Raw genomic sequence first — 72,089 nt, forward strand, 5'->3', positions numbered from 1 at the left:
TATACCAGAAGCGTTTCTAGCGGCTGTCGTGCACCCGTAGTTTCTCTATTGTGTCTAGGGATTGTTTATACAGTCAGTCCAATTTAGCGTCAAAGAATGCCACTTCGCAATTTACTTTTGAACTAGACCAGAAGCGTTTCCGGTGGCTCTCACACAACCGTAGTTTCACTATATGTGTCTAGGGATTGTTGATGCATCCAGTCCAATTTCGCGTTGAACAATTTCACTTCGTAATTTACTTTTGAACAATACCAGAAGCGTTTATAGTGGCTGTCACGCATGCGTAGTTTCTCTATTTTGTCTAGGGATTGTTTATACAGTCAGTCCAATTTAGTGTTGAAGAATGTCACTTCCTAATTTACTTTTCAACTAGACCAGAATGTTTCTAGTGGCTCTCACGCAACCATAGTTTCTGTATATGTGTCTATGGATTGTTTATGCAGTCAATCCAACTGCACTTTGAAAAAGGTCACTTCGTAATTTACTTTTCAACTAGACCAGAAGTGCTTCTAGTGGCTGTCACACACCCGTTGTTTCTCTATTGTCTAGGGATTGTTTATACAGTCAGTCCAATTTCGCATTGAAGAATGTGACTTCGTAATTTACTTTTGAACTAGACCAGAAGCGTTTCCAGTGGCTCTCACGCAACCATAGTTTCTCTATATGTGTCTAGGGATCGTTAACGCAGTCACTCCAATTGCGCGTTGAAGAATTCCACTTCGTAATTTAACTTTGAACTAAACCAGAAGCGTTTCTAGTGGCTCTCACGCAACCGTAGTGAATGTGTCTAGGGATTGTTCACGTAGTCACTCCAATTGCGCGTTGAAGAATTCCACTTCGTAATTTACTTTTCAACTAGACCAGAAGCGTTTCTAGTGGCTGTCGTGCACCCGTAGTTTCTCTTTTGTGTCTAGGGATTTTTTATACAGTCAGTCCATATTAGCGTTAAAGAATGTCACTTCGTAATTTACTTTTCAACTACACCAGAAGCATTTCCAGTGGCTCTCACGCAACCGTAGTTTCACTATATTGACATGTATACATGTTTATCTTTCAATAGTGGCCGCTTTCCACCGGCTAACAAATGTTAAATGTTATCGCTCGGCGCAGGACGCGCCTTCATCGGAATATTCTGTAACGTTATCGATGCCTTTATCCTTCGTCTGTGGTCACCGACGCTCATGTAAACTGATTGTATGAGTGACGCGAATTGTCTAGAACTTTCTGGAATACACGCGGGCACCTGGATTAATCTGGAACCTTCAATGACTCACGTATAAAGCCGATGCGTCTCGCCGCTGATCAGATTTTCGACGATCGCCGACTGTGTTCGCCGCTATCGTTGTGCTTTGAGTGTACCTTGTTTTGTGGGCACAGGTTCGCAAAATAAACAACCAGTTTCGTTGTACACAGTTTTACGACTGTTTTCTTGAGCGTCACTACTACGTGACAATATTGTCACGTAGTAGTGACGATGAAGCAAACAGTCGTAAAACTGTGAATGACGAAACTGATTCTTTATTGGGCGAACCTGTGCCCACAAAAGCAACTTACACTTGAAGCACAACGATAGCGGCGAACACAGTCGGCGATCGTCGAAATCTGATCAGCGGCGAAACGCGTCGGCTTTTATACCTGAGTCATCGAAGGTCGCAGATTAATCCCTGATTCCCGCGTGTCTTCCAGAAAGTTCTAGACAATTCGCGTCGCTCATACAATCAGATTACATGGGCATCGGTGACCACAGACGACGGATAGAAGCATTGATAACGTCCGAGAAGCTTCCAATGCAGGCGCGTCCTGCGCGGAGCGATAACGTTTAACATTTGTCAGTCGGTGTTGAAAGCGGCCACCGGTGAAAGATAAACATGTGTACGTGTCAATACCCTCCCCTTAAAAAGCATCGTCCCGATGCTACAAACAAACACGAAATCGAAAACAAAACCGTGCGTAATAAACAAAATAGCAAAAAAAAACAATAACAAAGTAACAAAGTACCTAAGTTTGTGAATGGGCGTAGAAAGGCTTAAGACGCACCACGTGGATGACTTCAGGTCGTGCCCGGCGCCGCTGTGATTGCGAAATGCCGTCTGGCACGACCTCATAGTCCAGTGCGCCAACACGTCGGGTGATCTTATATGGTCCGAAATAGCGACGTAACAGCGTCTCGCTAAGTCCTCGTCGGCGTATCGGAGTCCAGACCCATACACGGTCACCGGGCTGGTACTCGACGTAGCGTCGTCGAAGGTTGTAGTGTCGGCTGTCGGTCCTCTGCTGGTTCTTGATGCGCAGTCGGGCGAGCTGTCGACCTTCTTCGGCACGCTGCAAATAGGTGGCAACGTCGAGATTTTCTTCGTCGGTGACGTCCGGTAGCATGGCGTCAAGCGTCGTTGCCGGGTTCCTTCCGTAGACCAGGTTGAACGGCGCCATGTGCGTCGTTTCTTGCACGGCCGTGTTGTATGCGAAGGTCACGTACGGAAGGATGGCATCCCACGTCTTGTGTTCGACGTCGACGTACATTGCCAGCATGTCGGCGATGGTCTTATTTAGGCGCTCGGTGAGGCCATTCGTCTGCGGGTGGTAGGCGGTGGTCCGGCGATGGCTTGTGTGGCTGTATCGCAGGATGGCTTGAGTTAGTTCTGCCGTAAACGCAGTCCCTCTGTCGGTGATGAGGACTTCTGGGGCACCGTGACGCAGGAGGATGTTCTCAACGAAGAATCGGGCTACTTCGGCAGCACTGCCTTTGGGCAAGGCTTTTGTTTCGGCGTAGCGGGTGAGGTAGTCCGTAGCTACGACGATCCATTTATTCCCGGACGTCGACGTCGGAAAAGGCCCCAGTAAGTCCATCCCAATCTGCTGGAACGGTCGGCGAGGTGTCTCGATCGGCTGTAGAAGTCCGGCTGGCCTTGTCGGCGGTGTTTTGCGTCGCTGACAGTCTCGTCATGTCCTTACGTAATGGGCGACATCGGCAGAGAGGCGAGGCTAGTAGTATTTTTCTTGTATCCTCGCTAGAGTGCGTGAAAAACCGAGATGTCCAGCCGTGGGGTCGTCATGGAGAGCTTGCAGAACCTCTGGACGCAATGCTGAGGGTACCACGAGGAGGTAGTTGGCTCGGAGAGGCGAGAAGTTCTTCTTTAGGAGAATGTCGTTTTGCAAGAAAAACGACGCCAATCCTCGCCTGAACACCTTCGGCACAATGACGGTCTTGCCTTCCAGGTAGTCTACAAGGCTCCTTAGTTCCGGGTCGGCTCGTTGTTGTTCGGCGAATTCGTCGGCACTGAAGGGTCCCAAGAAAGTGTCGTCATCCTGGTCGTCTTGTGGCGGCGGTTCGACGGGGGCGCGAGACAAACAATCGGCGTCAGAGTGCTTTCGCCCGGACTTGTAAACGACGGTGATGTCGAATGCTTGAAGTCTCAGACTCCATCGTGCGAGGCGACCGGAAGGATCCTTCAAGTTAGCTAGCCAACACAAGGCGTGGTGGTCGCTCACAACTTTGAAGGTCCTGCCATAGAGGTAGGGGCGAAACTTTGATGTAGCCCAGATGATGGAGAGGCACTCCTTTTCTGTTGTGGAATAATTTGATTCCGCCTTCGATAGCGACCGGCTAGCGTAACTTACAACCCTTTCTAGTCCGTCAGTCCTCTGCACAAGCACGGCGCCGAGTCCTACGCTGCTTGCGTCGGTGTGGACTTCGGTATCGGCGTTTTCGTCGAAATGCGCAAGGATGGGCGGCGATTGTAGGCGTCGCTTCAGTTCTTCAAATGCTTCGATTTGCGGCGTCTCCCACTTGAACTCGACGTCGGCCTTCGTGAGGTACGTCAGTGGCTCGGCGATCCGTGAAAAATCCTTGACGAAGCGCCTGTAATAGGCGCACAGGCCAAGAAATCTACGAACTGCCTTCTTGTCGGCGGGCGGAGGAAAGTCAGTGATGGCCGCCGTTTTCTGTGGGTCAGGGCACACTCCAGACTTGTTGATGACATGGCCCAAAAACAAGAGCTCCTCGTATGCGAAGCGGCACTTTTCTGGCTTCAACGTGAGTCCGGAGGTCTTGATAGCTTGAAGAACTGTTTCAAGGCGCCGCAGGTGTTATTCGAAGCTTGAGGCAAACACAACGACGTCGTCCAAATACACGAGGCAAGTCTGCCACTTCAAGCCTGCCAGTATTGTATCCATGACGCGTTGGAAAGTCGCAGGTGCCGAGCAAAGACCAAACGGCATGACCTTGAACTCGAACAGTCCGTCTGGTGTTATAAAGGCAGTCTTCTCCCGGTCCCTCTCGTCGACTTCGATTTGCCAGTAGCCGGTTTTGAGGTCCATCGACGAAAAATACTTTGCGTTGTATAGTCGATCCAAGGCGTCGTCAATCCGTGGGAGGGGGTATACGTCCTTCTTCGTGATCTTGTTGAGGCGACGATAATCGACGCAGAAACGTAGGGTTCCATCCTTCTTCTTCACTAACACCACGGGGGACGCCCACGGACTCTTGGACGGCTGGATGATGTCGTCGCGTAGCATTTCGTCGACTTGTTGCCTTATGGCTTCACGTTCGCGCGCCGAAACTCGGTACGGGCTCTGACGGAGTGGGCGGACATTTTCGTCGGTGATGATGCGGTGCTTGGCGACAGGGGTTTGTCGAACTTTTGACGACGACGAGAAGCAGTCCTTGTATTGCAGGAGCAGAGCTTTTAGTTGTTCTTTCTTATGCCTGGGAAGGTTCTGATTGACGTCGAAAGTTGGCTCAGGTATTATAGTCGTCGTTGCAGGTGCACTGGAATCCGTGAAGGTGAAAGCACTGCTGGCTTGTACTATTTCGTCGATGTAGGCGACCGTGGTGCCTTTGTTAATGTGCTTGTATTCGGGGCTGAAGTTCGTGAGCATCACCCTTGCTTTCCCTGCACGTAGCTCAGCTATGCCTCTAGCGACGCAAATTTCACGGTCGAGCAATAAGTGATGATCGCCCTCGATGACGCCCTCCATGTCTGCAGGCACTTCGGTACCGACGGAAATCATTACGCTGGAGCGAGGCGGAACGGTGACTTGTTCTTCTAGCACATTCAAGGCATGGTAACTGATGTCTGTATCCGGTGGTATCGCGTTGTGCGTTGAAAGCGTTACCGACTTGGACCTTAAGTCGATGACTGCACCGTGTTGGTTTAGAAAGTCCATGCCTAGGATGACATCCCGGGAGCAGTGCTGCAGGATTACGAAACTCGCCGTGTAAGTGCGGTTGTTTACCCTGACTCGCGCTGTGCAGATTCCAGTCGGCGTTATTAGGTGGCCTCCCGCTGTCCGGATATCGGGTCCTTGCCAGGCTGTTTTCACCTTCTTCAACTTGGCGGCGAACGCGCCACTGAAGACGGAATAGTCGGCGCCAGTGTCGACGAGAGCGGTGACGTTATGGCCATCGATGAGCACGTCTAGATCGGTAGACCGGCGTCTGGCGTTGCGGTTAATTCGTGGCGTCGGATCACGGCTGCGTCGGCTTGCTCTGCTGCTGCTACGTCGCGTCGGTAGGTCTTCTTTCGGCGGCGAAGTGTTGTCGTTAGGGCTCTTGCCAGGTTGTGAGCTGATACCTCGTCGTGGTGATTCGCGAATCTTCTTCGTCGGCGGCGGAGGATCTTCGGTATTGCGTGGTACAGCGTCGTATTGCGTCGTACAGGTGCTTTTATGTCCTTGTACCGGACCCCCCCGTCCAGCCGTGAGCCAAGCCCACACCGTCTAGAAGACGTCGACGCCTACCCCGCACCTCCACCAGATGTCACGTAGTAGTGACGATGAAGCAAACAGTCGTAAAACTGTGAATGACGAAACTGATTCTTTATTGGGCGAACCTGTGCCCACAAAAGCAACTTACACTGGAAGCACAACGATAGCGGCGAACACAGTCGGCGATCGTCGAAATCTGATCAGCGGCGAAACGCGTCGGCTTTTATACCTGAGTCATCGAAGGTTCCAGATTAATCCCTGATGCCCGCGTGTCTTCCAGAAAGTTATAGACAATTCGCGTCGCTCATACAATCAGATTACATGGGCATCGGTGACCACAGACGACGGATAGAAGCATCGATAACGTCCGAGAAGCTTCCAACGCAGGCGCGTCCTGCGCGGAGCGATAACGTTTAACATTTGTCAGCCGGTGTTGAAAGCGGCCACCGGTGAAAGATAAACATGTGTAAGTGTCAATACCCTCCCCTTAAAAAGCATCGTCCCGATGCTACAAACAAACACGAAATCGAAAACAAAACCGTGCGTAATAAACAAAATAGCAAAAAAAACAATAACAAAGTAACAAAGTACCTAAGTTTGTGAATGGGCGTAGAAAGGCTTAAGACGCACCACGTGGATGACTTCAGGTCGTGCCCGGCGCCGCTGTGATTGCGAAATGCCGTCTGGCACGACCTCATAGTCCAGTGCGCCAACACGTCGGGTGATCTTATATGGTCCGAAATAGCGACGTAACAGCGTCTCGCTAAGTCCTCGTCGGCGTATCGGAGTCCAGACCCATACACGGTCACCGGGCTGGTACTCGACGTAGCGTCGTCGAAGGTTGTAGTGTCGGCTGTCGGTCCTCTGCTGGTTCTTGATGCGCAGTCGGGCGAGCTGTCGACCTTCTTCGGCACGCTGCAAATAGGTGGCAACGTCGAGATTTTCTTCGTCGGTGACGTCCGGTAGCATGGCGTCAAGCGTCGTTGCCGGGTTCCTTCCGTAGACCAGGTTGAACGGCGCCATGTGCGTCGTTTCTTGCACGGCCGTGTTGTATGCGAAGGTCACGTACGGAAGGATGGCATCCCACGTCTTGTGTTCGACGTCGACGTACATTGCCAGCATGTCGGCGATGGTCTTATTTAGGCGCTCGGTGAGGCCATTCGTCTGCGGGTGGTAGGCGGTGGTCCGGCGATGGCTTGTGTGGCTGTATCGCAGGATGGCTTGAGTTAGTTCTGCCGTAAACGCAGTCCCTCTGTCGGTGATGAGGACTTCTGGGGCACCGTGACGCAGGAGGATGTTCTCAACGAAGAATCGGGCTACTTCGGCAGCACTGCCTTTGGGCAAGGCTTTTGTTTCGGCGTAGCGGGTGAGGTAGTCCGTAGCTACGACGATCCATTTATTCCCGGACGTCGACGTCGGAAAAGGCCCCAGTAAGTCCATCCCAATCTGCTGGAACGGTCGGCGAGGTGTCTCGATCGGCTGTAGAAGTCCGGCTGGCCTTGTCGGCGGTGTTTTGCGTCGCTGACAGTCTCGTCATGTCCTTACGTAATGGGCGACATCGGCAGAGAGGCGAGGCTAGTAGTATTTTTCTTGTATCCTCGCTAGAGTGCGTGAAAAACCGAGATGTCCAGCCGTGGGGTCGTCATGGAGAGCTTGCAGAACCTCTGGACGCAATGCTGAGGGTACCACGAGGAGGTAGTTGGCTCGGAGAGGCGAGAAGTTCTTCTTTAGGAGAATGTCGTTTTGCAAGAAAAACGACGCCAATCCTCGCCTGAACACCTTCGGCACAGTGACGGTCTTGCCTTCCAGGTAGTCTACAAGGCTCCTTAGTTCCGGGTCGGCTCGTTGTTGTTCGGCGAATTCGTCGGCACTGAAGGGTCCCAAGAAAGTGTCGTCATCCTGGTCGTCTTGTGGCGGCGGTTCGACGGGGGCGCGAGACAAGCAATCGGCGTCAGAGTGCTTTCGCCCGGACTTGTAAACGACGGTGATGTCGAATGCCTGAAGTCTCAGACTCCATCGTGCGAGGCGACCGGAAGGATCCTTCAAGTTAGCTAGCCAACACAAGGCGTGGTGGTCGCTCACAACTTTGAAGGGCCTGCCATAGAGGTAGGGGCGAAACTTTGATGTAGCCCAGATGATGGAGAGGCACTCCTTTTCTGTTGTGGAATAATTTGATTCCGCCTTCGATAGCGACCGGCTAGCGTAACTTACAACCCTTTCTAGTCCGTCAGTCCTCTGCACAAGCACGGCGCCGAGTCCTACGCTGCTTGCGTCGGTGTGGACTTCGGTATCGGCGTTTTCGTCGAAATGCGCAAGGATGGGCGGCGATTGTAGGCGTCGCTTCAGTTCTTCAAATGCTTCGATTTGCGGCAGTCTCCCACTTGAACTCGACGTCGGCCTTCGTGAGGTACGTCAGTGGCTCGGCGATCCGTGAAAAATCCTTGACGAAGCGCCTGTAATAGGCGCACAGTCCAAGAAATCTACGAACTGCCTTCTTGTCGGCGGGCAGAGGAAAGTCAGGAGATGGCCGCCGTTTTCTGTGGGTCAGGGCACACTCCAGACTTGTTGATGACGTGGCCTAAAAACAAGAGCTCCTCATATGCGAAGCGGCACTTTTCTGGCTTCAACGTGAGTCCGGAGGTCTTGATAGCTTGAAGAACTGTTTCAAGGCGCCGCAGGTGTTATTCGAAGCTTGAGGCAAACACAACGACGTCGTCCAAATAGACGAGGCAAGTCTGCCACTTCAAGCCTGCCAGTACTGTATCCATGACGCGTTGGAAAGTCGCAGGTGCCGAGCAAAGACCAAACGGCATGACCTTGAACTCGAACAGTCCGTCTGGTGTTATAAAGGCAGTCTTCTCCCGGTCCCTCTCGTCGACTTCGATTTGCCAGTAGCCGGTTTTGAGGTCCATCGACGAAAAATACTTTGCGTTGTATAGTCGATCCAAGGCGTCGTCAATCCGTGGAAGGGGGTATACGTCCTTCTTCGTGATCCTTGTTGAGGCGACGATAATCGACGCAGAAACGTAGGGTTCCATCCTTCTTCTTCACTAACACCACGGGGGACGCCCACGGACTCTTGGACGGCTGGATGATGTCGTCGCGTAGCATTTCGTCGACTTGTTGCCTTATGGCCTCGCGTTCGCGTGCCGAAACTCGGTACGGGCTCTGACGCAGTGGGCGGACATTTTCGTCGGTTATGATTCGGTGCTTGGCGACAGGGGTTTGTCGAACTTTTGACGACGACGAGAAGCATCCTTGTATTGCAGGAGCAGAGCTTTTAGTTGTTCTTTCTTATGCCTTGGAAGGTTCTGATTAACGTTGAAAGTTGCTTCAGGTATTATAGTCGTCGTTGCGGGTGCACTGGAATCCGTGAAGGCGAAAGCACTGCTGGCTTGTACTATTTCGTCGATGTAGGCAACCGTGGTGCCTTTGTTAATGTGCTTGTATTCGGGGCTGAAGTTCGTGAGCATCACCGTTGCTTTCCCTGCACGTAGCTCAGCTATCCCTCTAGCGACGCAAATTTCACGGTACAGCAGTAAGTGATGATCGCCCTCGATGACGCCCTCCATGTCTGCAGGCACTTCCGTACCGACGGAAATCATTACGCTGGAGTGAGGCGGAACGGTGACTTGTTCTTCAAGCACATTCAAGGCATGGTGACTGATGCATGTATCCGGCGGTATCGCTTTGTGTGTTGAAAGCGTTATCGACTTGGACCTTAAGTCGATGACTGCACCATGTTGGTGTAGAAAGTCCATGCCTAGGATGACGTCCCTGGAGCAGTGCTGCAGGATTACGAAGCTCGCCGGGTAAGTGCGGTTGTTTACCGTGACTCGCGCTGTGCAGATTCCAGCCGGCGTTATTAGGTGACCTCCCGCTGTCCGTATATCGGGTCCTTGCCAGGCCGTCTGCACCTTCTTTAACTTGGCGGCGAACGCGCCACTGAAAACTGAATAGTCGGCGCCAGTGTCGACGAGAGCGGTGACGTTATGACCATCGATGAGCACGTCAAGATCGGTAGACCGGCGTCTGGCGTTGCGGTTAATTCGTGGCGTCGGATCACGGCTGCGTCGGCTTGCTCTGCTGCTGCTACGTCGCGTCGGAAGGTCTTCGTTCGGCGGCGATGTGCTGTCAAGGCTGTTGCTAGGCGGCGTGCTGATATCTCGTCGTGATGATTCGCGAATCGTCGTCGTCGGCGGCGGCGGAGGATCTTCGGCATTGCGTCGTACAGCAACCGCACCTCCATCGGTTGCTGCTTTTAGTTTCCCGGGTATGGGCTGGGAGATCGGCCCCGGGTTGGGCCGGCATACAGGCGGCGATGCGGCGAGATGTAGCGGCCTGGTGACGGCGAGCGTGAGGGCCGTCGTGGTTGCCACTGGGCTCCGGCAAGGTAGTCGGCGATGTCACGTGGTCGCTCGCCAAGCTGTGGACGTGGCGCGTTGACGGCGAACCCTCGTAGGCCCATCTCGCGGTATGGGCATCGGCGGTAGACATGGCCGGCTTCCCCGCAGTGATAGCAGAGCGGGCGCTGGTCGGGGGCGCGCCAAATGTCCGTCTTCCGCTGGGAGCTGTGATGGGCGACGGGCGGGCGTGCTGGCGGCGGCGGCGGTGGACGACGGAACTGCGGCGTTACGGGGCCCTGGCGCGAGCGCGGAGGGGGGCCTTGACGACGGGCGACGGCGGCGTAGGTCATCGCTTGCGGCTGTGGTTGAGGCGATACCGGAACTTCTGGCACTTCTAGTGATCGCTGAACCTCTTCTTTAACTATGTCAGCGATTGAAGTCACCTGAGGATGCGATCTTGGGAATAATTTCTGTAGTTCTTCCCGTACAACCGCTCTGATCCTCTCGTGCAGGTCGTCGGCGCCTAGAGCTTGAGCTTCGGCGTAGTTTGTCAGTGCACGGCGGTTGTATTGCCTGGCTCGCATTTCAAGGGTCTTCTCGATGGTTGTGGCCTCCGAAACAAATTCTGCCACAGTCTTGGGCGGGTTGCGCATCAATCCAGTGAATAGATGCTCTTTGACGCCCCGCATCAAGAACCGAACTTTCTTTTCCTCTGACATATCGGGGTCGGCGTGGCGGAAGAGGCGAGTCATCTCCTCCGTGAAGATTGCGATGTTCTCGTTCGGCAATTGCACTCTGGTTTCTAATAAAACTTCGGCCCTTTCTTTTCGCACGACATTCGTGAAAGTCCTCATGAAGTTCTCACGAAATAGGTCCCACGTCACCAGGGTGGTCTCTCTGTTCTCAAACCAGGTCCGAGCAGCATCATCTAATGAAAAATACACATGGCGCAGCTTGTCGTCGTCGCTCCATTTGTTGAACGTCGCGGTCCTCTCGTATGTCTCCAGCCAGGTTTCAGGGTCTTCAGCCGATGATCCACGAAATGTCGGTGGCTCCCGAGGTTGCTGCAGCAGGATGGGGGACGCTGGTGCTGCCATTTTGGTCGTTGACTTGGCCTTGATTGCAGTGGTCTTTTCGGGAAGAAGTCCGAACTCCGGCACAAGTCCTTGCTGCCTACGGCTAGCTCGCTGGTCCTTGGCGACGTTGGTCTCGTTCTCCGGTTTCGGGCTTGGGTCGCGGCTTTGCGGGGGCGTTCGGTGCATGAACGAACTAGCACCTCCACCAGATGTCACGTAGTAGTGACGGTAGAGAAAACAGTCACAAAACTGTGTATGACGAAACTGGTTGTTTATTGGGCGAACCTGTGCCCACAAAAGCAAGCTACACTCAAAGCACAACGATAGCGGCGAACACAGTCGGCGATCGTCGAAAATCTGATCAGCGGCGAAACGCGTCGGCTTTTATACCTGAGTCATCGAAGGTTCTAGATTAATTCCTGATGCCCGCGTGTCTTCCAGAAAGTTCTAGACAATTCGCGTCAGTCATGCAATCAGATAACAGAAGCGTCGGTGAAAACAGGCAATGGAAAGAATCATCGATAACGTTCTAGAAACTTCCGATACAGGCGCGTCCTGCGCCGAGCGACAACGTTTAACATTTGTTAGCCGGTGGAAAGTGGCCACCGGTGAAAGACAAACATGTATACGTGTCAGTATAAACAATCCCTATAGCCATATAGAGAAAATACGGTTGCGTGAGAGCCCCTGGAAACGCTTCTGGTCTAGTTCAAAAGTAAATTACGAAGGGACATTCTTCAACACTAAATTGGACTGACTGTATAAACAATCCCTAGACACAATAGAGAAATTACGGGTGCATGACAGCCACTAGAAACCCTTCTGGTATTGTTCAAACGTAAATTACGAAGTGAAATTGTTCAACGGGCAATTGGACTATATGCATAAACAATCCCTAGACACATATAGAGAAAGTACTGGTGCGTGAGAGCCACTAGAAGCGCTTGTGGTCTAGTTCAAAAGTAAATTACGAAATGACATTTTCAACGTGCAGTTGGATTGACTGCATAAACAATCCCTTGACACATATAGAGAAACTATGGTTGCGTGAGAGCCACTAGAAACATTCTGGTCTAAATAAAAAGTAAATTACGAAGTGACATTCTTCAACGCTAAATTGGACCGTCTGTATAAACAATCCCTAGACACAATAGAGAAACTACAGGTTCGTGAGAGCCTCTAGAAGCACTTCTGGTCTCGTTCAACAGTAAATTACGAAGTGGCATTCTTCAACGCGCAATTGAACAGACTGCATAAACAATGCTTAGATACATATAGAAAAACTACAGTTTGCGTGAGAGCCACTAGAAACGCTTCTGGTCTAGTTCAAAAGTAAATTACGAAGTAGAATTGTTCAACGCGCAATTGGAGTGACTACGTGAACCATCCCTAGACACAATAGAGTAACTACGGGTGCACGACAGCCACGAGAAACACTTCTGGTATAGTTCAAAAGTAAATTACGGGGTGGCGTTCTTCAACGCGCAATTGGAATGACTACGTGAACAATCACTATACCCATATAGAGAAAATACGGTTGCGTGAGAGCCACTAGAAACGCTTCTGGTCTAGTTCAAAAGTTAATTACGAAGTGAAATTCTTCAACGGGCAAATGGAATGACTGCATGAACAATCCCTAGACACATAAACTACGGTTGCGTGAGAGCCACTAGAAACGCTTCTGGTCTAGTTCAAATTTAAATTACGAAGTGGAATTCTTTCACGCGCAATTGGAGTGACTGCGTGAACCATCTCTACACATATATAGAGAAACAACGTTTGCGTGAGAGCCACTGGAACTCTTGTGGTCTAGTTCAAAAGTAAATTGCGAAGTGGCATTCTTCAACGCGCAATTGGAGTGACTAAGTGAACAATCCCTATACCCATATAGAGAAAATACGGTTGCGTGAGAGCCACAAGAAACGATTCTGGTCTAGTTCAAAAGTAAATTACGAAGTGAAATTCTTCAACGGGCAAATGGAATGACTGCATGAAGAATCCCTAGACAGATAAACTACGGTTGCGTGAGAGCCACTAGAAACGCTTCTGGTCCAGTTCAAAGTTAAATTACGAAGCGACATTCTTCAAAGCGAAATTGGACTGGATGCATCAACAATCCCTAGACACATATAAAGAAACTACGGTTGCGTGAGAGCCACTGGAAACGCATCTGGTATTGTTCAAAAGTAAATTACGAAGTGACATTTTTCAAAGTGCAGTTGGATTGACTGCATAAATAATCCATAGACACAATAGAGAAACTACGGGTGCACGACAGCCACTAGAAACACTTCTGGTATAGTTCAAAAGTAAATTACGAAGTGACATTCTTCCACGCTAAATTGGACTGTCTGTATAAACAATCCCTAGACACAAAAGAGAAACTACGGGTGCGTGAGAGCCACTAGAAGCGTTTCTGGCCTAGTTCAAAAGTAAATTACGAAGTGAATATCTTCAACGCGCAATTGGACTGGATGCATAAAGAATCCCTAGACACAATAGAGAAACTACGGGTGCGTGACAGCCACTATAAGTGCTTCTGGTATTGTTCAAAAGTAAATTACGAAGTGACATTTTTCAACGTGCAGTGGGATTGACTGCATAAACAATCCATAGACACATATAGAGAAACTATGGTTGCGTGAGAGCCACTAGAAACATTCTGGTATAGTTGAAAAGTAAATGACGAAGTGACATTCTTCAACGCGAAATTGGACTGGATGCATCAACAATCCCTAGACACATATAGAGAAACTACGGTTGCGTGAGAGCCACTGGAAATGCTTCTGGTCTAGTTCAAAACTAAATTACGAAGTGACATTCTTTAACGCTGAATTGGACTGACTGTATAAACAATCCCTAGACACAATAGAGAAACTACGGGTGCACGACAGCCACTAGAAACACTTCTGGTATAGTTCAAAAGTAAATTACGAAGTGGCATTCTTCAACGCGCAATTGGACGGGATGCTTAAACAATCCCTAGACACATAGAGAAACTACTGTTGCGTGAGAGCCACTAGAAACGCTTCTGGTCTAGTTCAAAAGTAAATTACGAAGCGACATTCTTCAAAGCGATATTGGACTGGATGCATCAACAATCCCTAGACACATATAGAGAAACTACGGTTGCGTGAGAGCCACTGGAAACGCATCTGGTATTGTTCAAAAGTAAATTACGAAGTGACATTTTTCAACGTGCAGTTGGATTGACTACGTGAACAATCCCTATAACCATATAGAGAAAATACGGTTGCGTGAGAGCCACTAGAAACGCTTCTGGTCTAGTTCAAAATTAAATTACGAATTGAAATTGTTCAACGCGCAATTGGACTGGATGCATAAGATATCTCTAGACACATATGGAGAAAGTACTGGTGCGTGAGAGCCACTAGAAGTGCTTCTGGTCTAGTTCAAAAGTAAATTACGAAATGACATTTTCAACGTGCAGTTGGATTGACTGCATAAACAATCCATAGACACATATTGAGAAACTACGGTTGCGTGAGAGGCACTAGAAACATTCTGGTCTAGTTGAAAAGTAAATTACGAAGTGACATTCTTCAACGCTAAATTGGACTGACTGTATAAACAATCCCTAGACAGAATAGAGAAACTACGGGTGCGTGACAGCCACTAGAAACGCTTGTGGTATTGTTCAAAAGTAAATTACAAAGTGAAATTGTTCAACGCGCAATTGGACGGGATGAATAAACAATCCCTAGACACATATAGAGAAACTACTGTTGCGTGAGAGCCACTAGAAACGCTTCTGGTCTAGTTCAAAGTAAATTACGAAGCGACATTCTTCAAAGCGAAATTGGACTGGATGCATCAACAATCCCTAGACACATATAGAGAAACTACGGTTGCATGAGAGCCACTGGAAACGCATCTGGTATTGTTCAAAAGTAAATTACGAAGTGACATTTTTCAACGTGCAGTTGGATTGACTGCATAAACAATCCATAGACACAATAGAGAAACTACGGGTGCACGACAGCCACTAGAAACACTTCTGGTATAGTTCAAAAGTAAATTACGAAGTGACATTCTTCCACGCTAAATTGGACTGACTGTATAAACAATCCCTAGACACAATAGAGAAACTACGGGTGCGTGACAGCCACTAGAAACGCTTGTGGTATTGTTCAAAAGTAAATTACAAAGTGAAATTGTTCAACGCGCAATTGGACGGGATGCATAAACAATCCCTAGACACATATAGAGAAACTACGGTTGCGTGAGAGCCACTGGAAACGCTTCTGGTCTAGTTCAAAACTTAATTACGAAGTGACGTTCTTTAACGCTAAATTGGACTGACTGTAGAAACAATCCCTACACACAATAGAGAAACTACGGGTGCACGACAGCCACGAGAAACATTTCTGGTATAGTTCAAAAGTAAATTACGGGGTGGCATTCTTCAACGCGCAATCGGAATGACTACGTGAACAATCCCTAAACCCATATAGAGAAAATACGGTTGCGAGAGAGCCACTAGAAACGTTTCTGGTCTAGTTCAAATTTAAATTACGAAGTGGAATTCTTCAACGCGCAATTTGAGTGACTGCGTGAACCATCCCTACACACATATAGAGAAACTACGGTTGCGTGAGAGCCACTGGAACGCTTGTGGTCTAGATCAAAAGTAAATTACGAAGTGGCATTCTTCAACGCGCAATTGGAGTGACTAAGTGAACAATCCCGATACCCATACAGAGAAAATACGGTTGCGTGAGAGCCACAAGAAACGATTCTGGTCTAGTTCAAAAGTAAAGTACGAAGTGACATTCTTTAACGCTAAATTGGACTGACTGTATAAACGATCCCTAGACACATATAGAGAAACTACGGTTGCGTGAAAGCCACTAGAAACGCTTCTTGTCTAGTTCAAAAGTAAATTACGAAGTCACATTCTTCAACGCGAAATCGGACTGACTGTATAAACAATCCCTATAGCCATATAGAGAAAATACGGTTGCGTGAGAGCCACAAGAAACGATTCTGGTCTAGTTCAAAAGTAAATTACGAAGTGACTTTCTTTAACGCTAAATTGGACTGACTGCATAAACAATCCATAGACACATATAGTGAAACTACGGTTGCGTGAGAGCCCCTGGAAACGCTTCTGGTCTAGTTCAAAAGTAAATTACGAAGGGACATTCTTCAACACTAAATTGGACTGACTGTATAAACAATCCCTAGACACAATAGAGAAATTACGGGTGCATGACAGCCACTAGAAACCCTTCTGGTATTGTTCAAACGTAAATTACGAAGTGAAATTGTTCAACGGGCAGTTGGACTTCATGCATAAACAATCCCTAGACACATATAGAGAAAGTACTGGTGCGTGAGAGCCACTAGAAGCGCTTGTGGTCTAGTTCAAAAGTAAATTACGAAATGACATTTTCAACGTGCAGTTGGATTGACTGCATAAACAATCCATAGACACATATAGAGAAACTATGGTTGCGTGAGAGCCACTAGAAACATTCTGGTCTAAATAAAAAGTAAATTACGAAGTGACATTCTTCAACGCTAAATTGGACCGTCTGTATAAACAATCCCTAGACACAATAGAGAAACTACAGGTTCGTGAGAGCCTCTAGAAGCACTTCTGGTCTCGTTCAACAGTAAATTACGAAGTGGCATTCTTCAACGCGCAATTGAACGGACTGCATAAACAATGCCTAGATACATATAGAAAAACTACAGTTTGCGTGAGAGCCACTAGAAACGCTTCTGGTCTAGTTCAAAAGTAAATTACGAAGTAGAATTGTTCAACGCGCAATTGGAGTGACTGCGTGAACCATCTCTACACACATATAGAGAAACAACGTTTGCGTGAGAGCCACTGGAACTCTTGTGGTCTAGTTCAAAAGTAAATTGCGAAGTGGCATTCTTCAACGCGCAATTGGAATGACTACGTGAACAATCACTATACCCATATAGAGAAAATACGGTTGCGTGAGAGCCACAAGAAACGATTCTGGTCTAGTTCAAAAGTAAATTACGAAGTGAAATTCTTCAACGGGCAAATGGAATGACTGCATGAAGAATCCCTAGACAGATAAACTACGGTTGCGGGAGAGCCACTAGAAACGCTTCTGGTCCAGTTCAAAGTTAAATTACGAAGCGACATTCTTCAAAGCGAAATTGGACTGGATGCATCAACAATCCCTAGACACATATAAAGAAACTACGGTTGCGTGAGAGCCACTGGAAACGCATCTGGTATTGTTCAAAAGTAAATTACGAAGTGACATTTTTCAAAGTGCAGTTGGATTGACTGCATAAATAATCCATAGACACAATAGAGAAACTACGGGTGCACGACAGCCACTAGAAACACTTCTGGTATAGTTCAAAAGTAAATTACGAAGTGACATTCTTCCACGCTAAATTGGACTGTCTGTATAAACAATCCCTAGACACAAAAGAGAAACTACGGGTGCGTGAGAGCCACTAGAAGCGTTTCTGGCCTAGTTCAAAAGTAAATTACGAAGCGAATATCTTCAACGCGCAATTGGACTGGATGCATAAAGAATCCCTAGACACAATAGAGAAACTACGGGTGCGTGACAGCCACTATAAGTGCTTCTGGTATTGTTCAAAAGTAAATTACGAAGTGACATTTTTCAACGTGCAGTTGGATTGACTGCATAAACAATCCATAGACACATATAGAGAAACTATGGTTGCGTGAGAGCCACTAGAAACATTCTGGTATAGTTGAAAAGTAAATTACGAAGTGACATTCTTCAACGCGAAATTGGACTGGATGCATCAACAATCCCTAGACACATATAGAGAAACTACGGTTGCGTGAGAGCCACTGGAAATGCTTCTGGTCTAGTTCAAAACTAAATTACGAAGTGACATTCTTTAACGCTGAATTGGACTGACTGTATAAACAATCCCTAGACACAATAGAGAAACTACGGGTGCACGACAGCCACTAGAAACACTTCTGGTATAGTTCAAAAGTAAATTACGAAGTGGCATTCTTCAACGCGCAATTGGACGGGATGCATAAACAATCCCTAGACACATATAGAGAAACTACTGTTGCGTGAGAGCCACTAGAAACGCTTCTGGTCTAGTTCAAAAGTAAATTACGAAGCGACATTCTTCAAAGCGAAATTGGACTGCATGCATCAACAATCCCTAGACACATATAGAGAAACTACGGTTGCGTGAGAGCCACTGGAAACGCATCTGGTATTGTTCAAAAGTAAATTACGAAGTGACATTTTTCAACGTGCAGTTGGATTGACTACGTGAACAATCCCTATAACCATATAGAGAAAATACGGTTGCGTGAGAGCCACTAGAAACGCTTCTGGTCTAGTTCAAAATTAAATTACGAATTGAAATTGTTCAACGCGCAATTGGACTGGATGCATAAGATATCCCTAGACACATATAGAGAAAGTACTGGTGCGTGAGAGCCACTAGAAGCGCTTCTGGTCTAGTTCAAAAGTAAATTACGAAATGACATTTTCAACGTGCAGTTGGATTGACTGCATAAACAATCCATAGACACATATTGAGAAACTACGGTTGCGTGAGAGCCACTAGAAACATTCTGGTCTAGTTGAAAAGTAAATTACGAAGTGACATTCTTCAACGCTAAATTGGACTGACTGTATAAACAATCCCTAGACACAATAGAGAAACTACGGGTGCGTGACAGCCACTAGAAACGCTTGTGGTATTGTTCAAAAGTAAATTACAAAGTGAAATTGTTCAACGCGCAATTGGACGGGATGCATAAACAATCCCTAGACACATATAGAGAAACTACTGTTGCGTGAGAGCCACTAGAAACGCTTCTGGTCTAGTTCAAAAGTAAATTACGAAGCGACATTCTTCAAAGCGAAATTGGACTGGATGCATCAACAATCCCTAGACACATATGGAGAAACTACGGTTGCGTGAGAGCCACTGGAAACGCATCTGGTATTGTTCAAAAGTAAATTACGAAGTGACATTTTTCAACGTGCAGTTGGATTGGCTGCATAAACAATCCATAGACACAATAGAGAAACTACGGGTGCACGACAGCCACTAGAAACACTTCTGGTATAGTTCAAAAGTAAATTACGAAGTGACATTCTTCCACGCTAAAATGGACTGTCTGTATAAACAATCCCTAGACACAAAAGAGAAACTACGGGTGCGTGAGAGCCACTAGAAGCGCTTCTTGCCTAGTTCAAAAGTAAATTACGAAGTAATATCTTCAACGCGCAATTGGAATGACTACGTGAACAATCCCTATAACCATATAGAGAAAATACGGTTGCGTGAGAGCCACTAGAAACGCTTCAGGTCTAGTTCAAAATTAAATTACGAATTGAAATTGTTCAACGCGCAATTGGACTGGATGCATAAGATATCCCTAGACACATATAGAGAAAGTACTGGTGCGTGATAGCCACTAGAAGCGCTTCTGGTCTAGTTCAAAAGTAAATTACGAAATGACATTTTCAACGTGCAGTTGGATTGACTGCATAAACAATCCATAGACACAATAGAGAAACTACGGGTGCGTGACAGCCACTAGAAACGCTTGTGGTATTGTTCAAAAGTAAATTACAAAGTGAAATTGTTCAACGCGCAATTGGACGGGATGCATAAACAATCCCTAGACACATATAGAGAAACTACGGTTGCGTGAGAGCCACTGGAAACGCTTCTGGTCTTGTTCAAAACTTAATTACGAAGTGACGTTTTTTAACGCTAAATTGGACTGACTGTAGAAACAATCCCTACACACAATAGAGAAACTACGGGTGCACGATAGCCACGAGAAACATTTCTGGTATAGTTCAAAAGTAAATTACGGGGTGGCATTCTTCAACGCGCAATCGGAATGACTACGTGAACAATCCCTAAACCCATATAGAGAAAATACGGTTGCGAGAGAGCCACTAGAAACGTTTCTGGTCTAGTTCAAATTTAAATTACGAAGTGGAATTCTTCAACGCGCAATTTGAGTGACTGCGTGAACCATCCCTACACACATATAGAGAAACTACGGTTGCGTGAGAGCCACTGGAACGCTTGTGGTCTAGATCAAAAGTAAATTACGAAGTGGCATTCTTCAACGCGCAATTGGAGTGACTAAGTGAACAATCCCGATACCCATATAGAGAAAATACGGTTGCGTGAGAGCCACAAGAAACGATTCTGGTCTAGTTCAAAAGTAAATTACGAAGTGACATTCTTTAACGCTAAATTGGACTGACTGTATAAACGATCCCTAGACACATATAGAGAAACTACGGTTGCGTGAAAGCCACTAGAAACGCTTCTTGTCTAGTTCAAAAGTAAATTACGAAGTCACATTCTTCAACGCGAAATCGGACTGACTGTATAAACAATCCCTATAGCCATATAGAGAAAATACGGTTGCGTGAGAGCCACAAGAAACGATTCTGGTCTAGTTCAAAAGTAAATTACGAAGTGACTTTCTTTAACGCTAAATTGGACTGACTGTATAAACAATCCCTAGACACATATAGTGAAACTACGGTTGCGTGAGAGCCCCTGGAAACGCTTCTGGTCTAGTTGAAAAGGAAATTACGAAGTGACATTCTTGAACGCTAAATTGGACTGACTGCATAAACAATCCATAGACACAATAGAGAAACTACGGGTGCGTGACAGCCACTAGAAACGCTTGTGGTATTGTTCAAAAGTAAATTACAAAGTGAAATTGTTCAACGCGCAATTGGACGGGATGCATAAACAATCCCTAGACACATATAGAGAAACTACGGTTGCGTGAGAGCCACTGGAAACGCTTCTGGTCTTGTTCAAAACTTAATTACGAAGTGACGTTTTTTAACGCTAAATTGGACTGACTGTAGAAACAATCCCTACACACAACAGAGAAACTACGGGTGCACGACAGCCACGAGAAACATTTCTGGTATAGTTCAAAAGTAAATTATGGGGTGGCATTCTTCAACGCGCAATCGGAATGACTACGTGAACAATCCCTATACCCATATAGAGAAAATACGGTTGCGAGAGAGCCACTAGAAACGTTTCTGGTCTAGTTCAAATTTAAATTACGAAGTGGAATTCTTCAACGCGCAATTTGAGTGACTGCGTGAACCATCCCTACACACATATAGAGAAACTACGGTTGCGTGAGAGCCACTGGAACGCTTCTTGTCTAGTTCAAAAGTAAATTACGAAGTCACATTCTTCAACGCGAAATCGGACTGACTGTATAAACAATCCCTATAGCCATATAGAGAAAATACGGTTGCGTGAGAGCCACAAGAAACCTTCTGGTCTAGTTGAAAGTAAATTACGAAGTGACATTCTTCAACGCTAAATTTGACTGTCTGTATAAACCAATCCCTAGACACACTAGAGAAACTACGGGTGTGTGAGAGCCACTAGAAGCGCTTCTGGCCTAGTTCAAAAGTAAATTACGAAGTGAATCTCTTCAACGCGCAATTGGACTCGATGCACAAACAATCCCTAGACACATATAGAAAACTACGGGTGCGTGAGAGCCACTAGAAGCGCTTCTGGTCTAGTTCAAAAGTAAATTACGATGTGACATTCTTCAACGCACAATTGGACTGGATGCATAACCAATCCCTAGACACATATAGAGAAACTAGAAGTGCCTGAGAGCCACTAGAAACGCTTCTGGTCTAGTTCAAAAGTAAATACGAAGTGAATCTTCAACGCGCAATTGGACTGGATTCATAACAATCCCTAGTCACATATAGAGAACTACTATTGCGTGAGAGCCACTAGAAGCGCTTCTGGTCTAGTTCAAAAGTAAATTACGAAGTGACATTCTTCAACGCTAAATTGGACCGTCTGCATAAGCAATCCCTAGACACAATAGAGAAACTACAGGTGCGTGAGAGCCACTAGAAGCGCTTCTGGCCTAGTTCAAAAGTAAATTACGAAGTGAATGTCTTCAACGCGCAATTGGACTGGATGCATAAACAATCCCTAGGCACATATAGAGAAACAACGGGTGTGTGACAGCCTCTAGAAGCACTTCTGGTCTCGTTCAAAAGTAAATTACGAAGTGGCATTCTTCAACGCGCAATTGGAGTGACTGCATAAACAATCCCTAGACACATATAGAGAAACTATGGTTGCGTGAAAGCCACTAGAAACGCTTCTGGTCTAGTTCAAAAGTAAATTACGAAGTGACATTCTTCAACGCGAAATCGGACTGGATGCATCAACAATCCCTAGACACATATAGTGAAACTACGGTTGCGTGAGAGCCACTGGAAACGCTTCTGGTCTAGTTCAAAAGTAAATTACGAAGTGACATTCTTTAACGCTAAATTGGACTTACTGTATAAACAATCCCTAGACACATATACAGAAACTACGGTCGCGTGAAAGCCACTAGAAACGCTTCTGGTCTAGTTCAAAAGTAAATTACGAAGTGATTATCTTCAACGCGCAATTGGACTGGATGCATAAACAATCCCTAGAAACATATAGAGAAACAACGGGTGTGTGACAGCCTCTAGAAGAACTTCTGGTCTCGTTCAAAAGTAAATTACGAAGTGGCATTCTTCAACGCGCAATTGGAGTGACTGCATAAACAATCCCTAGACACATATAGAGAAACTACGGTTGCGTGAAAGCCACTAGAAACGCTTCTGGTCTAGTTCAAAAGTAAATTACGAAGTGGCATTCTTCAACGCGCAATTTGAGTGACTGCATAAACAATCCCTAGACACATATAGAGAAACTACGGTTGCGTGAAAGCCACTAGAAACGCTTCTGGTCTAGTTCAAAAGTAAATTACGTAGTGACATTCTTCAACGCGAAATTGGACTGGATGCATCAACAATCCCTAGACACATCCCATACAAAAATACTTCCTTACTTTCTTTAGAACTCTTATCAACTTTCTATCAACTTTAGTAACACTCTATGTACTTTTACTTTCTATTAACACATGTTACAAGAAAGTTGGTAGGATCTGTCTTTACTTCGGTTTGAAGAAAGTTTGTTTAAAGAATGTTTAAAGAAAATTGTTAGGCTCTGTTTTAACTTTCGTTTGTAGCAAGTTTGTTCAAAGAAAGTTTACAACAAGTTGGTAGGCTCTGTTTTCACTTCGCTTTAAAGAAAGTTTCTTTAGAGAAAGTTTTAAAAAAGTTGGTAGGCTGCGTTTTAACTTTTGTTTGTACAAAGTTTGTTCAAAGAAAGTTTTAAAAAAGTTAGTAGGCTCTGTTTTTATTTTCGTTTGAAGAAAGCTTGTTTAAAGCAACATTAAAGAAAGTTGATAGGCTCCGTTCTTGTTTTCACTTGAAGCAAGTTCGTTTGAAGAAAGTTTAAAGGAAGTTTAAGGAAAGTTGGTAGGCTCTGTCATTACTTTTGTGTAAAGAAAATTATAACAACTGTATTTATTTCATTCATTTGCTCATTTAACACCGCAATAAAGAAGCATAACATGCAATATCGGTAATACAATAATTAGTACGAATAAACTAAGTGTCATACTGACAATTGCTTCCTGCAGTTTAAGAGAAAGCGAGGAGACAGAATAATTTTTGTTAATATGCGCGCATATATAATTAGCAGAAGCTAAGGTAAAATATTGTTACGGGGAGGCAAAAACAACAGGAAAACGTATTTACAGTATATTTACAAGGCGATCAAGCGTCAACCATATGGCGGAGAGCGCGCGCCCGATCATCAGCGTCTTCTTCATCGATGTTGGCGTGAATCATATCGTGACATGACCCCCGGCTGCTCAAGCACCGTCACGGTGCTTGCAATGATCCAGGCGAGTGATAAGGTTTCAGGCGGCATACGTGAACAACGTCAGTAGGTGATGAAACGGTTGGCGAGGAAGACTCGAGCGGGCCAATCTCATACGTGACGTCTGTTACACGACGTTATACACGGTAGGGTCTGGAGTACCGCGAAAGCAATTTTTCTGAGAGTCCAACACGCCGAGTCGGAGTCCACAGAAGCACAAGGGCACCCGGAGTATAGATAGCGTCGCGATGACGGGAGTCGTAGCGGTGCTTCTGGTGGCCTTGCGATGTAGTAAGGCGACGGCGAGCAATTTGACGTGCCTCATCAGCTCGAGAAATGGCATCACGAGCGTACTCAGTTGGCAAATGGACGGCATCGGGGAGGATAGTGTCAAAAGGTAACGTTGGGTCGCGGCCAAACAGAAGATAAAAGGGTGAGAAACCAGCAGTATCATGACGGGAGGAATTGTAAGCGAATGTAACGAAGGGCAACGCAACATCCCAGTCTTGATGGTCAGATGAGACATACATAGAAAGCATGTCAGTAAGCGTCCGGTTGAAGCGCTCAGTCAAGCCGTTAGTTTGCGGGTGGTAAGCCGTCGTAAATTTGTGTTTGGTGGCGCAGGAGCGAAGCAGGTCATCGATAACTCTGGAGAGAAAGTAAGGGCCACGGTCAGTGAGGAGTTGACAAGGGGCTCCGTGATGTAAGATGACATCGTGTAGTAGGAAATCTGCAACGTCCGTAGCACAGCTGGTAAGGAGAGCGCGTGTAATTGCGTAGCAGGTGGAGTGGTCCGTAGCAACGGCAATCCATTTGTTTCCAGCAGTAGAGGTCGGGAAAGAACCGAGGAGGTCAAGGCCAACTCGGAAGAAGGGGTCAGCTGGGACGTCAAGGGGCTGAAGGAGGCCAGCAGGAGGCTTAGGTGGTTTCTTTCGGCGTTGGCAGGGTTCACAAGCAGCTACGTAGCGACGAACGGAGCGGTAAAGACCGGGCCAAAAGAAGCGACGCCGAACGCGATCGTAGGTCCGGGAGACTCCAAGGTGACCAGCGGTCGGGACGTCATGTAGCTGGCCGAGAACGCTCAAGCGCAGATGCGTAGGAACGACGAGCAACAGTTCGCGTCCGTCCGGGTGGACGTTGTAGCGATATAACGTGTCATCTTTAAGCACGAAGAGGCGAAGGGAAGGATCGGGCGTGGCGGAATCCAGCTTCTGAATAAGCTCACTTAAAATGGGATCACGGCGCTGTTCATCACGGATGTGGCTTAAAGCGGAGAGCGAGAGTACACATGCAGGCATGTCATCCGAGGCTTCAGGCGGATCCACGGGATTGCGGGACAAACAGTCAGCATCCCGGTGCAATCGGCTAGATTTATAAGAAACAGAGTAAGTGTATTCTTGGAGCCGGAGTGCCCAGCGACCAAGACGCCCAGTGGGATCCTTAAGCGACGAAAGCCAGCAAAGTGCGTGGTGATCGGTAGTCACAGTGAAATGCTGGCCATGTAAATAGGGGCGGAATTTGCCCACCGCCCAAACGAGAGCAAGACACTCCCGTTCTGTAATAGAGTAGTTCTGTTCGGCTAAGGAGAGGAGACGGCTGGCATAGGCGACAACACGGGCATGCCCATTCTGATGCTGGACTAAAACAGCGCCGATTCCGTAGCCGCTGGCATCGGTGCGGAGTTCTGTTGGAGCGGAGCTGTCGAAATGAGCCAGGACGGGTGGTGTAGTGAGCGACGTGATGAGCGTAGAGAAGGCGGCAGCCTGTGCAGCACCCCAAATGAACGAGACGCCTTTCTTCAGTAAGTTTGTGAGAGGGCGTGCGATTTCCGCGAAATTCCTCACAAAACGACGGAAGTAGGAGCACAGTCCCAGAAAGCTACGAACTTCCTTTGTGCAAGTCGGAACGGGGAACTGCTGCACAGCTCGAACTTTGTCAGGGTCGGGGCGAACACCGGTTGAGTCGACGAGATGACCGAGCATGATAAGTTGCTGACGTCCGAAATGGCACTTAGATGAACTAAGTTGCAGGCCGGCTTTGCGAAAAACAGAAAGGATAGAAGAAAGGCGGTCGAGATGCGTTTCAAAGTTCGGTGAAAATACAATGACGTCATCAAGATAACACAGGCAAATGGACCATTTAAAACCGTGTAAGAGAGTGTCCATCATGCGTTCGAAGGTGGCCGGGGCGTTGCATAAGCCGAAAGGCATGACTTTAAACTGATAAAGGCCGTCAGGGGTAACGAAAGCGGTCTTCTCACGGTCCATGTCATCAACGGCTATCTGCCAGTACCCTGACCGAAGGTCGATGGAAGAAAAATACTTGGCGCCGTGAAGGCAATCCAGGGCGTCGTCTATGCGTGGGAGCGGGTACACGTCTTTTTTGGTGATCTTGTTGAGATGCCGGTAGTCCACGCAAAATCGCCAACTGTCATCTTTCTTTTTAACAAGAACCAAAGGAGAAGCCCAAGGGCTGCAGGATGCCTCGATTATATTTTTGGCAAGCATCTTGTCGACCTCCCTTTGAATGATGCGGCGCTCAGCTGGAGAGACGCGGTATGGCCGTCGGTGGATCGGATGGGCATCGCCAGTGTTTATGCGGTGCTTGACAGCGCAGGTTTGACCCAGAGGACGGTCGCAAAGGTCAAAGACGTTCCTATAAGAGAAGAGGAGGCGAAGGAGATCGTCAGCGTGATGGGGCGAAAGGTCTGGAGCAATCATTTTCTTCAGGTCGGGAGGAGACAGATCTGGCGAAGAAGACGGGATATCAGTGGTGTGCGACCGACCAGCATCAGGAGCAGACAAGGTCGAGATAACGTAATCGTAGGAGGGCGTCAGCATAGCGAGTGAAATGCCTTGTGGGAGCACTTGTGAACACAGTCCGAAATTAATCACAGGAAGACAAGTGAGATTGTCCCGTAGAGTGATAACAGTGTGAGGCAAACCAACACTGTGCGTCAACAGAACGGCGGTGATGGGAGCGAGCACATAATCACCGTCGGGGACTGGTGGAGAGGGCGTCACAGCAACACAAGTAACGGCTTGTGGCGGCAAACGGACGTGCTCAGCAGAACAGAGCCGACTCTTGATTGGTCCGGGTGGATCAATCACACTTGGTAGGTCAAGCTGTACAGTACCAGCGGAACAATCGATGAGGGCGGAGTGGGCGGACAAAAAGTCAAGACCGAGGATGACGTCATTGGAACAGCAGACGAGGACGGTGAACAAAACAGAAATTTGACGGCCGGCAACACTGACACGTGCGGTACAAAGGCCAGCTACGGGAGACGTACCACCGTCGGCCACACGGACAACACGTGATGGGGCAGGGGTCATAACTTTCTTCAACTGCCGGCGGAGGTGAGAGCTCATAACAGAAATATGGGCACCAGTGTCAATCAAAGCAGTAACAGGTAGGCCATCCACTTCAACGTCGATCAAGTTCTGATTGGTAGGGAGCGTCAACAGAGGAATTGGAGAGCAGGTCGGAATAGCAGCATCACCTCCAGGAGCTGCAGCCGTTAGTTTCCCGAAGGAAAACGCCGGAAGTAAGACGGGGACGGGGAACGGCGTGGTGGGGGTGACCGAGAAGGTCGGCGTCGTGGGGAGGGCGAGCGGCTGTAATGGGCGGTAGTAGTAGTGGTCTCGGCAGATGTTTCCTGGTCAGGTTGGCTTGGTACCTGGTGCTGGCTTCGGGGTGGGTAGCGGAAGCTGGATGAGTTGGGTCGAGAAGACGAGGGCCAAGGACTTCGGCAATATAGTGAAATGTGTCCAACACGTCCACATCGAAAGCAAATGGGCTTGTCGTCAGGCGTCCGCCACGCATTCGGGTCGCGATAATTCGGAGTGGTGTAACGGCGTTGGAGAGGGTTGAAGGTGGCCGAAGGGTAACTGTCAGGGTAGTTCACAGAGCAGATGGTTTGAAGGCCCACGTTTGCCAGTTCTTGACGAACAACGGATTGTATAAGGGATATCGTAGGTGGGGCATCACAGGTCTCTCCTCGCATTAAATGTGCGGGCGATGCGGCTTCAATTTCGCGTCGAACGATTCGGGTGATGGTCTCCGATGTTAAAGGCTGAGTCGGCATACGAACATCCTCACACGTTGATGTCGCTGCCGTGTTCGGAAGGCGGGCGAATTGGTGGGCGATACGTCGGCTTTTAGTATCTTCGAAGCGTCGGCATTCAGTAATAATCTCGTTGACTGTCGAAGAGTTTTTAAACACGATCAGGTTAAACGCATCGTCCGCGATCCCTTTCAGCAGGTGCGCAACCTTATCGGCTTCTGTCATCTTGGCGTCAACCTTCCGGCAAAGGGTCAGCACATCCTGAATATACGTCAAGTACGACTCAGTAGGCGTCTGCACACGCGAGGCAAGCTCTTGCTTGGCAGCACGCTGGCAGCCTGCAGGTTGGCCAAACAACTCGCGAAGTTTAGTCTTGCATACGCTCCAGCTTGTGAGCTCCTCTTCGTTGTTGTCGAACCAGGCCTTCGCCGTGCCCTTTAGATAAAATGTGACATTCGCCAACATCATGGTCGGGTCCCACCTGTAATGTGCGCTTACGCATTCGTAGAGTCGAATCCATTTGTCGACGTCGTCGCCAGCAGTGCCGGAAAAGGTCCCAGGGTCACGGGGTGGAGCCAGGACGACGGTTGGCATGGCGGCCGGCGCTGACGCAGTTTCAGCGCTGGTGGACATGCCTAGAGTGGCGACTTGGCGGCCGCTGCGGAGCTCCGTCTTGCGTTATACCCCCAGCACCTCCACCAAGATGTTACGGGGAGGCAAACACAACAGGAAAACGTATTTACAGTATATTTACAAGGCGATCAAGCGTCAACCATATGGCGGAGAGCGCGCGCCCGATCATCAGCGTCTTCTTCATCGATGTTGGCGTGAATCATATCGTGACAATATCTTAGCCTGTCCCAGTGAAATTGTATATAACGCTTTCCTACTTCAAAAAAAGAAAGGTTGTTCTACACTGACTGGTACTCGAACCCGGGACTTCTGCGTGTGAGGCAGAGACGGTACCACTACTCCCACATTACAGTTTTTTTTCTATCATATTACAGTAGAACTAGCAGGAACTATACAATGCCTAGACTTTCTGACATGTCGTAAGGCCATTTATTTGTTTTCACGACGCTTACCTTTTTTCGGAATTCGGATTCTTTATAAGAAACCTTTCCTTTACGATTTTATGCAAACTATACACAAAACTCTCGCAAATGCAGTACCTGCGGTCACTGTTAAAAGAGCCTTTCTTTTCAAAACTGCGGGTGATTGTTGTGTTGATATTGTCACGTAGTAATGACGCTGACGTGAACAGTCGTAAAACTGTGTATGACGAAACTAATTCTTTATTGGGCGAACCTGTGCCCACAAAAGCAAGCTACACTCGAAGCACAACGAAAGCGGCGAACACAGTCGGTGGTCGTCGAAATCTCATCAGCGGCGAAACGCGTCGGCTTTTATACCTGAGTCATCGAAGGTTCCAGATTAATCCCTGATGCCCGCGGGTCTTCCAGAAAGTTCTAGACAATTCGTGTCGGTTATACAATCAGATAACATAAGCGTCGGTGAAAACAGGCAACGGAAAGAAGCATCGATAACGTTCTAGAAGCTTCCGATGCAGGCGCGTCCTGCGCCGAGCGATAACGTTTAACACTTGTTAGCCGGTGGAAAGCGGCCACCGGTGAAAGATAAACATGTATACGTGTCAATATATTGGCGGGATTCGTAGGGCAGCAAGGATTCCGTAAATGCTTGCTAAGGCACACAAGTGAATAATTTACGATCGTCAGTTTACTGAGTAGTCAGTTGTGTACCTGGCATTTACGTATCTGTTTGTTTACACGTGCGTGCAAGCAGTACGCCTGTTGCACTTCAGCCGAAGCTTCAGCTGCTGTAGCACGCCAGCCATCGCCACGTTTTGTTACCTTTATTCCTGACGCTAAAAGGAAATATGGTCTCACCAATTCAAGATGAGGGCACATATTCTCGAAAACATTACACTTGGCGCCATAATTAACGTGTATGTGGGCGGTGATCACGGATATGTGCTCGGTAAGTGTCACATTAGCCCGAGACCGTCCGTAATTTCAAGCAGACGGAGCCGCACGGGCGGCGCGTGGATTGGCTCATGCTTCAGCTACGACTTCCCTTGAGGGACAAATGCGAATCTCGAAGGCTATGCTCCTGAAGCGATGCGAATCGGGGAGGCAGGTTCCTTTTCGTTAACCGTAGTGTGGCGCTGCTGCAGTGTTTTGTTCAATAAATCCAATCCAATCCATGTTGCTGTAGTTTATGGACCACGTTGGCTGTGCGCGAGTGCTCGTTGCAGTGAGGTGGTAGTTGAATTTTATATTAGAAGTACCTAGGCAAAATGTGCTTCTTATCGTGTGCATTAACCATCGCACAACCTCTGGACTCGTGAAATGCCGTTGTTCGCCGTGGGTTTCGTGCGATACGCCAGTGTCAACAGTGTTTTACTGCGCCCGTCCAAGCTGCCTTTGTTCCCGCCTGCCTGCGCTCTCTCGTGAAAAGCCTGGTACTGGGGCTTCATCTCAGTGTATGGAAGAATTTGTTGTAGGTTGTGCATTCGTGGTGCTGTAGTTCATCGGCAGCTCTACAGTGTTTGCGCCCGAAAGAGAGTTGGTGCCATGGTACCCGTGAGACGAAAGAGCGTTTGTTGACTACGTCTTCAAAGGTAAGCAAGTTTGGCGCTTGTGCGCGTTGTTGTAGCTTATGGTTCATGTAATGAGCTTTGTGTAACAAGAGCAGAGCGCATTCTGAGCGTAAGTTGTCCATGTTTCTGGTGCACATATAGTAAGCAATTTTACGAAAGCTTCTGTTGATGTTATCGCGTACTTGAATTTTTCTGTGAAGTATGCTACCCCGTCTGATTGCTCTGACTGAATGGGAACACAATTATGGAAACACTGCAAGTTACTGTTTGTTATGTAGTTTCCCGGCAGGAAATTATTCCGTATTTAAGCATTTCCGCGAGTACACTGCGATGTGTCATGGGCTTCACGCGTTGGCACAGGATAGCTATGTTTGACGCTTGCGCACATATTAGCTAGTATGAAGACTTTTTTGTATACAGTTCACTTTCAAAGCCCGCATCGCGAGAACCTGTCGGTATTCTATATTGAACTATAGAACCTGTCGTGTTCTATATTGCAAGGCAGATTACGCAGATATTGCAATGACGAGGTTTCTTTTTAATCGAGACATCCCAATCAGACGCTGGCTTTTACTATATCTACATATTCATCTAAAGAACAGTATGCCAGCTCTTCCAGTCATAGGTAATGAGTGTGCCTTGAAGTAATGAAGTAAGGGGTGCGATTTCGTGGCGCTACTTTGCGCTCTATTCTACGTCACTCTTACCACCCACCGTGAACGGCCGGCTATTCCAGTTCATAACACGGGCGGCGCGTCGGTAAAACCACTGACGAAGAGCAAGAAGGAATATCATCGCTATACAAACACGGCCTAGGGTTCAAAAGACTTTTCATGTGCTCAATATATTTTTTTCATAATCCAATGCTCTTTTGCTTTATTACATATTTGAGTTTCGGTGATTTTCCTGGTAGTCTTACGTTTGCTGCATTCCCGCATGGAATCTCACTTGTTACAGCATAACCGTGTAACCTCCTGAGATATAATGGAAAGATTCGTACGAGACGCGCATTAATGTAGCTGCTAGTGTGAGGCTCTTTGCAATTCAGTATTACACTGATATGACAGGTTTCTGGATTCACATTGCAATAAATTATTCATTTCTTGCAGTTGAAGGCTATGCGGATTCTGGAGGCATCCCACAGGAACCTGCAGCACTGCTACAAGCTGGAGAGCACCACTATAAAGCACCTGATCTGCGTGCTTTTACAAAGGTGTGTAGAAAACTGTCTTGCATTGTGTGTTGTAGGATATGTTTTTGTAATATGCAATCATTTTACTGTGTGTGCCATTTTCATGATTTCTAGTGGCAAATCACTTGCATATCACTTTTGGTCATCTGGGGGGCCCTCAGTTTAATGAACTTACCTTTAACTAGCCTCCTCTGAGCTAAATATAACCCTGACTTGAGTAACTGCATGATAAACTCTGTACAGACTGTATATTAATCTAGTCAGATTGCCTTTTGAAGATCATCGTTGAGAAGCATGAGGTCTCGAGATGTGTATCTTTTTGTCATTTTTATTTAGAGTATTGTGAAGCTCACTTCTCACACTATTGCCTGTGCGCCTATATTGTTCCCTCTAATCGGTCACACTTATGTATTGCGTACCGTACTTCATCTCCTAAAATTAGCATACAAACAGCAAGATTTTCGTCTTTATTAGGTAGCTGCTGAATCCCTTGCCACAGTTTGAGAAGGTAATTCCTCATGCATATAACTAACCAATAACCTTTTATTGTTACAAGTTCAATATGCACCCGAAGTGCAGGTTGGCTTCAAGCAGGAAGCTGGTCTCCTTTGTATTTTACAGAAATTTGAGGTGGTAACGCAAACTGCTAAATCACAACAATCCGCACAGCGCAGTAGTTGCAAGCCACCACGACAGTGCAGCTGAATGCTGAGTGTTCGCCGTTACATTGGCACTTTTTTTTCTGCGGGCAGTAGCAAGCCATGACAGTGCAGCTGAACACTGAGTGTTCGCCTTTACATTGGCATTTTTTCAGCGTGTGTCTGCCATTCTCCAGTTGACATTGGATAAAGCTTGTTCTTTGCTGTCACTTATCTGAAATGCAAACAACTCTTTTTACCTTTTCTTTCATATTACTTGTCAGCTGCCTAATACACAAGCTTCCAGTGACATGGTAACAGTGCTGACTACTGCCCAGAACATGTGTGCATCTGTGGTTTGTGGTACCACATGCTCACTACCTTGGATTTACTGAGATGTCACAAGGAAGCTTGCTTCATGCTCAAGCTGCCCTGCACTTGGTGTAAATATTGAAATAGTCACTTTTTCATATAATTTGTTGTGGTTTTAGCAAATTGAGTTTTCAAACTGTGAATAATGCGCACTAGAGGGTCTATAAAAATGTTTTCTACCACCTAAAGACATGGTTTAGGCAAAGAGTGCTTTACGCATGTCATCACATTTATTGAATTCTGCATATCTCGCTGAAGCCATTCTAAAAACTTTGAGTATCTTTACTGCACCTGATTTACAGCTACTTTATACAATTGTACGATTCCTACATGTAACGCATGCATATTATGTGCAGCAGTTTTGCTTCAGCAATGCTTCAGTCACTTTTTGGGTGGCGTTCCAATACCCACAAGGACGTCGCCCAAAAAGAAGCTTTGCACGCCAGAGGTGTGAATGCCATTCTAAGAATGTGTGGCAAGGCAGTCAGTTTAAATCTTCATTTTGATTGTGGGTCATTGGAAGTCAAATTCTTGTGGATGACTGCATCATGCTATCTCGTCCAGATACAATTCATAAGGCTAACTATTATTGCATTTTTCCTCCTTTAGGCTTGCAGCAAGAGGGATATCAAGAACACGGGAGATATCCAGACCACATTATTGTCACTGCTTGCTTGTGGCTTCTTAGGGCATGTATGAAAGGGTTGGAAAATAAACATCAGTGTTTGAAAAGATTGGTGTGTTTCCCCCGCAGGGGCGTCTGCGTGAGCAGGCGTTTGGTGTGTTGCGACACCACGTACCCGAGCACATGAGGGTTGGACCCTCCCGCGTGTAAACGTGCGCGGCTTAGCCGTGTCCGGGGAAAAGAGGATCCTGGGGGTTGAGCCGATGCCGGGTGTTCGGACCTTTATGGCCCCTCGGCGGAGGCAACACGCCTCTTTGGCCTCCGCTTCACGTAGACGGCACCCCCGGACTGACCCACCCGGGGGAAATTGGTGGTCGCCTTTTCCTGTCCCCCTCTCCGATCTTTCTCTGCTCTATTTTTCTGTCTTCACTGTCCTGTCATCTCTTCTCTTCTGTTACTTCCTCAATTTCCATAGGCGGCTTGGGTTAACTTTGTGTAGGTGCCCTCCCTTGGGTTTATATATAAGGTTATAGCGGCAATGTACGGCTGGCGCCTGCAGCCTTACACGTTAAGTGCTGCAGCGTCCCCTTGTTGGACTCCGTGGTGGGTGGCTGCCATTGCTGCCGAAATACACCAAACTGCTAGGGGAACACCCGCTTTTCCCCGACTTCTTGATCGTCTCCCTCAGAAGAGGGGACGCACCGATGATATTCTGAACTTGTTCACCAGACCAAAAGACATTTTCCCCCGATTCCAAGTAGTACATAGTCAAAGAACCGAAAAACTAGCAAGAACCATATCCCCATTTGTAGTTGCAAAAAGCTTGACCAACACACTAGGCCCTGGCTACAAGGTCACCAAAATGCCAAGCGGGGACCTTCTTCTTGAACTACGTGACAAAGAACAATACAACAGACTCGGCAAACTTGTTACTTTTGGTGATGTCCCAGTTACCGTTTCACCGCATCGGTCCATGAACACAGTACGGGGGGTAGTATCAGAAGCAGACCTCATCGACCTATCTGAAACTGAACTGTTGGAAGGATGGAAGGAGCAAAACGTCACGAATGTGCATCGCATTGTTATGAGACGGGACAACAAAGAAATCCCCACGAAACATCTGATACTTACCTTTGAATTGAGCGAATTGCCACAAACCATTGAAACAGGCTACACAAAGATAGCTGTAAGACCTTACATACCAAACCCTAGGCGTTGCTACCAATGTCAAAGATTCGGCCATGGCTCGCAGAGCTGCCGTGGTCGACTCACCTGTGCTAAGTGTGGAGTACAAGGTCATGCCTCAGACAATTGCGAGGCCACACCTCACTGCGTTAATTGCGATGGTGAGCATCCAGCGTACTCCCAGTCTTGTCCAAGTTGGAAAAAAGAGAAGGAAATTATAACACTGAAAGTCCGTGAAAATATATCGTTCAGGGAAGCACGCAAAAGGTGCTCACCATTCCACACGACTACTTATGCTGATGTGGCGCGTCAAGGGGCAGCGTCGCAGCGGCTAATGCCACCTGCACAGCCCGCACGCAGTGAGCTGTCGCTTGTGGCTCCTGCCCCCAGGGTGGAAGGCGCTAAGCCTACTCCACCCAACCAGCAAACAGGCCCGGTTACCGTAGGGTTGCCGGCACAACAACAGTCCTCGGTGGCAGCCTGCGCTTCGCGTAGCGAACCCGCAGGCCCGCCAGCAGCTCCCACGGTGGGTGCAGTCAAGGCTGCCTCACCCTCACCGGCCCCTGCTGGCGCTAGCAACAGCCGGCGCAGCTCGGGCCCAAAGGCAGCCCCATCGACCTCAGGGCTGGTGGGCGCGAATGCCTCGTCCTTCGCGGGGAGACTTTCTCGCGAAACTTCTCGCTCGCAAGAGCGCGTGTCCGGCGCTTCACAAGAAGCAATGGACACCACACCCATCCCGACGGCGCACCAAGCGCCTAAGGAGCGGCGAGGTTCCCTCGACCGCTTCAGAAAGGACAAATCCCGCGTTACAGGGCCTGGAAAGGGCTCTGTAATCTAAAGCAACATTTCCTTTTTTAGTACACACAGCACCAATTTACTTTAATTATGGATACACAAATCATTCAATGGAACGTCAGAGGCCTTCTTAGGAACCTCGACGATGTCCAAGAACTTATTTACCAACACAATCCAAAAGTGCTGTGTGTACAGGAAACGCACTTAAAATCGAAACATACAATTTTTCTCCGACAGTATGTTACATTTCGTAAAGATCGCGATGATGCTCTCGCATCATCAGGCGGTGTTGCCATTGTAATTCACAAAAGCATAGCATATCAACGTTTGCAGCTGCAAACGCCCCTAGAAGCAGTGGCAGTTCGACTTGTTCTTCTAAACAAGCTCATCACCATCTGCTCACTTTACATACCCCCCATTACCACTTACATAAACCTGAATTTCAGTCCCTTATAGATGAATTGCCAGAACCCTATCTTGTTCTTGGCGATTTCAATGCGCACAGTAGTCTGTGGGGCGACTCTCGTATCGATGCGCGAGGTCGTCTTGTTGAACAATTTCTTTTCTCCTCTGGCGCGTGTCTCCTAAACAAGAAGGAACCTACATTTTACTGTCTCGCAAACAGAACCTCTTCTTCTATTGATCTTAGCATAGCTTCCCCGTCTCTATTATCTGAACTTAAATGGGAAGTTACCAAAAATCTGTACGGGAGCGATCACTTCCCAATACTACTGCGAACAACCAAAACTGAGCCGTCACCACAAGCACCTCGATGGAAGATTGACACAGCCGATTGGGAGAAATTTCGAAATCTTACTAGTAGCATCTCCTGGGCCAACATGTCTTCGTTAGGAACTGATGCTGCTGTGGAATATTTTACTTCCTTCATAATTGATGCCGCTTCTAAATGCATATCCGAAATGAGTGGTGCGGCATGCAAACGCCGTGTCCCATGGTGGAACGACGAATGTAGGAACGTTCGTAGAAAACAGAACAAAGCGTGGGGGTTGCTACGCGATTATCCTACTGCGGAGAATGTTATCAATTTTAAGAAGGTAAAGTCCGAAGGCAGGAGAACGCGCCGACAGGCCAGAAGAGAGAGCTGGCAGAAGTTTTTATCAGGTATACACTCGTATACAGATGAGGCCAAAGTATGGAACAGGGTTAACAAGGTGAAAGGACGACAAACATATTCAGTCCCTTTGGTAAACACACAGGGCGACAGCTTGGAAGACCAAGCAAACCACCTGGGTGCACACTTTGAACATGTGTCCAGTTCATTGCACTATTCCCCAGAATTTACAAAACACAAAGCAGCAATAGAAAAACAAAAACTAGACCGAAAGAACACCGGGAACGAGCCTTATAACTTGCCTTTCTCTTTAGCAGAGCTTCAGGCATCACTCGCCTGTTGCAACCAATCTGCCCCAGGCCCTGACCGCATATTATATGAAATGTTGAAGAACCTGCCCTCTGAAACGAAGAAAACCCTTCTCTGTCTGTATAACTCTATATGGATTTCCGGCGAGATCCCCTCTGCCTGGAAAGAGGCCATAGTGATCCCTATCCTGAAGCAGGGGAAGGATCCATCGTCTGTATCGAGTTATCGGCCAATAGCGCTAACAAGCTGTCTCTGCAAAGTCTTCGAAAAAATGATAAACCGTCGCCTATTACATTTCCTTGAATCAAACAAACTGCTTGACCCATTAAGTGCGGCTTTCGCGAGGGTCGGTCCACCACTGACCATTTGATACGTATCGAGGCGCAGATACGCGAAGCTTTTGTTCACAAACAGTTCTTTCTGTCTGTATTCCTAGACATGGAAAAGGCCTATGACACCACATGGCGGTTTGGAATACTGAGAGACCTCTCCCACTTTGGTATACGTGGTAATATGTTAAATATAATTGAAAGTTATCTGCTGAATCGCACATTCCGTGTTCGAGTTGGCAATGTTCTATCACGACCTTTTGTGCAGGAAACTGGTGTACCCCAGGGAGGCGTGCTCAGCTGCACACTCTTTATCGTTAAAATGAACACGCTTCGTGTTTCGTTACCACCCGCTATTTTTTATTCCATCTATGTGGACGATATACAAATAGGATTCAAGTCCTGTAACCTCGCAGTGTGCGAGAGACAGGTACAGCAGGGGTTGAACAAAGTGTCAAAGTGGGCAGACGAAAACGGGTTCAAAATAAACCCCCACAAAAGTTCTTGTGTTCTTTTCACCAGGAAGAAAGGTCTCGTTGCAGATCCCACTATCGAAATGTATGGACAACAAATACCTATAAACAAAGATCACAAATTTTTAGGCATCATACTTGACTGTAAGCTTACTTTCATCAACCACATAAAACATCTCAAGGCGAAATGCCTAAGAACAATGAACTTACTGAAAATTTTATCTCACACATCCTGGGGCACCGACAGGAAGTGTTTAATGAATCTTCACAAGAGCCTCATTCGGTCACGATTGGACTATGGTGCCGTAGTATATCACTCTGCCGCCCCTAGCGCGCTAAAAATGCTAGATCCTGTCCACCATCTAGGTATCCGCCTGGCCACTGGCGCATTCAGAACAAGCCCCGTCGAAAGTTTATACGTGGAATCGAATGAGTGGTCACTCCACCTCCAGAGAACATACATCAGCTTCACCTATTTTCTCAAAGTGCACTCCGATCGGGAACATCCTTGTTTTACAACCCTTAATGATTTGAAGTGTTCAACGCTTTTCTATAATCGACCCTCTATGAGGCGGCCTTTCTCACTGCGTGTAAGAGAACTTAGCGAAGAGATGGATGTCCCACTTCTAGAACATCGCCTAATGCCTCCAGCTAAGCTGTCACCGCCCTGGGAGTGGCAGGTGATAGAATGTGATCTATCCTTTGTAGAGGTCACAAAGCATGCTCCCGACCTCGAAATAGCAATGCATTTCCGCGAACTTCAATCGAAGTACTCGTGCTCGGAATTCTATACCGACGCATCCAAGTCCCATGCTGGCGTATCTTACGCCGCGGTTGGCCCCTCTTTTTCAAAATCCGACGTATTAAACCCCCTAACAAGCATTTTCACCGCAGAAGCCTATGCAGTACTGTCTGCGGTGAAGCATATAGAGAAATTGAAACTACAAAAGGCAATAATATTCACAGACTCGTTGAGTCTTGTAAAAGCGCTAACATCTTTACAAAAGCATAAGAATCCTGTTGTTATCGAGCTTTACTCACTCTTGTGTAACATTTACCAATCTCGTAGACATGTAATAATATGCTGGGTGCCTGGCCATAGAGGCATCGAGGGCAATGTGCTAGCAGACCAGTTGGCCACATCAACTACATCGCAAGCTATTAATCCTGCCGCTGCTATTTCCTCCACAGATCTGAAGCCTTTTTTGCGAAGGAAACTGCGAGGCCACTGGCAGCGTCTGTGGGACGCTGAAACAACTAATAAACTCCACTTGATTAAGCCACAGTTAGGTTTCTGGCCCTGTACAACTAAAACACGACGAACTGATGTCCTATTCTGTCGTCTCAGAATAGGACACACATATGGTACTCACAATTTTCTATTGAATGGAAATGATCCTCCAACATGTGGTAGATGTGGCGACAGGCTCACCGTCCTCCACGTCCTCTTGGAGTGTCGGGAAGCCGAAAGAGAAAGAAAGAAACATTTTCCTCTCGCATATCGCTATTGCGTCCCTCTGCATCCCGCTATGTTTCTCGGTAAAGAACCACTTTTTAGCACCAACGCAGTCCTTGCTTTCTTGAAAGATGTTCTGTTACATGTTATTAGCCCAATAAGTTCGTAGTGTATCCTCTCTCTAGAGGATGTTGCTGCGATAGTTTTTTAACTGCACATGCCTCCAGGCCCTTGTGTTTCAAGGGCTCTGTTTAGGCACTTGTGTTTCTGGCCAATTCTTGTATCTTAAATTTTTTGTAACTCGTATCATTCTTTCGCAATGCATTGTTCATGTCCATAGTACTCATAATCACTCATTGCCATAATCTTATTACTTATAGATTTTACGCACTTTACAGCGACTGATTTTAGGCCCCTTTACAGCCATGCCACATCTAATGTTCATATAATTCCCTATTCATCTACCACTAACAAGCCGTTACCATCGTATTGATACGAACTAATACTGTCATGGCGCTCTTTGGCCATACCTGGCCCTTGCGCCACTAAACTCCAACAATCATCATCAAGATTGGTGTGTTTCGCTAACAGGTACATACTTTTATATGTTCAAGGTTGCATCAGAGCATTACCAGACAAAGTCGATAAATGTCACCAGGATGTTTCTAGGGCGAGCAACAGAAAGTTGGAAAAAAGTTACAATGTTTCTAGAGCAAGCAACAGAAAGTTGAAAGAAAGGTACAAGGATGTTTCTAGGGCGGACAGCAAAAAGTAGGAAAAAGTTACTAGGATGTTTCTAGGTCAAGCAACAGAAAGTTGGAAAAAAGTTACAAGGATGTTTCTAGGGTGAACGGCAAAAAGTAGGAAAAATGTTGCTAGGATGTTTGTAAGAAGTAAAAAGCTGCCCTGCATTTAATGTTTGAAGGATGTTCATTCATCGTTTCAAGAGAGTTTGTAAATGAAATTTTAATTGAATATCGGTGGCCAATAGTCAACAGGATGTTGGTATGAAGTATTTAGGAAGTTTAAAAACGGTTTGACAACTTTCAATAGACCGTTCGTAGGTTTTAGTAACATTTGTCTAAAAAATTTAATTGAAAGTTACTAGAATTTTTTGTAAGGGATATAGTGAAACTACAGTTGCGTGAGAGCCACTGGAAACGCTTCTGGTCTAGTTCAAAAGTAAATTACGAAGTGAATATCTTCAACGCGCAATTGGACAGGATGCATAAACAATCCCTAGAAACATATAGAGAAACAACGGGTGTGTGACAGCCTCTAGAAGCACTTCTGGTCTCGTTCAAAAGTAAATTACGAAGTGGCATTCTTCAACGCGCAATTGGAGTGACTGCATAAACAATCCCTAGACACATATAGAGAAACTACGGATGCGTGAAAGCCACTAGAAACGCTTCTGGTCTAGTTTAAAAGTAAATTACAAAGTGGCATTCTTCAACGCGCAATTTGAGTGACTGCATCAACAATCCCTAGACACATATTGAGAAACTACGGTTGCGTGAAAGCCACTAGAAACGCTTCTGGTCTAGTTCAAAAGTAAATTACTTAGTGACATTCTTCAACGCCAAATTGAACTGGATGCATCAACAATCCCTAGACACATATAGTGAAACTACAGTTGCGTGAGCGCCACTGGAAACGCTTCTGGTCTAGTTCAAAACTAAATTACGAAGTGACATTCTTCAACGCTAAATTGGACTGACTGTATAAACAATCCCTAGACACATATTGAGAAACTACGGTTGCGTGAAAGCCACTAGAAACGCTTCTGGTCTAGTTCAAAAGTAAATTACTTAGTGACATTCTTCAACGCCAAATTGAACTGGATGCATCAACAATCCCTAGACACATATAGTGAAACTACAGTTGCGTGAGCGCCACTGGAAACGCTTCTGGTCTAGTTCAAAACTAAATTACGAAGTGACATTCTTCAACGCTAAATTGGACTGTCTATAAACAATCCCTAGACACAATAGAGAAACTACGGGTGCGTGAGAGCCACTAGAAGGGCTTCTGGCCTAGTTCAAAAGTAAATTACGAAGTGAATCTCTTCAACGCGCAATTGGACTGGATGCATAAACAATCCCTAGACACATATAGAAAACTACGGGTGCGTGAGAGCCACTAGAAGCGCTTCTGGTCTAGTTCAAAAGTAAATTGCGATGTGACATTCTTCAACGCACAATTGGACTGGATGCATAACCAATCCCTAGACACATATAGAGAAACTAGAATTGCGTGAGAGCCACTAGAAACGCTTCTGGTCTAGTTCAAAAGTAAATTACGAAGTGAAATCCTTCAACGCGCAATTGGACTGGATTCATAAACAATCCCTAGACACATATAGAGAAACTACTATTGCGTGAGAGCCGCTAGAAACGCTTCTGGTCTAAATAAAAAGTAAATTACGAAGTGACATTCTTCAACGCTAAATTGGACTGACTGTAAAAACAATCCCTAGACACAATAGAGAAACTACGGGTGTGTGAAATCTACTAGAAATGCTTCTGGTCTGGTTGAAAAGTAAATTACGATGTTACATTCTTCAACGCTAAATTGGACTGCATGCCTAAACAATCCCTAGACATATATAGAGAAACTACAATGTCGTGAGTGCCACTAGAAACGTTTCTGGTCTAGTTGAAAAGTAAATTACCAAATGACATTCTTCAACGTGCAATTGGACTGACTGTATAAACAATCCGTACACACAATAGAGAAACTACGTGTGCGTGACAGCCGCTAGAAACGCTTCTGGTCTAGTTCAAAAGTAAATTACGAAGTGGCATTCTTCAACGCGCAATTGGACGGAATGCATAAACAATCCCAAGACACATATAGAGAAACTACTATTGCGTGAGAGCCGCTAGAAACGCTTCTGGTCTAAATGAAAAGTAAATTACGAAGTAACATTCTTCAACGCTAAATTCGACTGCATGCCTAAACAATCCCTAGACATATATAGAGAAACTACAATGTCGTGAGTGCCACTAGAAACGCTTCTGGTCTAGTTGAAAAGTAAATTACCAAATGACATTCTTAAACGTGCAATTTGACTGACTGTATAAACAATCCCTACACACAATAGAGAAACTACGTGTGCGTGACAGCCGCTAGAAACGCTTCTGGTCTAGTTCAAAAGTAAATTACGAAGTGGCATTCTTCAACGCGCAATTGGAGTGACTGCATAAACAATCCCTAGACACATATAGAGAAACTACGGTTGCGTGAAAGCCACTAGAAACGCTTCTGGTCTAGTTCAAAAGTAAATTACGAAGTGACATTCTTCAACGAGAAATCGGACAGGATGCATCAACAATCCCTAGACACGTATAGTGAAACTACGGTTGCGTAAGAGCCACTGGAAACGCTTCTGGTCTAGTTCAAAAGTAAATTACGAAATGACATTCTTTAACGCTAAATTGGACTGGATGCATCAACAATTCCTAGACACATATAGAGAAACTACGGTCGCGTGAAAGCCACTAGAAACGCTTCTGGTCTAGTTCAAAAGTAAATTACGAAGTGACATGCTTCTGCGCGAAATTGGACTGGATGCATCAACAATCCCTAGACACATATAGTGAAACTACGGTTGCGTGAGAGCCACTGGAAACGCTTCTGGTATTGTTCAAAAGTAAATTACAAAGTGACATTCTTCAACGCGCAATTGGACTGGATGCATCAACAATCCCTAGACAGATATAGTGAAACTACGGTTGCGTGAGGGCCACTGGAAACGCTTCTGGTCTACTTCAAAAGTAAATTACGAAATGACATTCTTTAACGCTAAATTGGACTGGATGCATCAACAATTCCTAGACACATATAGAGAAACTACGGTCGCGTGAAAGCCACTAGAAACGCTTCTAGTCTAGTTCAAAAGTAAATTACAAAGTGACATTCTTCAACGGATTAGTGAAACTACGTTGCGTGAGGGCCACTGGAAACGCTTCTGGTCTACTTCAAAAGTAAATTACGAAATGACATTCTTTAACGCTAAATTGGACTGGATGCATCAACAATTCCTAGACACATATAGAGAAACTACGGTCGCGTGAAAGCCACTAGAAACGCTTCTAGTCTAGTTCAAAAGTAAATTACGAAGTGACATGCTTCAACGCGAAACTGGACTGGATGCATCAACAATCCCTAGACACATATAGTGAAACTACGGTTGCGTGAGAGCCACTGGAAACGCTTCTGGTCTAGTTCAAAAGTAAATTACGAAATGACATTCTTTAACGGTAAATTGGACTGCATGCCTAAACAATCCCTAGACATATATAGAGGAACTACAATGTCGTGAGTGCCACTAGAAACGCTTCTGGTCTAGTTGAAAAGTAAATTACCAAATGACATTCTTCAACGTGCAATTGGACTGACTGTATAAACAATCCCTACACACAATAGAGAAACTACGTGTGCGTGACAGCCGCTAGAAACGCTTCTGGTCTAGTTCAAAAGTAAATTACGAAGTGGCATTCTTCAACGCGCAATTTGAGTGACTGCATCAACAATCCCTAGACACATATTGAGAAACTACGGTTGCGTGAAAGCCACTAGAAACGCTTCTGGTCTAGTTCAAAAGTAAATTACTTAGTGACATTCTTCAACGCCAAGTTGAACTGGATGCATCAACAATCCCTAGACACATATAGTGAAACTACAGTTGCGTGAGAGCCACTGGAAACGCTTCTGGTCTAGTTCAAAACTAAATTACGAAGAGACATTCTTCAACGCTAAATTGGACTGACTGTATAAACAATCCCTAGACACAATAGAGAAACTACGGGTGCATGACAGCCACTAGAAACGCTTCTGGTATTGTTCGAAAGTAAATTACGAAGTGAAATTGTTCAACGGGCAATTGGACTGCATGCATAAACAATCCCTAAACACATATAGAGAAAGTACTGGTGCGTGAGAGCCACTAGAAGCGCTTCTGGTCTAGTTCAAAAGTAAATTACGAAGGGACATTCTTCAACGCGAAATTGGATGGGATGCATCTACAATCACACATGTATATATATACACATAGAGAGAAACTACGGTTGCGTGAGAGCCACTGGAAACGCTTCTGGTATTGTTCAAAAGTAAATTACGAAGTGACATTTTTCAACGTGCAGTTGGATTGACTGAATAAACAATCCATAGACACAGATAGAGAAACTATGGTTACGTGAGAGCCACTAGAAACATTCTGGTCTAGTTGAAAAGTAAATTACGAAGTGACATTCTTCAACGCTAAATTGAACTGTCTGTATAAACAATCCCTAGACACAATAGAGAAACTACGGGTGCGTGAGAGCCACTAGAAGGGCTTCTGGCCTAGTTCAAAAGTAAATTACGAAGTGAATCTCTTCAACGCGCAATTGGACTGGATGCATAAACAATCCCTAGACACATATAGAAAACTACGGGTGCGTGAGAGCCACTAGAAGCGCTTCTGGTCTAGTTCAAAAGTAAATTGCGATGTGACATTCTTCAACGCACAATTGGACTGGATGCATAACCAATCCCTAGACACATATAGAGAAACTAGAATTGCGTGAGAGCCGCTAGAAACGCTTCTGGTCTAAATGAAAAGTAAATTACGAAGTAACATTCTTCAACGCTAAATTGGACTGACTGTAAAAACCATCCCTAGACACAATAGAGAAACTACGGGTGCGTGAAATCCACTAGAAATGCTTCTGGTCTGGTTGAAAAGTAAATTACGAAGTGACATTCTTCAACGCTAAATTCGACTGCATGCCTAAACAATCCCTAGACATATATAGAGAAACTACAATGTCGTGAGTGCCACTAGAAACGCTTCTGGTCTAGTTGAAAAGTAAATTACCAAATGACATTCTTAAACGTGCAATTTGACTGACTGTATAAACTATCCCTACACACAATAGAGAAACTACGTGTGCGTGACAGCCGCTAGAAACGCTTCTGGTCTAGTTCAAAAGTAAATTACGAAGTGGCATTCTTCAACGCGCAATTGGAGTGACTGCATAAACAATCCCTAGACACATATAGAGAAACTACGGTTGCGTGAAAGCCACTAGAAACGCTTCTGGTCTAGTTCAAAAGTAAATTACGAAGTGACATGCTTCAACGCGAAATTGGACTGGTTGCATCAACAATCCCTAGACACATATAGTGAAACTACGGTTGCGTGAGAGCCACTAGAAACGCTTCTGGTCTAGTTCAAAAGTAAATTACGAAGTGACATTCTTCAACGAGAAATCGGACAGGATGCATCAACAATCCCTAGACACGTATAGTGAAACTACGGTTGCGTAAGAGCCACTGGAAACGCTTCTGGTCTAGTTCAAAAGTAAATTACGAAATGACATTCTTTAACGCTAAATTGGACTGGATGCATCAACAATTCCTAGACACATATAGAGAAACTACGGTCGCGTGAAAGCCACTAGAAACGCTTCTGGTCTAGTTCAAAAGTAAATTACGAAGTGACATTCTTCAACGCGCAATTGGACTGGATGCCTAAACAATCCCTAGACATATATAGAGAAACTACAATGTCGTGAGTGCCACTAGAAACGCTTCTGGTCTAGTTGAAAAGTAAATTACCAAATGACATTCTTCAACGTGCAATTGGACTGACTGTATAAACAATCCCTACACACAATAGAGAAACTACGTGTGCATGACAGCCGCTAGAAACGCTTCTGGTCTAGTTCAAAAGTAAATTACGAAGTGGCATTCTTCAACGCGCAATTTGAGTGACTGCATCAACAATCCCTAGACACATATTGAGAAACTACGGTTGCGTGAAAGCCACTAGAAACGCTTCTGGTCTAGTTCAAAAGTAAATTACTTAGTGACATTCTTCAACGCCAAGTTGAACTGGATGGATCAACAATCCCTAGACACATATAGTGAAACTACAGTTGCGTGAGAGCCACTGGAAACGCTTCTGGTCTAGTTCAAAACTAAATTACGAAGAGACATTCTTCAACGCTAAATTGGACTGACTGTATAAACAATCCCTAGACACAATAGAGAAACTACGGGTGCATGACAGCCACTAGAAACGCTTCTGGTATTGTTCGAAAGTAAATTACGAAGTGAAATTGTTCAACGGGCAATTGGACTGCATGCATAAACAATCCCTAAACACATATAGAGAATGTACTGGTGCGTGAGAGCCACTAGAAGCGCTTCTGGTCTAGTTCAAAAGTAAATTACGAAGGGACATTCTTCAACGCGAAATTGGATGGGATGCATCTACAATCACACATGTATATATATACACATAGAGAGAAACTACGGTTGCGTGAGAGCCACTGGAAACGCTTCTGGTATTGTTCAAAAGTAAATTACGAAGTGACATTCTTCAACGAGAAATCGGACAGGATGCATCAACAATCCCTAGACACTAAACTACGGTTGCGTGAGAGCCACTGGAAACGCTTCTGGTCTAGTTCAAAAGTAAATTACGAAATGACATTCTTTAACGCTAAATTGCACTGGATGCATCAACAATTCCTAGACACATATAGAGAAACTACGGTCGCGTGAAAGCCACTAGAAACGCTTCTGGTCTAGTTCAAAAGTAAATTACGAAGTGACATGCTTCAACGCGAAATTGGACTGGATGCATCAACAATCCCTAGACACATATAGTGAAACTACGGTTGCGTGAGAGCCACTGGAAACTGCTTCTGGTATTGTTCAAAAGTAAATTACAAAGTGACATTCTTCAACGCGCAATTGGACTGGATGCATCAACAATTCCTAGACACATATAGAGAAACTACGGTCGCGTGAAAGCCAGTAGAAACGCTTCTGGTCTAGTTCAAAAGTAAATTACGAAGTGACATGCTTCAACGCGAAATTGGACTGGATGCATCAACAATCCCTAGACACATATAGTGAAACTACGGTTGCGTGAGAGCCACTGGAAACGCTTCTGGTCTAGTTCAAAAGTAAATTACGAAATGACATTCTTTAACCCTAAATTGGACTGCATGCCTAAACAATCCCTAGACATATATAGAGAAACTACAATGTCGTGAGTGCCACTAGAAACGCTTCTGGTCTAGATGAAAAGTAAATTACCAAATGACATTCTTCAACGTGCAATTGGACTGACTGTATAAACAATCCCTACACACAATAGAGAAACTACGTGTGCGTGACAGCCGCTAGAAACGCTTCTGGTCTAGTTCAAAAGTAAATTACGAAGTGGCATTCTTCAACGCGCAATTGGACTGGATGCATCAACAATCCCTAGACACATATAGAGAAACTACGGTTGCGTGAGAGCCACTGGAAACGCTTCTCGTATTGTTCAAAAGTAAATTACGAAGTGACATTTTTCAACGTTCAGTTGGATTGACTGCATTGCAATCCATAGACACATATAGAGAAACTATGGTTGCGTGAGAGCAACTAGAAGCGCTTCTGGTCTTGTTCAAAAGTAAATTACGATGTGACATTCTTCAACGCACAATTTGACTGGATGCATAACCAATCCCTAGACACATATAGAGAAACTAGAATTGCGTGAGAGCCACTAGAAACGCTTCTGGTCTAGTTCAAAAGTAAATTACGAAGTGAAATCCTTCAACGCGCAATTGGACTGGATTCATAAACAATCCCTAGACACATATAGAGAAACTACTATTGCGTGAGAGCCGCTAGAAACGCTTCTGGTCTAAATGAAAAGTAAATTACGAAGTGACATTCTTCAACGCTAAATTGGACTGACTGTAAAAACAATCCCTAGACACAATAGAGAAACTACGGGTGTGTGAAATCTACTAGAAATGCTTCTGGTCTGGTTGAAATGTAAATTACGATGTTACATTCTTCAACGCTAAATTGGACTGCATGCCTAAACAATCCCTAGACATATATAGAGAAACTACAATGTCGTGAGTGCCACTAGAAACGCTTCTGGTCTAGTTGAAAAGTAAATTACCAAATGATATTCTTCAACGTGCAATTGGACTGACTGTATAAACAATCCGTACACACAATAGAGAAACTACGTGTGCGTGACAGCCGCTAGAAACGCTTCTGGTCTAGTTCAAAAGTAAATTACGAAGTGGCATTCTTCAACGCGCATTTGGACGGAATGCATAAACAATCCCAAGACACATATAGAGAAACTACTATTGCGTGAGAGCCGCTAGAAACGCTTCTGGTCTAAATGAAAAGTAAATTACGAAGTGACATTCTTCAACGCTAAATTGGACTGACTGTAAAAACCATCCCTAGACACAATAGAGAAACTACGGGTGCGTGAAATCCACTAGAAATGCTTCTGGTCTGGTTGAAAAGTAAATTACGAAGTGACATTCTTCAACGCTAAATTGGACTGCATGCCTAAACAATCCCTAGACATATATAGAGAAACTACAATGTCGTGAGTGCCACTAGAAACGCTTCTGGTCTAGCTGAAAAGTAAATTACCAAATGACATTCTTCAACGTGCAATTGGACTGACTGTATAAACAATCCCTACACACAATAGAGAAACTACGTGTGCGTGACAGCCGCTAGAAACGCTTCTGGTCTAGTTCAAAAGTAAATTACGAAGTGGCATTCTTCAACGCGCAATTGGAGTGACTGCATAAACAATCCCTAGACACATATAGAGAAACTACGGTTGCGTGAAAGCCACTGGAAACGCTTCTGGTATTGTTCAAAAGTAAATTACGAAGTGACATTTTTCAACGTGCAGTTGGATTGACTGAATAAACAATCCATAGACACAGATAGAGAAACTATGGTTACGTGAGAGCCACTAGAAACATTCTGGTCTAGTTGAAAAGTAAATTACGAAGTGACATTCTTCAACGCTAAATTGAACTGTCTGTATAAACAATCCCTAGACAAAATAGAGAAACTACGGGTGCGTGGGAGCCACTAGAAGGGCTTCTGGCCTAGTTCAAAAGTAAATTACGAAGTGAATCTCTTCAACGCGCAATTGGACTGGATGCATAAACAATCCCTAGACACATATAGAAAACTACGGGTGCGTGAGAGCCACTAGAAGCGCTTCTGGTCTAGTTCAAAAGTAAATTGCGATGTGACATTCTTCAACGCACAATTGGACTGGATGCATAACCAATCCCTAGACACATATAGAGAAACTAGAATTGCGTGAGAGCCACTAGAAACGCTTCTGGTCTAGTTCAAAAGTAAATTACGAAGTGAAATCCTTCAACGCGCAATTGGACTGGATTCATAAACAATCCCTAGACACATATAGAGAAACTACTATTGCGTGAGAGCCGCTAGAAACGCTTCTGGTCTAAATGAAAAGTAAATTACGAAGTGACATTCTTCAACGCTAAATTGGACTGACTGTAAAAACAATCCCTAGACACAATAGAGAAACTACGGGTGTGTGAAATCTACTAGAAATGCTTCTGGTCTAGTTCAAAAGTAAATTACGAAGTGGCATTCTTCAACGCGCAATTGGAGTGACTGCATAAACAATCCCTAGACACATATAGAGAAACTACGGTTGCGTGAAAGCCACTAGAAACGCTTCTGGTCTAGTTCAAAAGTAAATTACGAAGTGACATTCTTCAACGAGAAATCGGACAGGATGCATCAACAATCCCTAGACACTAAACTACGGTTGCGTGAGAGCCACTGGAAACGCTTCTGGTCTAGTTCAAAAGTAAATTACGAAATGACATTCTTTAACGCTAAATTGCACTGGATGCATCAACAATTCCTAGACACATATAGAGAAACTACGGTCGCGTGAAAGCCACTAGAAACGCTTCTGGTCTAGTTCAAAAGTAAATTACGAAGTGACATGCTTCAACGCGAAATTGGACTGGATGCATCAACAATCCCTAGACACATATAGTGAAACTACGGTTGCGTGAGAGCCACTGGAAACGCTTCTGGTATTGTTCAAAAGTAAATTACAAAGTGACATTCTTCAACGCGCAATTGGACTGGATGCATCAACAATTCCTAGACACATATAGAGAAACTACGGTCGCGTGAAAGCCACTAGAAACGCTTCTGGTCTAGTTCAAAAGTAAATTACGAAGTGACATGCTTCAACGCGAAATTGGACTGGATGCATCAACAATCCCTAGACACATATAGTGAAACTACGGTTGCGTGAGAGCCACTGGAAACGCTTCTGGTCTAGTTCAAAAGTAAATTACGAAATGACATTCTTTAACCCTAAATTGGACTGCATGCCTAAACAATCCCTAGACATATATAGAGAAACTACAATGTCGTGAGTGCCACTAGAAACGCTTCTGGTCTAGTTGAAAAGTAAATTACCAAATGACATTCTTCAACGTGCAATTGGACTGACTGTATAAACAATCCCTACACACAATAGAGAAACTACGTGTGCGTGACAGCCGCTAGAAACGCTTCTGGTCTAGTTCAAAAGTAAATTACGAAGTGGCATTCTTCAACGCGCAATTGGACTGGAATGCATCAACAATCCCTAGACACATATAGAGAAACTACGGTTGCGTGAGAGCCACTGAAACGCTTCTCGTATTGTTCAAAAGTAAATTACGAAGTGACATTTTCAACGTTCAGTTGGATTGACTGCATAAGCAATCCATAGACACATAGAGAAACTATGGTTGCGTGAGAGCAACTAGAAGCGCTTCTGGTCTTGTTCAAAAGTAAATTACGATGTGACATTCTTCAACGCACAATTGACTGGATGCATAACCAATCCCTAGACACATATAGAGAAACTAGAATTGCGTGAGAGCCACTAGAAACGCTTCTGGTCTAGTTCAAAAGTAAATTACGAAGTGAAATCCTTCAACGCGCAATTGGACTGGATTATAAACAATCCCTAGACACATATAGAGAAACTACTATTGCGTGAGAGCCGCTAGAAACCGCTTCTGGTCTAAATGAAAAGTAAATTACGAAGTGACATTCTTCAACGCTAAATTGGACTGACTGTAAAAACCATCCCTAGACACAATAGAGAAACTACGGGTGCGTGAAATCCACTAGAAATGCTTCTGGTCTGGTTGAAAAGTAAATTACGAAGTGACATTCTTCAACGCTAAATTGGACTGCATGCCTAAACAATCCCTAGACATATATAGAGAAACTACAATGTCGTGAGTGCCACTAGAAACGCTTCTGGTCTAGCTGAAAAGTAAATTACCAAATGACATTCTTCAACGTGCAATTGGACTGACTGTATAAACAATCCCTACACACAATAGAGAAACTACGTGTGCGTGACAGCCGCTAGAAACGCTTCTGGTCTAGTTCAAAAGTAAATTACGAAGTGGCATTCTTCAACGCGCAATTGGAGTGACTGCATAAACAATCCCTAGACACATATAGAGAAACTACGGTTGCGTGAAAGCCACTAGAAACGCTTCTGGTCTAGTTCAAAAGTAAATTACGAAGTGACATTCTTCAACGAGAAATCGGACAGGATGCATCAACAATCCCTAGACACTAAACTACGGTTGCGTGAGAGCCACTGGAAACGCTTCTGGTCTAGTTCAAAAGTAAATTACGAAATGACATTCTTTAACGCTAAATTGCACTGGATGCATCAACAATTCCTAGACACATATAGAGAAACTACGGTCGCGTGAAAGCCACTAGAAACGCTTCTGGTCTAGTTCAAAAGTAAATTACGAAGTGACATGCTTCAACGCGAAATTGGACTGGATGCATCAACAATCCCTAGACACATATAGTGAAACTACGGTTGCGTGAGAGCCACTGGAAACGCTTCTGGTATTGTTCAAAAGTAAATTACAAAGTGACATTCTTCAACGCGCAATTGGACTGGATGCATCAACAATTCCTAGACACATATAGAGAAACTACGGTCGCGTGAAAGCCACTAGAAACGCTTCTGGTCTAGTTCAAAAGTAAATTACGAAGTGACATGCTTCAACGCGAAATTGGACTGGATGCATCAACAATCCCTAGACACATATAGTGAAACTACGGTTGCGTGAGAGCCACTGGAAACGCTTCTGGTCTAGTTCAAAAGTAAATTACGAAATGACATTCTTTAACCCTAAATTGGACTGCATGCCTAAACAATCCCTAGACATATATAGAGAAACTACAATGTCGTGAGTGCCACTAGAAACGCTTCTGGTCTAGTTGAAAAGTAAATTACCAAATGACATTCTTCAACGTGCAATTGGACTGACTGTATAAACAATCCCTACACACAATAGAGAAACTACGTGTGCGTGACAGCCGCTAGAAACGCTTCTGGTCTAGTTCAAAAGTAAATTACGAAGTGGCATTCTTCAACGCGCAATTGGACTGGATGCATCAACAATCCCTAGACACATATAGAGAAACTACGGTTGCGTGAGAGCCACTGGAAACGCTTCTCGTATTGTTCAAAAGTAAATTACGAAGTGACATTTTTCAACGTTCAGTTGGATTGACTGCATAAGCAATCCATAGACACATATAGAGAAACTATGGTTGCGTGAAAGCAACTAGAAGCGCTTCTGGTCTTGTTCAAAAGTAAATTACGATGTGACATTCTTCAACGCACAATTTGACTGGATGCATAACCAATCCCTAGACACATATAGAGAAACTAGAATTGCGTGAGAGCCACTAGAAACGCTTCTGGTCTAGTCCAAAAGTAAATTACGAAGTGAAATCCTTCAACGCGCAATTGGACTGGATTCATAAACAATCCCTAGACACATATAGAGAAACTACTATTGCGTGAGAGCCGCTAGAAACGCTTCTGGTCTAAATGAAAAGTAAATTACGAAGTGACATTCTTCAACGCTAAATTGGACTGACTGTAAAAACAATCCCTAGACACAATAGAGAAACTACGGGTGTGTGAAATCTACTAGAAATGCTTCTGGTCTGGTTGAAAAGTAAATTACGATGTTACATTCTTCAACGCTAAATTGGACTGCATGCCTAAACAATCCCTAGACATATATAGAGAAACTACAATGTCGTGAGTGCCACTAGAAACGCTTCTGGTCTAGTTTAAAAGTAAATTACCAAATGACATTCTTCAACGTGCAATTGGACTGACTGTATAAACAATCCGTACACACAATAGAGAAACTACGTGTGCGTGACAGCCGCTAGAAACGCTTCTGGTCTAGTTCAAAAGTAAATTACGAAGTGGCATTCTTCAACGCGCATTTGGACGGAATGCATAAACAATCCCAAGACACATATAGAGAAACTACTATTGCGTGAGAGCCGCTAGAAACGCTTCTGGTCTAAATGAAAAGTAAATTACGAAGTGACATTCTTCAACGCTAAATTGGACTGACTGTAAAAACCATCCCTAGACACAATAGAGAAACTACGGGTGCGTGAAATCCACTAGAAATGCTTCTGGTCTGGTTGAAAAGTAAATTACGAAGTGACATTCTTCAACGCTAAATTGGACTGCATGCCTAAACAATCCCTAGACATATATAGAGAAACTACAATGTCGTGAGTGCCACTAGAAACGCTTCTGGTCTAGCTGAAAAGTAAATTACCAAATGACATTCTTCAACGTGCAATTGGACTGACTGTATAAACAATCCCTACACACAATAGAGAAACTACGTGTGCGTGACAGCCGCTAGAAACGCTTCTGGTCTAGTTCAAAAGTAAATTACGAAGTGGCATTCTTCAACGCGCAATTGGAGTGACTGCATAAACAATCCCTAGACACATATAGAGAAACTACGGTTGCGTGAAAGCCACTAGAAACGCTTCTGGTCTAGTTCAAAAGTAAATTACGAAGTGACATTCTTCAACGAGAAATCGGACAGGATGCATCAACAATCCCTAGACACTAAACTACGGTTGCGTGAGAGCCACTGGATACGCTTCTGGTCTAGTTCAAAAGTAAATTACGAAATGACATTCTTTAACGCTAAATTGCACTGGATGCATCAACAATTCCTAGACACATATAGAGAAACTACGGTCGCGTGAAAGCCACTAGAAACGCTTCTGGTCTAGTTCAAAAGTAAATTACGAAGTGACATGCTTCAACGCGAAATTGGACTGGATGCATCAACAATCCCTAGACACATATAGTGAAACTACGGTTGCGTGAGAGCCAGTGGAAACGCTTCTGGTATTGTTCAAAAGTAAATTACAAAGTGACATTCTTCAACGCGCAATTGGACTGGATGCATCAACAATTCCTAGACACATATAGAGAAACTACGGTCGCGTGAAAGCCACTAGAAACGCTTCTGGTCTAGTTCAAAAGTAAATTACGAAGTGACATGCTTCAACGCGAAATTGGACTGGATGCATCAACAATCCCTAGACACATATAGTGAAACTACGGTTGCGTGAGAGCCACTGGAAACGCTTCTGGTCTAGTTCAAAAGTAAATTACGAAATGACATTCTTTAACCCTAAATTGGACTGCATGCCTAAACAATCCCTAGACATATATAGAGAAACTACAATGTCGTGAGTGCCACTAGAAACGCTTCTGGTCTAGTTGAAAAGTAAATTACCAAATGACATTCTTCAACGTGCAATTGGACTGACTGTATAAACAATCCCTACACACAATAGAGAAACTACGTGTGCGTGACAGCCGCTAGAAACGCTTCTGGTCTAGTTCAAAAGTAAATTACGAAGTGGCATTCTTCAACGCCCATTTGGACGGAATGCATAAACAATCCCAAGACACATATAGAGAAACTACTATTGCGTGAGAGCCGCTAGAAACGCTTCTGGTCTAAATGAAAAGTAAATTACGAAGTGACATTCTTCAACGCTAAATTGGACTGACTGTAAAAACCATCCCTAGACACAATAGAGAAACTACGGGTGCGTGAAATCCACTAGAAATGCTTCTGGTCTGGTTGAAAAGTAAATTACGAAGTGACATTCTTCAACGCTAAATTGGACTGCATGCCTAAACAATCCCTAGACATATATAGAGAAACTACAATGTCGTGAGTGCCACTAGAAACGCTTCTGGTCTAGCTGAAAAGTAAATTACCAAATGACATTCTTCAACGTGCAATTGGACTGACTGTATAAACAATCCCTACACACAATAGAGAAACTACGTGTGCGTGACAGCCGCTAGAAACGCTTCTGGTCTAGTTCAAAAGTAAATTACGAAGTGGCATTCTTCAACGCGCAATTGGAGTGACTGCATAAACAATCCCTAGACACATATAGAGAAACTACGGTTGCGTGAAAGCCACTAGAAACGCTTCTGGTCTAGTTCAAAAGTAAATTACGAAGTGACATTCTTCAACGAGAAATCGGACAGGATGCATCAACAATCCCTAGACACTAAACTACGGTTGCGTGAGACCCACTGGAAACGCTTCTGGTCTAGTTGAAAAGTAAATTACGAAATGACATTCTTTAACGCTAAATTGCACTGGATGCATCAACAATTCCTAGACACATATAGAGAAACTACGGTCGCGTGAAAGCCACTAGAAACGCTTCTGGTCTAGTTCAAAAGTAAATTACGAAGTGACATGCTTCAACGCGAAATTGGACTGGATGCATCAACAATCCCTAGACACATATAGTGAAACTACGGTTGCGTGAGAGCCACTGGAAACGCTTCTGGTATTGTTCAAAAGTAAATTACAAAGTGACATTTTTCAACGCGCAATTGGACTGGATGCATCAACAATCCCTAGACACATATAGTGAAACTACGGTTGCGTGAGAGCCACTGGAAACGCTTCTGGTCTAGTTCAAAAGTAAATTACGAAATGACATTCTTTAACGCTAAATTGGACTGGATGCATCAACAATTCCTAGACACATATAGAGAAACTACGGTCGCGTGAAAGCCACTAGAAACGCTTCTGGTCTAGTTCAAAAGTAAATTACGAAGTGACATGCTTCAACGCGAAATTGGACTGGATGCATCAACAATCCCTAGACACATATAGTGAAACTACGGTTGCGTGAGAGCCACTGGAAACGCTTCTGGTCTAGTTCAAAAGTAAATTACGAAATGACATTCTTTAACCCTAAATTGGACTGCATGCCTAAACAATCCCTAGACATATATAGAGAAACTACAATGTCGTGAGTGCCACTAGAAACGCTTCTGGTCTAGTTGAAAAGTAAATTACCAAATGACATTCTTCAACGTGCAATTGGACTGACTGTATAAACAATCCCTACACACAATAGAGAAACTACGTGTGCGTGACAGCCGCTAGAAACGCTTCTGGTCTAGTTCAAAAGTAAATTACGAAGTGGCATTCTTCAACGCGCAATTTGAGTGACTGCATCAACAATCCCTAGACACATATTGAGAAACTACGGTTGCGTGAAAGCCACTAGAAACGCTTCTGGTCTAGTTCAAAAGTAAATTACTTAGTGACATTCTTCAACGCCAAGTTGAACTGGATGCATCAACAATCCCTAGACACATATAGTGAAACTACAGTTGCGTGAGAGCCACTGGAAACGCTTCTGGTCTAGTTCAAAACTAAATTACGAAGTGACATTCTTCAACGCTAAATTGGACTGACTGTATAAACAATCCCTAGACACAATAGAGAAACTACGGGTGCATGACAGCCACTAGAAACGCATCTGGTATTGTTCGAAAGTAAATTACGAAGTGAAATTGTTCTACAGGCAATTGGACTGCATGCATAAACAATCCCTAAACACATATAGAGAAAGTACTGGTGCGTGAGAGCCACTAGAAGCGCTTCTGGTCTAGTTCAAAAGTAAATTACGAAGGGACATTCTTCAACGCGAAATTGGATGGGATGCATCTACAATCACACATATATATACACATAGAGAGAAACTACGGTTGCGTGAGAGCCACTGGAAACGCTTCTGGTATTGTTGCAAAAGTAAATTACGAAGTGACATTTTTCAACGTGCAGTTGGATTGACTGAATAAACAATCCATAGACACAGATAGAGAAACTACGGTTACGTGAGAGCCACTAGAAACATTCTGGTCTAGTTGAAAAGTAAATTACGAAGTGACATTCTTCAACGCTAAATTGAACTGTCTGTATAAACAATCCCTAGACACAATAGAGAAACTACGGGTGCGTGAGAGCCACTAGAAGGGCTTCTGGCCTAGTTCAAAAGTAAATTACGAAGTGAATCTCTTCAACGCGCAATTGGACTGGATGCATAAACAATCCCTAGACACATATAGAAAACTACGGGTGCGTGAGAGCCACTAGAAGCGCTTCTGGTCTAGTTCAAAAGTAAATTGCGATGTGACATTCTTCAACGCACAATTGGACTGGATGCATAACCAATCCCTAGACACATATAGAGAAACTAGAATTGCGTGAGAGCCACTAGAAACGCTTCTGGTCTAGTTCAAAAGTAAATTACGAAGTGAAATCCTTCAACGCGCAATTGGACTGGATTCATAAACAATCCCTAGAGACATATAGAGAAACTACTATTGCGTGAGAGCCGCTAGAAACGCTTCTGGTCTAAATGAAAAGTAAATTACGAAGTGACATTCTTCAACGCTAAATTGGACTGACTGTAAAAACAATCCCTAGACACAATAGAGAAACTACGGGTGTGTGAAATCTACTAGAAATGCTTCTGGTCTGGTTGAAAAGTAAATTACGATGTTACATTCTTCAACGCTAAATTGGACTGCATGCCTAAACAATCCCTAGACATATATAGAGAAACTACAATGTCGTGAGTGCCACTAGAAACGCTTCTGGTCTAGTTGAAAAGTAAATTACCAAATGACATTCTTCAACGTGCAATTGGACTGACTGTATAAACAATCCGTACACACAATAGAGAAACTACGTGTGCGTGACAGCCGCTAGAAACGCTTCTGGTCTAGTTCAAAAGTAAATTACGAAGTGGCATTCTTCAACGCGCAATTGGACGGAATGCATAAACAATCGCAAGACACATATAGAGAAACTACTATTGCGTGAGAGCCGCTAGAAACGCTTCTGGTCTAAATGAAAAGTAAATTACGAAGTGACATTCTTCAACGCTAAATTGGACTGACTGTAAAAACCATCCCTAGACACAATAGAGAAACTACGGGTGCGTGAAATCCACTAGAAATGCTTCTGGTCTGGTTGAAAAGTAAATTACGAAGTGACATTCTTCAACGCTAAATTGGACTGCATGCCTAAACAATCCCTAGACATATATAGAGAAACTACAATGTCGTGAGTGCCACTAGAAACGCTTCTGGTCTAGCTGAAAAGTAAATTACCAAATGACATTCTTCAACGTGCACCCCGCAGGGGCGTCTGCGTGAGCAGGCGTTTGGTGAGTTGCGTCACCACGTACCCGAGCACACGAGGGTTGGACCTTCCCACGCTTAACCGTGCGTGGCTTAGCCGTGTCCGGGGAAAAGGGGATCCTGGGGGTTGAGCCAATGCTGAGTGCTTGGACCTTTATGGCCCCTCGGCGGAGGCAACACACCCCTTTGGCCTCGGCTTCACGTAGACGGCACCCCCGGGCTGACCCACCCGGGGGAAATCGGTAGTTGCCTCTTCCTGTCCCCCTCTCCAATCTGCGTCTTTCCCTCTTTCTTTCAATCTTTCCTGTCTTCTCCTCTCTTCTATTTACTTCCGACTTTCCAGGCAGCGAGGGTTAACCTTGTGTGGTACAACCAACCTTGGCTGTACATATTTGGTTATAGCGGGAACGTACAGCTGGCGTCTGCATGACTTGCTTCCTATATGTCCTGCGGCGTCCCCTTGTTGGGCTCCATGGTGGGCGGCTGGCGTTTCTGCCGAAATTTAGATATACCTACGGATCGTGCTTTCCCGAAACTCCCTGATCGCCCCCAGAAACGGGGGCGCACCGAAGATGTCTTCAAGTTTTTTGGCCACCAAATAGAGAATTTCCCGCGCTACCATGTAGTACACAGTGAAAGACCAGAGAAGACTGTGAGGATTATCTCACCGTTCCTCGTTTCCAAATGTATGACAGAAGCTATAGGCCTAGGCTACAAAGCAACTAAGTTGGCCAGCGGTGACCTCCTCTTGGAGCTCCGCGACAAAAAACAATATGAAAAGCTGCCTAAACTAGTCTCTTTCGGACAAATCCCAGTTACGGTCACCCCACACCGTACCATGAACACCATCCGTGGTGTAATCTCAGACGATGACATGATGGAGCTCACTGAGGAAGAACTTTTGGAAGGACTCAAAGAACAGAACGTGGTTAGCGTAAAGCGAATTAAGATGAGGCGCGATGGAAAGGAAATTCAAACGAAACATGTTATTCTTACCTTTGGTTCTAGTGTGCTACCCGAGACCATTGAGGCCGGGTATGTCAAGATCCGTGTCAGGCCATACGTGCCTAACCCGCTCCGATGTTTTAAGTGCCAGCGATTCGGGCACAGTTCACAGAACTGCCAAGGCCGTCAGACTTGTGCAAAATGCAGTGGCAATGAACACCTTTCTGAAGCATGTCAAAACACTCTCCACTGCGTGAACTGTGATGGGGAGCACGCCGCATATTCACGGTCCTGCCCATCCTGGAAGAAGGAAAAGGAAATCGTCACCATCAAAGTCAAAGAAAATATTTCGTTCAAAGAGGCACGCAGGCGGGTGTCATACCTGCCAAAGAACACCTTTGCCGAAGTGGCGCGTCAGGGGGCAGCGTCGCAACGGCTTCCGGCGGCTGTCCGGCCCACACACAGTGAGCCGGCAGTGACGCCATCCGCCCCCTCGGCGGCTGCAGCTAGCGCTGCTCCGCCAATTCACAAGGGGCCATCGACTTCCGGGCTGGTGGCCTCCAGGGCCTCGTCCCTCGAGGCGAGGCCCCCTCGTCAAACCAACCGCTCGCAAGAGCGCGTGTCCAGCGCCTCACAAGAGGCGATGGACACAACAACCGGCCAGACGGCGCCACCAGCGCCTCAGGAGCGGCGAGAATCTCGCGATCGCTCCAAAAAAGAAAAAGCCCGCATCACAGGGCCCGACAAGGGCTCTGTAGCTTAAGTTAGTCTCCTATACACACAGCACAAAAAACACTTTCAACATGAATAGACAAATAATACAGTGGAACGTCAGAGGACTCCTGCACAACCTCGATGACGTCAAAGAAATCCTACACAAGTTTAATCCGAAGGTGCTGTGTGTTCAGGAGACACACCTTAAACCTACACAATCAAACTTTCTCCGGCAATACGCCATTTTTCGTAAAGACCGCGATGACACAGTCGTGTCTTCCGGTGGTGTGGCTATTGTAGTCGATAGAGGTATTGCCTGCCGGGAATTAAAACTTCGTACGCCCCTAGAGGCAGTTGCTGTCCGAGGGGTGTTGTTTGACAAGCTGATCACTATCAGCTCCATATACATCCCTCCCAATTATCAACTACATAAAATTGAATTTCAAAACTACATAAATGAACTTCCGGAGCCATACATAGTTCTCGGAGATTTCAATGCACATAACACCTTGTGGGGAGACTCGCGTTGTGATGGAAGAGGTCGCCTAATTGAAAACTTCCTTTTTTCCGCGGGAGCATGTTTACTTAATAAGAAAGAGCCAACGTACTACAGCGTGGCGCATAATTCATACTCCTCCATAGATTTGAGTATCGTGTCGAGTACACTAATTCCGTACCTGCAGTGGTCCGTTCTGAAGAACCCCTTTGGGAGCGACCACTTTCCAATTATACTAAGCTTAACAAAACAAGATGGTTGCTCGCCACATGTTCCCCGATGGAAGGTTAACTCTGCTAACTGGCAACTTTTTAAAGAAATAACATATTTAGGCCGGGATGACATTGCCTCTCTTAACATAGACGATGCTGTGGCGTTTATAACACGTTTTATCACTGACGCTGCAGAAAGGTGCATACAACAAACTAATGGACTAGCTAATAAGCGTCGCCTGCCTTGGTGGAACGAGGAATGCCAAAAAGCACGTAAAAAGCAAAACAAGGCCTGGGGATTGTTTCGCAACTCCCCAACAGCCGAAAACTTGATTAATTTTAAACAAGCAAAATCGCAGGGCAGGAGAACGCGCAGACGTGCTAAAAGAGAGAGCTGGGAAAAGTACATCTCCAGCATAAACTCGTATACAGATGAAACGAAAGTCTGGAATAGGCTAAATAAATTAATAGGTCGGGAGTCACATCCCCTACCCTTAGTAAATAGCCAAGGTGATAGCCTGGAAGACCAGGCGGATAGTCTAGGCAAACACTTCGAATATGTATCGAGTGAATCGCACTACACACAATCTTTCCTGAAGTTCAAAGAACGCGAAGAGCGGCAGCCCCTTAATCGCAAAGGTTCATCAAATGAGGCTTACAATCAACCATTTAGCTTAGCCGAACTTAAAGCATCTCTCGCTTGTTGTAACAACTCGGCGCCAGGCGGCGATCGTATCATGTATGAAATGGTTAGATACCTACACCCTGAAACACTGAAAACACTCTTATCTCTGTTTAATGCCATGTGGGCGGCTGGGTGTATCCCGTCCTCATGGAAAGAAGCCATAGTCATCCCTATACTTAAACAAGGCAAAGACCCGTCCTTAGCCAGCAGCTACAGGCCAATAGCTCTAACGAGCTGCCTGTGCAAGCTGTATGAAAAAATGATAAACCGGCGTTTAATCAGTTTCCTAGAAAATAACAAAATACTAGACCCCTTCCAGTGTGGCTTCCGAGAAGGTAGGTCGACAATAGACCACCTTGTTCGCATCGAGGCAAACATCAGAGATGCATTTATTCATAAACAGTTTTTACTCTCTGTATTTATAGATTTAGAGAAAGCGTACGACACGACATGGCGCTTCGGAATTCTGCGAGATCTTTCTGGGATGGGGGTCCGCGGAAATATGTTAAACACAGTCGAAAGCTACTTGTCTAACCGCACGTTTCGCGTAAGAGTGGGCAATGTTTTATCTAGAACATTCACCCAGGAGGCTGGCGTGCCGCAAGGGGGTGTACTTAGTTGCACACTCTTCATTGTAAAAATGAACTCCCTGCATACAGTGATTCCACGCAGCATGTTTTATTCTGTGTACGTCGATGATGTGCAGATAGGTTTCAAATCATGTAACATCGCTATCTGTGAACGACAGGTGCAGCTTGGATTAAACAAATTGTCTAAATAGGCGGATGTAAATGGGTTCAAAATAAACGCACAAAAAAGTACATGCATACTCTTCTCAAACAAAAGAGGTGTGACACCGGTACCAAATCTCACGATCAATCGAGAGGAACTATCCGTGAGCAGTGAACACAAATTCCTGGGCATAATTCTGGACTCTAAGCTTACCTTCATCCCCCATCTTAAATATCTGAAGACAAAGTGTCTGAAGACTATGAACCTTTTAAAAATTCTCTCGCACACAACATGGGGTAGTGATCGAAAATGCCTCCTAAACTTGTACAACAGTCTTGTCTGCTCGCGCCTTGATTACGGAGCTACAGTTTATAACTCCGCAACGCCAAGTGCATTAAAAATACTAGACCCCATTCACCATTTGGGTATCCGCCTCGCGACCGGTGCTTTCCGAACAAGCCCGATCCAGAGTCTCTATGTAGAGTCGAACCAGTGGTCACTCCATCTGCAGCGTTCATATAGCAGTTTCGTATATTTTCTGACAGTACAAGCAAACAACGAACATCCTTCTTATTCCACCATAAACGATATGACCGCCGCTGCACTCTTCCATAACCGACCTGCAGCGAGGAAACCGTTTTCTTTACGTGTAAGGAATCTTAGTGAGCAAATGGGTGTTCCAGTGCTTGAACATCGCCCTATGGCTCCTGCTAAATTGTTACCGCCGTGGCAGTGGCAGATCATAGAGTGCGACACATCGTTCGTAGAGGTCACGAAAGACGCTCCAGAGGCGCACATTAAAATGCATTTCCTAGAGCTTCAATCCAAGTACTCGTGTACACAGTTTTACACGGACGCTTCTAGGTCACATGCCGGGGTTTATTATGCAGCCGTCGGCCCATCTTTTTCGGAATCCGGTGTGCTCCACCCGGAAACAAGTATCTTTACGGCTGAGGCCTATGCACTATTGTCAACTGTGAAGCATATAACGAAAACAAAACTTCAAAAAACAGTTATATTTACAGACTCTCTAAGCGTTGTGAAAACCCTGATGTCACTCGGCAAACACAAAAATCCTGTACTCATTGAGCTCTATTCCACTCTATGCAGAGCGTATATATCCTACCAGCATGTCATTATATGCTGGGTGCCGGGCCATAGAGGCATTGAGGGTAATGTGCGAGCTGATCGAATGGCCACATCAGCTGCATTGCACACTAGTAATCCTACAGTAGCTGTTCCTGCAACAGACTTGAAGCCTTTCTTGCGAAAGAAGCTACGAAGCCACTGGCAACGCTTGTGGGACGCTGAAACAAATAATAAACTTCACATGATTAAACCACAGTTAGGTTTCTGGCCCTCAGCTACGAAAACACGACGAATTGATGTCCTATTCTGTCGTCTCAGAATAGGACACACGTACGGCACCCACAATTTTATTGCGATAGCAATTATATGGACACTCAAAAGCAGATTTCTGCCGTCGGCGTCGCCGTCGCCGTCGCCGTGAGGTTCCGTATGACGTCATTTGGAGAAGAAATCGTCGCCGCGCGCCGAACGCTGTATGTGCGAGTGAAAGGGCGCGAGGGGCGCGTCTTTCACGGGGAGTGAACGCACGGCAGAGAACAAACGCGCGTTCTGCGCCGTGCTCGCTTAAGGGCTGCAGAAGTAGGCGTCTCTGTTCTCCTTCACAATCACCATGTATGTAGAGCAAACGCGCCTTCTTCCAACGAGCGAGAGGCCGTGGGGGAGGGGGAGGGAAGGGAGGCGACGTTTAGCTGCGGCACGCAGTGCCTATTTATATCAGAGGCTCCGGCAACAGTCACCAACGCCGCACGCATTTTGAGCGAACGCGGGCAAAACGCCGATGGCGTCGACAACAGTTCTGCGTGTTGTTGCTACCAAAGCCGCTCACCTTACTTCCTATGACATTGCTGTGTTGCTATCGCATTCATTGCTTCGCCCTTAGGGCGAAACTGTGACATTTTTTTACTCACTGGTGATGAACCACCAACCTGTGGTAGATGTGGTGAGAGGCTGACCGTCCTCCATGTCCTCGTGGAGTGTCGTGAAGCCGAAGCCGAGAGAAGGAAACATTTTCCTGTAGCATACCGCTACAATATCCCTCTGCATCCCATGTTGTTTATTGGTGAAGAACCGCTTTTTAATGCCAAAGCAGTCCTCGATTTTTTAATGATGTTGTGCTACATCAGTTTCCTAGAAAATAACAATAAGTTCGTAGCGCATCCTCTCTCCAGAGGATGTTGCTGTGATAGTTTTTTATAGCACATGCCTCCAGGCCCTTGTGGTTCAAGGGCTCTGTTTAGGTAGTAGTGCTTCTTGCCAATTACTGTATCTTAAATATTTTAAATGTATAATTCTTCTTTCTGAATGCATTCCTCATTTCATAGTACACATCATTAGTCATTGCCATGATTTTAGTACATGTATATTTTACGCACTTTACAGCGATTATTTTTAGGCCCCTTTACAGCCCCGTCACATCTACTTCTCAGAATTGATCACTTCACTGCGAACTAACAAACACTGGCATGGCGCTCTTTGGCCACACCTGGCCCTTGCGCCACTAAACCACACACATTCATTCTTCAACGTGCAATTGGACTGACTGTATAAACAATCCCTACACACAATAGAGAAACTACGTGTGCGTGACAGCCGCTAGAAACGCTTCTGGTCTAGTTCAAAAGTAAATTACGAAGTGGCATTCTTCAACGCGCAATTGGAGTGACTGCATAAACAATCCCTAGACACATATAGAGAAACTACGGTTGCGTGAAAGCCACTAGAAACGCTTCTGGTCTAGTTCAAAAGTAAATTACGAAGTGACATTCTTCAACGAGAAATCGGACAGGATGCATCAACAATCCCTAGACACTAAACTACGGTTGCGTGAGAGCCACTGGAAACGCTTCTGGTATTGTTCAAAAGTAAATTACAAAGTGACATTCTTCAACGCGCAATTGGACTGGATGCATCAACAATTCCTAGACACATATAGAGAAACTACGGTCGCGTGAAAGCCACTAGAAATGCTTCTGGTCTAGTTCAAAAGTAAATTACGAAGTGACATGCTTCAACGCGAAATTGGACTGGATGCATCAACAATCCCTAGACACATATAGTGAAACTACGGTTGCGTGAGAGCCACTGGAAACGCTTCTGGTCTAGTTCAAAAGTAAATTACGAAATGACATTTTTTAACCCTAAATTGGACTGCATGCCTAAACAATCCCTAGACATATATAGAGAAACTACAATGTCGTGAGTGCCACTAGAAACGCTTCTGGTCTAGTTGAAAAGTAAATTACGAAATGACATTCTTCAACTTGCAATTGGACTGACTGTATAAACAATCCCTACACACAATAGAGAAACTACGTGTGCGTGACAGCCGCTAGAAACGCTTCTGGTCTAGTTCAAAAGTAAATTACGAAGTGGCATTCTTCAACGCGCAATTGGACTGGATGCATCAACAATCCCTAGACACATATAGAGAAACTACGGTTGCGTGAGAGCCACTGGAAACGCTTCTCGTATTGTTCAAAAGTAAATTACGAAGTGACATTTTTCAACGTTCAGTTGGATTGACTGCATAAGCAATCCATAGACACATATAGAGAAACTATGGTTGCGTGAGAGCAACTAGAAGCGCTTCTGGTCTTGTTCTTGGGTCTTGGGTTCTTGGGTCTTGGGATCTGGCGCCGACATGGCCGCTGGTCACTTACGTCTCGTACTTCTACAGGTTCTGCAGATGACGACCTTCCATGCATTTGGAGCGGAGCAGCCTTTCCACCATGCTGACAGTGCCGCCTGGGATGTATGCCCTGCTCTGCACTTGTTCACAGAACGGCACCTTCCGTTGGAAAAGACGGCGCTACCATCAATTTCTGGCTATCGCTACGCTGACTGGCAACCCGGCACATCGGATGACAACGTCACACTACAAAAGCTGCCGCCCCTGCATACCACTTCGGGATCTGGCGCCGACATGGCCGCTGGTCACTTACGTCTCGTACTTCTACAGGTTCTGCAGATGACGACCTTCCATGCATTTGGAGCGGAGCAGCCTTTCCACCATGCTGACAGTGCCGCCTGGGATGTATGCCCTGCTCTGCACTTGTTCACAGAACGGCACCTTCCGTTGGAAAAGACGGCGCTACCATCAATTTCTGGCTATCGCTACGCTGACTGGCAACCCGGCACATCGGATGACAACGTCACACTACAAAAGCTGCCGCCCCTGCATACCACTTCGGGATCTGGCGCCGACATGGCCGCTGGTCACTTACGTCTCGTACTTCTACAGGTTGGTTTATCCTATCGTCCTGTTAATGGTAAACCTTTCCGGAAATTGGCGCCAGATCCCAACTCCGCATTGAGTGTGTGTATGCGCAGCATTTTTTTCTTGAGAATCAAGTGTTCGTTATGTGTGCGCTATGTATGCAAATTACTGCAGCTTGCAGGAGATGTAGAACAAAATCCAGGCCCTTTGACTTCCGAGCAAGAACAACAAATGTTTAATGCCGTCATGGCAATTCCTACGGTGCTACAAAAACAGACAGAGATTCTTGGGGAACTTCGTTCTGTAGCGAAACGTCAGGAGGCACTCGAGCTAAAGTTTTCGCAAATGGAGGATAAATTCAACGCCCTTGAAGATAATTTGTTATCGGTACTACCGTTAAAAGATAAAGTGAAGCAATTACCTGCGCAAACCGACAAACTTGTTGTCACGTATTCCAAGCTGCATGAATTTGAAGATGACATGGAAAATAGATCTAGAAGAAATAACCTGATCTTTTTTGGCTTCCAAGATGCAGCCACCGAAACTTGGCAAGATTCAGAGACTAAGGTTATTGACTTTTGTAAGGAAAAATTAAACGTTTCTATTTCTGCTGATTCGGTTGAGAGGGCTCACAGGCTCGGTCGCTACACGTCAACAAAAAAGAGACCTATCATTGTTAAGTTTCTTTCATTTAAAGACAAGCAACGCATTCTCTTAGTTGCGTCAAGGCTGAAAGGTACAAATTTTGCTATTAGTGAGGACTATAGCAACAAAGTTCGACAAGAGAGGCAAAAATTAATTCAGTTCGCGAAAAACAAGGGAGGGGACTTCAGGCTACAGTATAACAAACTAAGAATTGGCAAGGAAACTTTCATTTATAATGCTGAAACCGACAACGTGGACAAGAGTAATACGTAGCAACTCAAAAAGCTTGTCTCATTTGCTAGACAACCAGCCGACACGGAAGAAATTGTGTGTATTGTTGTAAACTGTCGCAGCCTCAAAAATAAGACTATTGAATTTGCCGCCCTCGTAGAAACGACAAAGCCACATGTAGTACTTGGATCTGAATCTTGGTTAGACGACACAATAAATGACAATGAAGTTTTTCCAACCTGCTACACTGTCTACAGGAGCGACAGAAATGCGCATGGGGGAGGCGTTTTTGTTCTCGTTCGCAATACAATATCTAGCTCCCTGGTTGACGTTGAAGCAAACTCAACTGAATTTGTTGGGTGCAAAGTACTCTTGAAGAATGGCTTGTCTGTGGCATTCGGTTCTTTCTACAGACCACCCAATTCAAGAAGCCCGCAGCCCCTTTTAAATTTAAGCAACATGCTGCTAACATTACAGACAACGTACATAGTGTTGGCAGGTGATTTTAACCTACCAGATGTAACATGGCAGCATTTTAATCCAGTGCTGGGCAATTCATCACTCCTGTACACAGCCTTCCGTGAAATGATAAATGCTCATTCCTTGTTTCAATTTGTGGAAAAGCCGACGCGGGTTACGGCTAACAGTGCAAGTGTACTTGATTTATTCTTTTGCAATGAACTTGATATTGTGTCTTCTGTTACCTCGATACCTGGTATCAGTGATCATGATGTTGTCGTCGCCAAGGTGTCCTGCGCGACCAGGAATTGTCGCTCTGCGCAGCCACGCAAGGTCTTTTTTTATGAAAGGGGCGATTATACGGCAATATCATGTGAACTAGATAATTTTCTTTCAGAATTTATACGTCTTAGTCCGTGCCTAGATATAAACGCAATGTGGGACCTTTTTAAAACTAAAATATTGTCCTTGACACAAACCTATGTCCCTTCACGCGTCATTACTTCCCAGCGCCGAGGCGATAAACCGTGGATTACTAAAGAAATTCGTACGATGATAAACAGAAAAAATAGGATATTTCGTAAATATTGCCAGTCGCCGAATCCTCCATTGTACGCAAAGATGAAGGAAATGAGCAAAAGAATAGCAAAGATGATGCGTAGTTCACATAACACGTTTCTCTGCAATCTTGGACACAAAATGAAAACTAACCCTAAGGAAATGTGGAAATATGTCAAAAGCAAAAAGAAAAATTCCGGTGACGCTTTTCCTGACGTCATGGATGACAAAGCCTATGACACAGATACCTTGGGAAAAGCAGAAGCTTTCAATGCTTATTTTCATTCTGTGTTTTCACGCTCAAATGTCGAGGTTACTCGATTGCATGACGTCAGTGTGTTCACACAGATGAGGGAAATTGAGCTGTCTGAAGCTGGCATCGTATCATTACTACGAAAGATAAACGTTCACTCGGCTCCCGGTCCTGACTATATTTCAAATTTTGTGCTAAAGAACTGTGCATTGTCTGTAGCCCCTTTCTTAACTCTGCTGTTTAAGATATCCCTCCAAGTAGGTGCTTTGCCCTCGGACTGGAAGAAGGCAAATGTTATCCCAATTCATAAAACCGGTACAAAAACGAGAACGTGTAACTATAGGCCAATTTCACTCACAAGCGTTACCTGTAAGACATTGGAACATGTCATTTACACCAACTTAATGGCACACCTTCAAGAAAATAGCTTTATTAGTCCAACACAACATGGCTTCAGGGCTGGATTTTCTTGCGACACTCAGTTGATCGAATTTTGTCATGATATCGCAGCATTTATTAACTCCGGTATGCAGGTTGACTGCATATTTTTAGATTTTCGAAAAGCATTTGATACAGTATCTCATAACCTGTTACTACAAAAGCTGTCTTATCTTAACATACCAAATACCCTCCTGAAGTGGCTGGAAGCTTATCTTTTAGAAAGAAGCCAACGCGTGATTCTTGGTGGTACCAGCTCATCTGACGTTTCTGTATTATCAGGTGTGCCACAGGGGTCCGTCTTGGGGCCCCTACTTTTCATTATATTCATTAATGACCTAACTGAATATTTGTCTTGCCGTGTTAGGTTATATGCAGATGATTGCTGTATTTACCGTGAAATTTCATCTGAAGCAGACAGCGAACAGCTACAAAGCGACCTAAACAATGTTATGGCTTGGTGTTCCACCTGGAACATGACCCTCAATCTATCCAAATGCAACCTGTTAAGATTCACAAACAAAAAACAACCCCTGACGGCAAGCTATTTCATGAACGCCACACAGCTGTCCCTTGTGAAGGAATATAAGTACCTAGGAGTTATTTTTTCCAGCACTCTAACATGGAATGCGCACGTTGATTACATTCTATCGAAGGCTAGCAACACATTAAACTTCTTGAGACGCAACTTTAAACAAGCACCGGCCTGTCTGAAGGAAACCCTGTATATGTCGAATGTACGCCCACTTTTGGAATACGCGTGTAGCACTTGGGACCCTTTTACCAAAGTTAACATCGATGCTCTGGAGCGTGTGCAATCGCGAGCAGTCCGTTTCGTCACAGGTGATTATGACTATTCTAAAAGGTCTTTTGAAATCAGAAATACTTTGGGATGGCCTCTTCTTCAAGACAGGCGCAAATATTTACGCTTGTCTTTGTTCTATAAAATATTTCATGGTTTAACGGGCATTGAAAAAGAAAACTATATACTGGAGCCTACATATACATCTGCCCGTACTGATCACACATTAAAAGTGCGCGAGTTTGCTACCAGAATAAATCTTTTCAAGTATTCATTTTTCCCACGCACAATTCAACAATGGAACACACTCCCGCAAGAAATTGTCTCCGCTCCCCTTTCAACATTTCCACTTGTCCTTCAAAGTTTCATTTCATCTCAGCCTGGACTCACATGAAAGTTATTGTTAACAGTTTCTTCTCCTTCAAGAGATTTGTGCTTATATTTGTGCCTGCTTCTATTTGTGCTTCTATTTGGGCTTGATTTGTGCTTGCAGGTCAATCTGTGCGATTTGTCCTAGCAATTTATTATTTTTTTGCCTTTGTTAATTATAAATGAAATTTCATAGTTGTTCTGTGGATAATTCCGAATGAGATGTCACCAATGTGCATTTTGCTATGTATTTGTATTTTTTGTATTTGAATGTTAATATTTCCCCCTACACTAATGCCCCACAAGGGCGCTGTAGGTACTGTAAATAAATAAATAAATAAATAAAAAGTAAATTACGATGTGACATTCTTCAACGCACAATTTGACTGGATGCATAACCAATCCCTAGACACATATAGAGAAACTAGAATTGCGTGAGAGCCACTAGAAACGCTTCTGGTCTAGTTCAAAAGTAAATTACGAAGTGAAATCCTTCAACGCGCAATTGGACTGGATTCATAAACAATCCCTAGACACATATAGAGAAACTACTATTGCGTGAGAGCCGCTAGAAACGCTTCTGGTCTAAATGAAAAGTAAATTACGAAGTGACATTCTTCAACGCTAAATTGGACTGACTGTAAAAACAATCCCTAGACACAATAGAGAAACTACGGGTGTGTGAAATCTACTAGAAATGCTTCTGGTCTGGTTGAAAAGTAAATTACGATGTTACATTCTTCAACGCTAAATTGGACTCCATGCCTAAACAATCCCTAGACATATATAGAGAAACTACAATGTCGTGAGTGCCACTAGAAACGCTTCTGGTCTAGCTGAAAAGTAAATTACCAAATGACATTCTTCAACGTGCAATTGGACTGACTGTATAAACAATCCGTACACACAATAGAGAAACTACGTGTGCTTGACAGCCGCTAGAAACGCTTCTGGTCTAGTTCAAAAGTAAATTACGAAGTGGCATTCTTCAACGCGCAATTGGACGGAATGCATAAACAATCCCTAGACACATATAGAGAAACTACTATTGCGTGAGAGCCGCTAGAAACGCTTCTGGTCTAAATGAAAAGTAAATTACGAAGTGACATTCTTCAACGCTAAATTGGACTGACTGTAAAAACCATCCCTAGACACAATAGAGAAACTACGGGTGCGTGAAATCCACTAGAAATGCTTCTGGTCTGGTTGAAAAGTAAATTACGAAGTGACATTCTTCAACGCTAAATTGGACTGCATGCCTAAACAATCCCTAGACATATATAGAGAAACTACAATGTCGTGAGTGCCACTAGAAACGCTTCTGGTCTAGCTGAAAAGTAAATTACCAAATGACATTCTTCAACGTGCAATTGGACTGACTGTATAAACAATCCCTACACACAATAGAGAAACTACGTGTGCGTGACAGCCGCTAGAAACGCATCTGGTCTAGTTCAAAAGTAAATTACGAAGTGGCATTCTTCAACGCGCAATTGGAGTGACTGCATAAACAATCCCTAGACACATATAGAGAAACTACGGTTGCGTGAAAGCCACTAGAAACGCTTCTGGTCTAGTTCAAAAGTAAATTACGAAGTGACATTCTTCAACGAGAAATCGGACAGGATGCATCAACAATCCCTAGACACTAAACTACGGTTGCGTGAGAGCCACTGGAAACGCTTCTGGTCTAGTTCAAAAGTAAATTACGAAATGACATTCTTTAACGCTAAATTGCACTGGATGCATCAACAATTGCTAGACACATATAGAGAAACTACGGTCGCATGAAAGCCACTAGAAACGCTTCTGGTCTAGTTCAAAAGTATATTACGAAGTGACATGCTTCAACGCGAAATTGGACTGGATGCATCAACAATCCCTAGACACATATAGTGAAACTACGGTTGCGTGAGAGCCACTGGAAACGCTTCTGGTATTGTTCAAAAGTAAATTACAAAGTGACATTCTTC

This window comes from Dermacentor silvarum, chromosome 4 (assembly GCF_013339745.2).
Source record: "Dermacentor silvarum isolate Dsil-2018 chromosome 4, BIME_Dsil_1.4, whole genome shotgun sequence".
NCBI lineage: Eukaryota > Metazoa > Arthropoda > Arachnida > Ixodida > Ixodidae > Dermacentor > Dermacentor silvarum.